Source organism: Miscanthus floridulus, chromosome 19, assembly GCF_019320115.1.
Source record: "Miscanthus floridulus cultivar M001 chromosome 19, ASM1932011v1, whole genome shotgun sequence".
Lineage (NCBI taxonomy): Eukaryota > Viridiplantae > Streptophyta > Magnoliopsida > Poales > Poaceae > Miscanthus > Miscanthus floridulus.
Genome location: NC_089598.1, coordinates 20,344,208 through 20,416,296, shown reverse-complemented (window position 1 = coordinate 20,416,296; position 72,089 = coordinate 20,344,208). Strand labels below are relative to the sequence as shown.

At 42.4% G+C, this 72,089-nt stretch overlaps 1 protein-coding gene across 1 annotated transcript; it reads left to right on the top strand.

Annotated features, from left to right (window-relative positions):
• Positions 1-39,536: 39,536 nt before the first annotated feature.
• On the top strand, positions 39,537-42,818 carry LOC136528167 (cystathionine beta-lyase, chloroplastic-like). Its single transcript, XM_066521094.1, has 12 exons — positions 39,537-39,808; positions 39,911-40,023; positions 40,713-40,783; positions 40,870-40,961; positions 41,061-41,148; positions 41,239-41,350; positions 41,472-41,568; positions 41,655-41,736; positions 41,865-41,982; positions 42,091-42,198; positions 42,308-42,410; positions 42,511-42,818. The coding sequence occupies exons 1-12, from the start codon at positions 39,556-39,558 to the stop codon at positions 42,684-42,686; spliced, it is 1,413 nt and encodes a 470-aa protein (XP_066377191.1). The 5' UTR covers positions 39,537-39,555; the 3' UTR covers positions 42,687-42,818.
• The last annotated feature ends 29,271 nt before the right edge of the window (positions 42,819-72,089 follow it).

Genomic DNA, 72,089 nt, shown 5'->3' with positions numbered 1-72,089 from the left:
CAGTTGACGACGGTCAGCGAGGAAGGCGGATCTTGTGGTTATGTAAAACCTCTGCAGAGTGTATGGTTGATCGATCGATACATATGCCGACCTATCGGCTATGGACCTTTCCTGGGTTTCGCTTAAACTAGATAATGAGATGAGTCCTTCTCTTCTTCCCCTGTGAGAGAGTGTCGGTCGTAGCCAGGGGCTACGGGCCTTGAGACAGTGCCGAGAGGGAGTTGGCCTGTCGACTGAGTGATGGTATGGTGCTTGGTGTGGATGGTGGTATATCGATCCCAGGATCAAAACCTAGCTTTGGAAAGGGAATGGGGTGTAATGGGTGTGGGAATAGTGTTAAAACTTGACCAACTATTATTATACACTTGATATGCTATTACATAGGAAACCCCAGCCTTATAGGTTCCTTTTGAATATATCCAACTTGCATCCAATTTCCACAAAGCAATGCTCATAGGGTGGGAGTGGCCAGTACAAATCGTACTGATAAATTTTGGCACACAGGTTCTGCTGAGGAGTATAGCTCCGAGGAGTTTGATGGTTGAGGGGTTTGTGCCTACGCTCAAGTTTGGCGATCTTATATTCAAGTTGTTCTGAATGAATGCTACTTTTGATTCTGCCAATGCGGTGATGTAATAAATTATGTAATTCCACACTATTTGTACTCTGATATTATCGTTGTATGGATATGGTATTCAACTGGAAATTTGGGTAATATGATCTACAACGGTCTTATTACACTTCGGCTCTGTGGATTTCCCATCGCGAAAATTAGGTCGTTTCACCCGGCATCGATTTCGATAAAACTTACTCTCCAGTTATGGATGGAATAACATTCCGGTACTTAAATCTCATTGGCAGTAAATATGAATTTGTAGATGAAACTAATGGATGTTGTGACCGCATATTTATATGGGTCATTGGATACTGAAATATATATGAAAGCCCTTGAAGGAATTAAAGTCCCTAAAGAAGAAGAATGTAAGATGTATAGTGTAAAATTAAAAATGTCGTTATATGGCCTTAAACAATCTGGTAGGATGTGGTACAGCCGGCTTAGTGAATATCTCATGAAGAAGGGATTCATGAATAATGAAGATTGTCCTTGTGTGTTTATTAGAAAATCAAACAAGGGATTATGTATAATCTCTGTTTATGTAGATGACGTGAATATAATTGGAACCACAGAGGATATTGAGGAAGCTAGTTCTTATCTGAAATCTGAATTTGAAATGAAAGATTTAGGTAAGACTAAGTATTGCTTAGGCCTGCAGATCGAGCATACCCATGAAGGGATACTTGTACACCAGTCAGCTTATACCAAGAAGGTATTAAATAAGTTTAACATGAAAGACGCATACCCACTTAGGACACCTATGGCTGGAAGATCATTGGATGTTGAAAAGGACATTTTTAGACCAAAAGAAGAAAATGTAAAAGTATTAGGATATGAATATCCATATTTGAGTGCCATTGGAGCCTCAATGTATCTAGCGAATGGTACTAGGCCTGATATTGCTTTTGCTATTAATCTCCTAGCAAGATTCAGCTTAGCTCCTACTCTACGACACTGTAAGGGCATTAAACATATTCTCAGATACCTGAGGGTAGTGAAGATCTTGGGTTATTTTTTTGGAAAAATCAAGATTTAAGTCTAGTGGGTTATACTGATGTAGGATACTTGTCTGATCCACATAATGTAATATCTCAGACTAGATATGTATTTTTGTGTGGTGGTACTATGATTTCCTGAAAATTGATGAAGCAGACGATGGTGGCAACCTCGACGAACCACTCAGAAATTATAGCATTATTTGAAGCAGCTAAGGAATGCACTTGGCTTAGACGCTTCACACAACATGTGCAAAATGTGTGTGGTATAAATACTGTTAATTCCCCAACTATTATCTTTTGAAGACAATGCGGCTTGTGTTGCACAAATACAAACGGGTTATGTAAAGTCGAATATCACAAAGCATATTTTGCCTAAATTGTTTTTCACGCATGAATTACAAAAGAAAGAAGAAATTTCAGTGACTCTTACCAAATCATGTGACAATCTAATAGATATGTTCACTAAGTCTTTGCCTGCAAGCCCTTTTGAAAAGTGTGTGCGTGGTATTGGTTTGAGACACCTCCGAGAAGTACAGAGCTTAAGGGGGAAACTTAATTGAGATTATAGTTTATGTTTGTGTCTAGAAGACAAATAATTCATTCTAGCAGAATGATTAGTAGTCTAGCAGATTATTCAAACATTGTACTCTTTTCCTTTATGAGTTTTTCTTTTATCTAAAGGTTTCTCATTTAAAGGTTTTTAATGAGGCAATGTGTGCAACATAAGTACGGTGTATATGTTTTATTCTTTTTTCTCATTGGGTTTTTGATAAATCATATATGTCGTGGTATTAGTCCAAGGGGGAGTGTTAGGAAACTAACACTTTAGGAAAAGTCTGGACTAGTTTAAGCAAGTTCTAGGTTTCCTTGTCCTAGAAGGATATGGACTCATACCAAATTATAACTCTCATACCATATATGGAATATTTACTTGACTATATATTTGGAGGAGCACTCCATTGTAATTGATATCAGAAATCAGAAATAAAGAGAAAAGCTCCACCACAACTTTGTGTCTCCTATTGTCAGTGTTTCGAGTTACCAACTAATAAATTTCTAGTATTGCGCGTCTAGCTCGGATGGTGTGTTTAGAGGACACGAGGTTTATACTGGTTCAGGCAAAAAGTTCCTACATCCAGTTCGTCGCTGCTACTCATGTTACTAGCACTGAAAGTTTGTAGTAGAGGTTACAAACGAGCGAGAGAGGAACATTTCCTAAGTCTCTGATGTGCGTGTGCTCCTAAGGCGTGTTAGGACATGTGTTTTGATATCTACAACCATGTAGAGTGGTGAACCGCTGTCCCCCCTCCTGGGGTGTCCTTCTTCCCCTTTTATAAACAAAGGGGAAGAGCAGGTTACACAGAGAGAAAGAGGGAGAAGAGCCAAGGAGAGGAAGGCTTCTAGGACTACCGGGCCTTTCTTCTCCTTTATGCGGGCCCTGCCAACACTGCTAATGGTGATAGGGATGGCTCCACACCGGGCGCCTATTCGCCGCTGATGCCACGCCCTGACGTTGTCAGTGGGTCATGATGTCCCATTCCGTCTCGGCGGGCGACGCGGTGAACTAGCGTGCTGATCAATAGCTGTACAGGGAGTAGGCAGCATAGTGACCACACGTCCGTCACTATTGGTGATGTGAGTTCCCTGGAGTGACATGTCATGGGCACGGATCATGTTGAGATGTGCCCGCTCCCTGCACGATGCCAGAAGTTTGACCTCGGGTTGTACTTTCTAGCCTATAGTGGTTGGCGGTGGTACGGGCTTTCATCAGGAGCCACGCCTAAGGGGTCGGGCGAGACAGAACCCCCGACCCAGAGGCTAGATGAGGTGGAGCCCCCAACCTAGAGGTCGAGCGAGGCAGAGCTCATGCACCTAGGGGTCGGTTGGAGTTGTAGTCACGCCCTTGACTGCTTGGATGAATCAATGTTGAGGACCATTAGCTCCTCCTCTTCGGGTACCCTAGTATTGGTCCTCGACACCTATGTTCTTAGTTTTGGCTTACACTACTATAGATTTGGACATCACTGCCAGCCTCATCACTACCAGATTTGTGAGAACCGGTAGTGATGTACCTTCACTACCAGTTATGAGCTTGAAAATGAGAAAATAATTGGGGCTGGGCTAAAACCAGCAGTGAAGGACCACATCACTGTCGGTTTGTGGCTTGAATCGGTAGTGTTTTGGCGGCCACTTATCACTGCTGGTTCAAGCAAAGAGTCAACAGTGATTGGGATCTATCACTGTCGATTCTAGCCAAGAACCGATGGTGATAAGCCTACAACATAAAAAGGCTACAGCCGTCCTCTTCTTCCTCCTCTCTTCCATCCCGAGAATAGAGGCGCACGTTTGGGCCCTTCCCTCCATTGTTGCGGCTGCTCTTCACCATGAAGCTAGCGCTTGGATTTTGAAGAATGGCTTGATCTTTTTGCTTTAAGGTTAGTAACAAACATCCACTCCTTTGATTTTGTTGCTTAATTAGCTTCGTTTTGATGGCTACATTGCTTGATTCTCATTCTAGTTCTTTCTCTATTCTAGAGAGAACTTTTCCAATTGGACATTTGTGCAAGGCTCAAATTGTGGTGAATCCATCATCCAAAAGGTCGGTGTCTATGAACACATTTAAATTCCTAGCTAATTATTCCATGGTGGTCAAGTTCATCATTGTTAGTATGTGATGCTATAATTAGTTCTTCGAAGTAGAGTAGAATTTTAATTTTTCAATAATTAGTGTACAATAATGTTTTCCAAAAATGGTACTTTTGAGCTACAATTGTTGTTCATGAAGCTTGATTTCTTACTAATAATTTGTAATTACTGTCTTAGTATTTTTTTGTGCAGAGATGGATCAAGAGTGGATGCATCTGTCCCGAATGAATAAGCGGTACATGCATGGCGTCAGCTAGTTTATCACCGATGCTAAAGCCCATGCTAGGAATGGGAACCCTGTCTTCTGCCCATGCAAAGATTGCAAGAATTAAAGGAACTTTCATCAAATTGAGTCTATACGATCGCACTTGATTACTAGGGGGTTCATGCCAAACTATACTATATGGACTATGCATGGCGAGGTTGGTGTGAATGTTCTGTAGGAAAACGATGATGATGTGGACATGCCTGACGTAGCCATCCACGATGCTAACGAGGAACTCGGTGTCAATACGGAACCTATGGCCATAGTTAATAATGTGTTTAGGAACACGCTAGCTGACGACACCGAGGATAACAATGGCATTTCTCAGCTGCTACGCAATTTAGAGACCGGATGTCTTAGTGAAAGACAGCTAAAAAAGCTAGAGAAAATGAGATAAGATGGCAAAACACCATTGTATAGGAATTGTCCAATAAGCAAACTAGAAGCCGACATCATGCTGTTAGAGTTCAAATCAACAAACGGATTGAGCGATAAAGGCTTCGATCAGTTGTTAGGTATAATAAGGAAAATGCTCCTAGAAAAAAAATGAGTTGCCAGAAAAGACATACTTGGCTAAGCAAATGATCTGCCCCATTGGCCTCGAGGTTGAAAGAATCCACGCGTGTTCTAATGACTGCATATTGTACCATGGAGAAAAATACAAAGACTTGGACAAGTGCACCGAGTGTGAAGCTCCACGGTATAAGGAAGGGCCGTCAGATGAGGGTATCAAGACCAGAGGAGGTCCCGTAAAGGTCATTTGGTATTTCCCTATAACTCCTCGGGTGCATAGGCTGTTTGCATGTGCAAAGTCAGCCAAACTGTTGCACTGGCATGGCGAAGAGCGTAAGAAAGATACAATGACAAGGCACCCCACCGATGGGCATGACTGGAGGACTATCAATACTATGTTCTATAAGGACATCGACAGAGAGGTAAGGCACCTTTGGTTTGCTTTGAGCATAGATGGGATGAATCCTTTCGACCAGGTTAGAAGCAATCATAGCACCTGGCTAGTGACGCTCTGTATATACAACCTTCCACCTTGGGTCTATATGAAGTGGGCGTACATCCAGATGCCACTACTGATCCAAGGGCCAAGACAACCTGGGAATGACATCGATGTATTTTTGGAACCAGCGATCGATGAACTAGTAGAGATGTTTGAAAAGGGTGTGCCGGATGTTTGGGACGAGTACAAAAAGGAACATGTCACGATCAAGGGAGTACTTATCGCTACAATCACTGACCTGCCAGGTCGAGGTTCGTTGTCTGGAGAGAAGACAAAAGGCTATACTGGATGTGTCAAGTGCTTGGACGACACCGATGTGGTAAATCTACCAAATAACTCAAAGATCGTTTATATGAGACACTGTAGGTTCCTACCTAAGGATCACCCTTACCGTAGGAATAGAAAATATTTCAATGGTACTATTGAGAAATGCTTAGCTCCAAAATCCCGTGGAGCTAGAGAATGGCCAGTCCGAACTTCTGGTTGCGTCATGGACATTGAAGAAGAAAGAAAAGTGTGCGCTTATTTCTTTCTTTAATGAACTCAAAGTCCAAATGGGCTACTATGCGAACCCAAAGAGGCTAGTGAACATGAGAGAACTCAAGTTCAACTATAGCCCTATGAAGGCCTATGACTGTCATGTCATTATGACTCAGCTGCTCCCTATTGCCCTATGTGGTATCATCCCCCCAAAGGTCCGTGCCCCAATCATAAAGTTGTGCTCGTTCTTCAACGCAGTCTTAAAAATGTCATTGATGTGTCCACGCTATAGCAGCTGTAGTGAGACATAGCCAAAACTCTCGTTAGGCTTGAGATGTATTTCTCGCCGACTTACTTTGATATCTCATTGCATCTGCTCATTCATTTTGTTGACCAAATTAGAGCCCTTGGCCCAATGTACCTGCACCAGATGTTCCCTTTCGAAAGATTGATGAATGTTTTTAGGAGGTATGTTATTAATAGATTCAGGCCAGAAGGGGGCATGGTTGAAGGATGGTCAATGAAGGAGGCCACTGAGTTCTGCACATATTATCTGGACATCAAAAGGGTTGGAGTTCTAGAATCTCATCACGAGGGAAGACTACGTGGCAAAGGAACGATCGGAGAGAAATCTGTTATAGTAGATGACCCTATTTCTTTTAGACAGGCATAGTTTGCTATTCTCCAGCAAGCCGAGGGTATAAGATGACCAAATTCGCTACAAACTCTGTATCCAAGCAGGTCACAGGCTTGGCTAGATAAAAAACATAAGGAGGAATTTGTCAACTAGTTGCGACGCTGCTTGCTTAGAATAAAGTTGGGTAATCAACTAGATGCCTTAGCCAACGGACCTTCGAGTACATATCTTAAGTACCAAGGGTATAAGATCAATGGATTCACATTTTACACAAAAAAGCAAGATGGAAAGAGCATATACCAAAATTATGGTGTTTGTTTTGATGCTCACGACGAAAACGGCAACGTGCAGGCGACATACTATGGTTTCATAGAGGAGATATGGGAGCTAGTCTATGGTCCGTTGAAGGTAGCTCTTTTTCGCTGCCTGTGGGTCTGGCTTGAGGAAATCAACACTGACAGCGAAGGGTTCAGTACCGTTGATCTCACTAAGACCGCATACAGAGACGACTCCTTCGTCCTTGCAAGAGATGTTATGCAAGTTTTCTATGCAAGGGACAACAAGACAAAAGGAAGGCTAAAAGTAGTCCTAAAAGGGAAAAGGAAGATTGTCGGTGTTGATGGAGTGACGAACAAAGAAGACTACATGGGCTATCAGGAAATGCCTCCATTCGGGGCGAACGTACCCCTATCTATCCTTCAAGAGGGTGACGAACCTACTTACGTATGGCTTGATCACAATGAGGCCCTCATTGTTGATGCACCTAAAGATAGTTAGATTATTATTAACTATGTAATCATTATTCGGACGTTGTTCACCAACTATGTAATCTAATCTATATTTTGTGCGCTTCTCTAAAATTAAATAATTGACTATATAATCAAATATTGAGATGATGTTCAGAAACACTATTATTTGATAATTATAAATCATTAATTAATTATCATGGAATTAAATAATCGAGACACAAATATTTGTATTATTTTACAATAAATTATATGTATTTACATGCACTAAACGAATAAAATAAAAAATATAACCTAAACTAACGTAATCCCTAATGCTAGCGCAGCGGTTAAGGCTCTATAATCTAGACCTTGAATTAATTAACTCCTGTTCAGAGGATAAAACAATGTACTCCCTATCATAGCGCAGCGGTAAAAGCCAGCTACTGTGAAGCCCGCGCCCTTGGTTCGAATCCTAGGTGCGACAAACTTTTTTTTATATTTTTACAGAATTAAATGAACCTCAACTTAAACTATAAAAATGATAACAAAACATTTCCTAACGTAAATCCTTCTTTAAAGCAGCAGTTAAGCCACTAATCCCTCTTTCTCGCTCCCTCGGTTCAAAACCCAGGTGGGACAAAAAAAATTATCCAGAGCCCACGGCAGTGGCTTTGATTTCAAAAAAATAAAAGCTGAGCGCCTGTAGCAACAACAACTGTTTGTCAGGCCTATCAATATTGATTTTTCATAAAACCCGACAGTGATACATGGAATCACTATCGGTTCTAAAAACCGGCACTAATGACCCCTATCACTGTCATTTTTTTATCAAACCCGACAGTGATATGAATATTCCCTCATGGGCCAGCAGTGCTCCCACTGATCACCACAACAGGAGCATTGCTCCCACCTACCGCGATAGCTAGCCTATAAAATGGTGCCCTGCTAGGGAGCCTCTCCATACATGTTGGTTTTAGTCAGGGCTTATCAGTCATGATACAGTATTTTCCTCTCATAACAAACCACATATATCGTTATGCGTCGTAGTCCACAAAAATGGTGCACACAAGAGGTACTAGAAGAATGCTACTGAGGATAGAGCAACGCCAAAGATTGGAGATGCTGCGAGGTTCACAGAGCCATCCGCTGTGGTACGCTCTAGACTATACCAAGAAAAAGGCCATGTACAACAGAGGCATGGATTCATCGATGTCACCTTGTCATGTCCAACCGGTATAACTCGTAGACCACCTCGGTGCTGCTGTTTGACCCTAGTTGGTGCTAGAAGAATGCTACTAAAGTGGTTAAATTATAATGTGTTGATACACATTGATTGTAACATTGACCTGTACACAAATAGGTCTTTGTTTTCGTATATGAAATTTTAGTGTAAGGTCTTTGTTATCGTATATGTAATTTATTTATAATATTTTTGTTATTTTTTGATGTATTTCTGTACTATCTAAATAAATATATCATTGTTGTTAAAACTTTCCCTCTGTACTATCTAAATAAATATATCCTTTACATATATGCACCTTCATTGTCAGTTCTATTTAAAAACTGGCAGTGATATTCACGTTCATTGTCGGTTCTATTTAAAAATCGATAGTGATATTCACTTTCACTGTCGGTTCTATTTAAAAACTGGCAGTGATGTCCATGCCCCCTATATAAAACAAACCGCCGGCCACATACATCGATCTCACCCAACCACGAACTCTCACAGTCTAATTTCTCACGTTTCACTCTCACTTCTCAAGAAATCCACTCTCTCTCTCTCTATGTGATTTGGTCATGGCTCCTTCATTTTTTATTGGTATTAATATGTTGTCTTCTCTATTATTCTATTTATATTCATTTGATCTATATTTATATTCATGTTTCTTTGCATTCTACATTTATATATATTCTTATTCCTTGCATTCGATCTATATTTAATTATGTTGCCACATTTTACTTAGAAGATTTTTTATGCATATATTTTATGTTCATATTTTTTTGTATTTTGTCGATTAGGTGGTATGAACAACGGACCTCCCCCACCACAAGAACCAGGTTTCCACCCTAGTGATGAGTCATTCGCTTCTAATGTGGCCATTCCGTGATTCCCTGTTCCAGCTATTGTATGAAATATTTTCCAACATCTTTTGTTTTTTGATGCTAACAAATAAGTGTAATTAGTTTAATATCATTGTTGTGTACATATATGTCACAGACTATATCCCTAATAGATTGGCTGCGAACAACATTTAGCTAGTTCTTTATCTCGGACATAGTCGAGAACACGACATCTAATGCAAGCGGTCGGCTATGGATGTGTGAACTCAGTTTTTCCATCCCTTTGAGGGGTGTAAATCATCAGAACTATATCCACGAGATGGGAAGACAGAGCCCGAACATGATAAGCGCCCAATTCAGTGCCATGCACTTCTGTTTAGAGGCACTTCAATGTGTTTGCTATGATGTGCCTAATTTCTCGCACTTCAAGGCACTTGCTTTGAATGCTGGTGATATCCCCGTCCCACAAGCAAGCAAATGGTTTGCGAGATACAACCGTGCGGATGTGGTAAAATGGTCACTTATACCTAAGTCATGGTTATTTGTTGTTAATTATTGTAATAACATTCTCTATTTTTTTCTTTTTCTTCGCATGCAGATTGTGCTCCAGGACCTTACCTATGCTACATGTGGCTTGTGGGCTGTTCTAGACCAAGCTACGGAGCAACTCGAGTACGATTAGGACTTCTGTAATGGAAACCTTGGCCAACTCACTATAGAAGGACGCCAGTACTGCATAAGGATTACTAATAGGGGCAACGATCGTTCAGTAGGTTACATCTATGGCCGGCAATTCTTTCGGTATTATGAGGATACATAGTCCGTAACATCAATTACCATATATGGCTACAGAGGCATGTTAGTATGCGTGGCCCGATCGATCCTGACAGTGATTCCGATAGTACTTAATGTTTATTTAGCTAGATTTGCAAGGTCGTAGTTTAATTATGTTCTAATTTTAATTTGTACGACTTGTGTGTTTAATTATTGTCATACGTGTAATTCGTGTAACATTTGTTGGGCAACTAGAAATATACATTCCGGTGTTGCATTAGTCTCAAAATTATTCTCAGGCTTGCATGTGACACAGGTGAAGGAAACACCAAGTTTGGGATTTTTTGGAGATGGTTTGCTACTTTATGAGGTTTAATTGAATTTCCACACGACGATACCGATTAATTATAGGTTGAACTGAGTCTATCCACGAAAAGATATAGAATGGTGCCAAACTTTTACACAGGCTCTAATGTGCCCTAGGGATAAGAATTTTGTGGAGGTCGATGAAAAAATCTATTGGGTCCAAGATGTAATTCACCCTCTTTTGTCTCATTTAGCATAGAGAAAAATATACTAATAAAAAAATGATCAGAAAAACCTAAGATCTTATTTGGGGCCTTAATTTGGGTATACATGCTTGCCAAAAAAAATTCAAGCTATTTTGACATAGGCGGAGTATACATGCTTCACAGAGGTACATGAGCCCTTTCATCGAACCATGACTATACACATAGGTTATCAAGGTTTCTATGGTTCATACATATTCTGGTGTCGTATTGATCTCAAACTTTTTTAGGCTTGCACGTGCCACTAGTGGAGAAAATGCCTAGTTTGAGATTTTTCGGAGATGGTTTGCTACTTTCTGAGGTTTAATTGAATTTCCACGCGATGACACCGATTAATTATATGTTGAACTGAGTCTACCCACGAAAATATCTAGAATGGTGTCAAACTTTTACACAGGCTGTAATGTTCCCTAGGAATAAGAATTTTGTAGAGGTCAATGAAAAAATCTATTGGGTCCAAGATGTAATTCACCCTATTTTGTCTCATTCAGCACAGAGAAAAATATATTAATAAAAAAAGATCAGAAAAACCTAAGATCTTGTTTGGAGCCTTAATTTGGGTATACATGCTTGCCAAAAAAAAATTAAGCCATTTCAACACAGGAGGAGTATACATGCTTCATAGAGATACATGAGCCCTTTCATCGAACCATGACTATACACATAGGTTATCAAGGTTTCTATGATTCATACACATTCTGGTGTCATATTGGTCTCAAACTTTTCTTAGGCTTGCACGTGTCATGGGTGAAGAAAACACCTAGTTTGGGATTTTCTAGAGATGGTTTGCTTTTTTCTGAGGTTTAATTGAATTTCCGCGCGATGACACCGATTAATTATAGGTTGAACTGAGTCTACCTACGAAAAGATCTAGAATGGTGCCAAACTTTTACACAGGCTCTAATGTGCCCGAGGGATAAGAATTTTGTGGAGGTCGATGAAAAAAATCTATTGGGTCCAAGATGAAATTCACCCTCTTTTGTCTCATTCAGCACATAGAAAAATATAATAAATAAAAAAACTGATCAAAAAAACCTAAGATCATGTGTGGGGTCTTAATTTGTGTGTACATGCTTGCCAATTTTTTTAAGCCATTTCAACATAGGAATACACATGCTTCTATTTATTTAGTATATAATTTTTTATATATAAACATCACTGTTGGTTTAAAAAACCGGCAGTGATGAGACGAAACCGACAGTGATGATAGTTATCACTATCGGTTTGTTTTGAAAACCAGCAGTGATTTATAAAAAATAAAAAAAAATTGTGCCAGCCGTCGGATTTGAGCTTAGGTCTCGTGGAGCAGAGTTCTGAGTCTTAATCGCTATGCTAGTATAGGAGGTGTGTTAAGGCTAATTTATTTTGTCTTTTTGACCTTTTAGAGCGCTTAATAAATTATAAAATTTAACCAAAAAATTTGGGCCGCCTAGGACTCAAACACGGGTCTCGGCAGCTGAATTACGTGGTCTTAACCGTTGAGCCAGTCGGAGGATTTCAAAAGAAAGGGAAAAGATATCCTACTTAACCCGTAACCCCTACACCGCCATCACTGCCCCGTTCAAGGAAAGGCCTGGCAGTGATGTTTCCTCATCACTGTCGGTTGAGACTTACAACCAACAGTGATGAACCATTCGGATAAAAACAAGGCACGGGGTGAAATTTTCCAAAGTCATTTAATAATTTATAAAATTAAACCAAAAAATTTGGGCGCCTGGGACTCGAACACGGGTCTCGAAGGCTATATTGCGTGGTCTTAACCGTTGAGCCAGTCGAAGGATTTTGAAAGAAAGGGAAAAGATACGCTTCTTAACCCGTAACCGCTACACCCCCATCACTGTCGGTTCGAGGAATGGCCCAGCAGTGATGTTTCCACATCATTGTCGGTTTAGAAGTTACAACCAGCATTGATGAACCACTGGGATAAAAGCAAGGCGTGGGTTGAAATTTTCCAAAGTCATTTCAACCCCGTGCCAACCCCTCCCCCCGAGCCACCCGTTGGCACTAGATATTGAATGCAAACCATGGACATCCGTTGGCACTAGATATTGAAGAGAAGCCACCCGCTGGAGATGTGAAGATTAGAAGAATTGCTCCTTGGTCTTAGAAAGATGTCATGCTTTTATTTATGGCTATGGTCATTGCTTTTCTTATTTGGAAGTTGATGTAAGCTTAGTTTTGTAGAACAGTAGGTGGACTTTGTTGTATGTGGTCAATCAAACAATGAATTTGTTCTAGGTGAACATATGCTATTATTTGACTTTGTTGTATGTGGACTGATTATTAGACTTTGCATTAAACATATTATATATATATATAATATGAACATATGCTGTTAGTAGTTGTCCACAGCCAAAACTAACCACGATCGTGTCATAGCCATGACTCGTCGTCGCCTGTTACCCCATTGTCGAAGAACAGATCGGCAATAAGAAGCGGCTAATATCGCTAGGATGGGAGAGCCACATGATCCGACAAACAGTGATGGTGTCAATTAGGACGGTGAGAGTGAGCAGCCATGGACCCCGTTCGGCCTACTCGAGCTAGGTCAAAATGACCAAGATGGCCAGGTAACTTTAGTATCATGTGACTATGTAGCCACACATGCTAATCAATTGAGAGGGTCATAGCTTACTTGGTGTCTCCAATAGGAGCCTTCGCCGACCGAGGAGCTAGAGGGTTCGGGTAGCAAGAAGGCTAGATCCAAGCGAGGCATGTCAAAGATTCCTGTTGGTAGGAATGCACACTGGCACATCACTAAGTTCGATGAATTCGGGGATCTACTCTCACTGCCTATAGCTTTGACCAAATACAAGACTATCCTCGGGTTACTTGTAAGGGACTTCATCCCGATTAGGTACACAAAGTGGAATGGGAAAGATAATGACCCATGGAGGGTTCCTGAAAGTGAGAAGGATTACATATGGGATATCAAGATCCTAGAGTATTTCACTTTCCCAATGGAGTATGACAAGGGGGTAGTCAAGAAAAAAGCAAAAGAAATCATGGGGACATGCTTCAAGAATTTTAAGGGGACATTGTACAAGAATTTTGTCCTCCAAAATAAAGAGACAGATTTCGATGGTGGACAGTTTAGCAAGCAGAAGGACTTCTGGCAGGATTTCAAGGAATATAGGTTATCCGAGGAGTACTTAGAACTGAGCAGGAAGAATAAGGAGAACTCTTAGAAAGCGACGAATCCTCATCATCTCGGCTCTCATAGCTATGCCAAAAAGATGCCAAAATTTGAAGCAAAACTTGAAAAGATGGATCGCCTTGCTGAGGAAGGCGTTCAGGTCGAGACCACCCATTGGGAGCCAAGATCGGTATTATACTGTATGGGGAGGAATGTACACCACGCTGAGGACGGGAGCTTTAGCTCCTCAAATCCACCCATGAGCGAACTCATCCAGAGGATCTCCTAGGTAACTGAGGAGGTGAGGCAAGGGACTCGCACTTCTAATAGGGAGAAAGACGTGCTCACCCAAGCACTCAAAACCAAGGAGCACCCTAATCGCACTAGAGGAACCGGTGTTGTTCCTTAGAAACTAGAATTCCTTAAAGAATCTCACACTTACCGGAGCCACTCGAGGGGTAGAGCAGATCAGGAGGCAGAGTGTTTGAGGCGACTAAAATAGATGGAAGATAGAATGGATGCACGGATTGAGGAGACTATTGAAGCACGAGTCTAGCAAATTTTGATGTCCAATGGGTCAGGAGTACCACAAAACCCTACTCCTACTGCCTTTAGCCCATAGTTCAGGGGTCGCAGCAGCTACAGATCGACCCCGCTCGATGAAGAAGATGCGACTGTGCCTCATCTGGTGGATGGCATCACTGAACCTGTCAATGTCAAGTTATAAATCCATCAGGAATGGACAAAGGACAAGGTGGTGCTAGGCCAGGCCTGGCCTATTGGATACGAGACCATTAATGGCCGCCCAATTCCACAAGGGTACGCTAGTGTCATCATTGATAGAATACTTGATAAGTATAACAAGATACACATTGAGTACCCCACAGCAGAAGACAGGCTGAAACTTGGTCATAACAAGGGCTCTCAAGTGGCCTGACGCAAGCGCTTCATTAAGCTTGACCACCAATTGTCCTCTGATGATGAGGACGACTGCGAGTCTTTGCCCACCCCCAATGATCACTCACCATCTCCCAATAGAGATTAATCCCCTCCTCATCCCTTGCCATCACCCCTGAGAAGATAGAGGTCTCCTTCTATTCCTCCTCGTCTGACTCCATCTTCATCAGCCCTGAGAAAAGAGAAGACTCCTCCTCCATCTTCATCAGCTCTGGGAAAATAGAATTCTTGTCGTCATCCTCCTCCTCCTCCTCCTCCTCAGCCCAAAATAAGATCAAAGGCATCCTCACAGTCGTATAAAAGGTCCTTGGATTCGGTCACTAATGCTCCCAAAGTGGACCAACAAAAAAGAAAAAGGGCGTTCAGTGGCAGCGTTAAAAACTTGATTGAAGAAAAAATTATAGCACACATCTCGAAGGAAGATTGTGTTAGTTTCTTCAATCTCTGTGCCTCACTGCCTTCGTGTTTGTTGAAGTCCAAATTCGAAAGGCAAACACAGAATCAGTACGCTACAATAAGAGCTGATGAAATACACAATGAAGATTTAAGGAAGATACAGAAGTACATCGAAGACAACCTCGAATTAACCATGGAGGAGGCTGTGAATATCTATTATGATGTACAAGGGATGGGAACACCGGCAATGAAGTAAGAAAGGGGCAATCTTTTGGTTCCCGATAATGAGTATAAAAATTTGACAACATATATGCGCCAGTTGCATGAATATTACATGGCTCAAGCAATAGAGATGGAGGACTTTGGTTTTGAGGTTATTATCCGTTCACCACATGTTTTTCATTATCCTGAAGAAGAGAAGTTTGATGTCGAGTGGGAGTGCTTGTTCTAGCTATACCAGAAACACTCTCTCGATTCACAAATGTTGACGCTGTGGACTATGTAAGTACCATACACGCACGATATTATAATTAACAACTCTCTCGAGACACAAATTGTTAACTTTTGAGGAATTCCTATGATTTTATGTAGGTGTATAGCAAAATTTTGCATACTAAAAAGCAAATGGGATAACATAGGCTTCTTGGACCCCTTGCTGAGTCAATGAGAAGACATTTTTAGGCCTCCATAGATGTGATGTAGAAGACCTGAAAGAGAGATTGATTGTTGTTTTCGATGAATTCAAGATGAAGAACAAAACCCACATACTTCTAGCCTACAACTACGAGTATGTGTTCTCGGCTTTTAATTTTATGCTTCTTTTTTTGTTAAGATTATTCGATAATTAGGATTCTATAATTGCAGCAACCATTTCGTCTTCATTTGTGTCAATCTTGGTAAAAATCTGATCGAGGTGTGGGACTCGAAGAAAAAACCATTTTATCATCTGGATGCACTGGTGGTAGTGCTGAATTAGTAAGCGATCCTAATAACATATTATTTTCTAGTCACACATACCGCTTTCTAATGTTTCTCTTTTTAATGTTGCACAGTATCCGAAGAAGACATATCGGGTGTGACGCAGGTCCCATTCAAGGTTGTCGAAATGGAGGGGAAGTATCTAAAACAGCCGGTGGGAAACAATGAATGTGGGTTTTATGTAATGTGGGCAATGCTTCGCTATATCGGCGGGAAATTAGAAGAAGCAGATAAGTTGGTGTGTATAATTCTCATTTCATTTATGTCTATTAATAATTCAACAAAATGATTTACTGATTCCTTTTTGGATATCATCTTTTTTGAACGACGGCGCAAGAAATATAACCACGAAAGGCTGTTAGACATGGAGATTATCGCACTGTAATCGGAGCTGGCAAAATTTATCTTAGCCGAGGTATTGGAAAAAGATGGAGTATTTTCCATTGCACAATCTGTGAAGTTCAAGGACCAGTATGACCCAGAGCGGCTCGCTAGATTATTGTAAGAAGTCCGAGAAGCATGCTTCATCTTATCGAATAATTTCTTTTTTATTTTGAGGGATCGAGATCTTGATAAGAACATTTGAACTGTAACTGTAACATTTGTAATGTTTAATATTGATGGACCTATCGTCTACGTAGCGTATATAAAGCGAAACCCGATTCTACGAAAAAATATAAATTAAAATAAATTATAAAACAATAAAATACGAACATGCCATCACTATCGGTTAGCAATAAACCGACAGTATTGTCGTAACCATCACTGCCGGTTAGCAACAAACCAGCAGTGATGGCCAAGATGGCACTACTGGCTTGAGCCACAAACCGGTAGCTTTATCTTAGCCATCACTGCCGGTTCTTGTCACAAACCGACAATAATGGTTACGATAGCACTGTCGGTTAAAACACAAACCGATAGTGTTGGTGGAACTGAACTCTGTCGGGTGGTCTCATGAACCGGTAGTGTTGGTGGAACTAAACTCTGCTAGTTGTGTAAAGAACCGACAGTGAAGTTGAAGAACACTGCCGGTTTGTGAGAACCAACAGTGATAGCTGACCCTCATCACTGTCGGTATGGTTGTGTCGGTTCAAAATTCGACAGTGATAGGGTGTTTTGAACCGGCAGTGAAGTGCTATTCTAACGTAGTGTTGGGTGATCATGTAACGAAGAGAGAGATCCTTATTGGTAGTAACATGATTACTTAACAATTAATTCCTCAATGATGCACATGCGCGAGAGACACGTGAGCAATGGCAATGGAGATCACTCAAGTATTTTCTTTTTGGCGAGATGTGGGTCACAAGTGGGAAAAACGTCACAACAAGGCCAATAGTAGTGTGGTATAGTAACATGGGTGGCAGGTCTAAGATTAGCATTTTTTGTGTCATTTGATAATTACATAGTTTGTTTGAGAAGGCGGATATGGATTTTGGCGCGATGACAAAGACAACCGATGATTGTTGAGGTCGCAATGGTTAGAATAGACATGGACAACATTGTGATGACTATGAGAATATTTTGGTCAAAAAGGCAACCGTACGGATCTGCAAGAGAAGTTATATGATGATACAAAATTTGAGTTTACAAGATAAGTAAATAAGAACAAGAGATTTCAAGAGTTGTTTTCTCAAGGAATATTGCTTGTTGTTGACGGTGAAAATGACATGTTTTTACACCATAAAAATGCCACCCATATGCCTCGTAATAAAAGGAAATGAGCATTGCATAAGCGTATTTTATTTAAATAATAAATTTCCACTTGTATTGGAGTTCTACCTCTGTAGAAAGCAAATGGAAGCCGATGGGGCCAAACCCTAGGGTCGAGCAACCTAGGAAATAGGTCGACCCCACCTTTGGGCCCCACTGCTCCCAATCCTGGTAAAAGTCAAGAAACACACTCCTAAGTGCTCTCAACCCTTGCATGCACTTTGTGTTTTCTCTAGACGGCTCAAATAGACTTCACATGGATTGGAGGGCCCACAACTCATGTTTGAAGATCTCTAAGTTACCCCACCAACACATACCCACGTAAGAAGGAAGAAGCAAGCCCCCCACCATCGGAGGAGGACCCCACAAGTCATTGGGGGGAGGGTTCGGCCAACCCTGGCTCCCATGGTCGTCCGGCGCCCTTAGCTTTCTCCACCACCTTCCTTGGTCAACATGCAAACAAGCACAAGTGTGGTGGATCTCCACCATCCATCTTATGGCGGTTTGATCCGAAGGATAAGGTGAAGACCACTTGGATTCCACATCCATAACTATAAATATAGGTACCCCCTCACTCCCAAGACATGATCTGCACTTGAAGAAGAAGAGAAGCTCCACTAATACCTTAGTCTTAGGATAGTTTAGGGTGGGAGATAGAGTGAGTAGTGAGCTAGTTATATTATACAACAAAACATGCCATCTAGTACATTCCTTTATATTATTAGAGGTTTAAGGCACTATGAGAAGGGGAGAATCCACATAATTTGAAGCAAATAAGTTGCTTTGCCTAATGGCTACACATCTCCAAATTCGCTCTTGCAAACCCATCAAATCAAAGAATTTTTAAATCTGCACCAAAAGTTTCACATGTACAAAGTTTCTACATTAAAACTGATCGGCACTGAAAAATTCAATGACTATTCTACTATCTACTCCAACATTCCACACTAATGAAAGTTGAGCTCCATAGAATTACTCAATTCTTGGTATTATTAATTGAATCTTACTTAACAGATTCCCAAACCAAATGATATGGGCCACAAAATATATCAATATTTAGAATGTGTTATCTAAAATAGGATCAAATTTTAGGTGTTGTTGGGTTCAACATAATTGTCACGTTACCCATTCACGGTGCTAATAGATCACGATGTATCACGTTTGGTTGGGTCAATTACGTAACCGGTAGTAGCAAGATCGGATACGGGCCGTAGAAGACTGATACCGCCTCTCCCATACTAAACTGATTATGCTTGTGGACTCGTTTCCACCTTACTCTCCGTTCAACTAAACAAATAATTTTGCCTTCCACTATAATGACCGTAACCTGATTCCATTAGTGTTACCATTCTCAGAATCAAACCAAATAATAATTTTAGTTCACATAAACATGTTTAGAACCAATTGCTACCTTGGAAAACAAAGAACATTAATAGTATTACACACCAATAATATTTATGAACTTAATGCATACATTACCAAGTTTGCTTGTTAATGAGTGCTCCATTTGGAACTAGGATGTTGTCGTGTATCTCAATCTTCTGCTAGAAAAAATAAAATGAAAGAAATTAATGATCATATGGTCGACCCAACTTCCCAACCCATTACACACCACTATGTTTGACTATAAAGTTTATTAGATTAACATGCAAATGCTCAACACTCTACCATAAAACTGAAAGAAACATTTTTCAAAACGATACCAAAACTAACACAATTTTTTTCGTAAGGACACCAAAAATTAAACCAAAGTAGTTCGGGTTACCAGAATATCTTGTAGCCAGTCCCATAAAAATTTTACAAGATCTTGTAGTGAAGTCAAAATTAGGTTTTTATGCCTCAAAAGATGAATAAGATTCCCTTCATGATGTGCTCCCGAATGATCTACGCAATAAGTTGACGAGAATAAACTACAACAAATAGTGCATAATAAGATGTCTAACATAACTTGTTCACCAAATTCGGTTCCGACTAGGGGCGGATCCAACGGTGGGGCAGGGGGGGCTCAAGCCCCCCCTACCCATACCAGAACAGTGGAACCTTCTGTAGAGCCCCTATGAATTTTTAGGCAAAGTTCTATAGTGTAGGGGGCTGAGACTTAAGATCGAGCAGCAGTGTTGTTTAGCCCCCCTAAAATATTTCCTAGATCCATCGCTGGTTCCGACGAGTGTCTCCATCTTTTGCCGAGCATGGCGATAGCCAACCGATATTGATTGTAGGCTTGTAGCTGCAGGCAATTCCATCAAAAGTTCAAAAGTAAATCCAAGAAAAACTTCATCGTTGTATGGAATTATAGCAAGAAATGAATGAAGATCACATACACAGCAAGGGGTACACCAGTACAAGCATCGTGTGTGAGTCCAATCGTCACAATTGATGCATTCTATAGCCATTTGGTGCCCCAACAACACATGATGACTCATCAATGGGATAAATGTGTTTCCTGCTTCATGGAGTCTCTGAACTCCTCTCAAATCAGTGCCAATACCCTTGAATTGCTCTACTAGCATAGCATAGCAAAGCAGTGCTGAACCAACTTGATTTGAAAAAATTTTGCAAGAAACCTATCGGTGAATTGCAAAGCAACAGAAGAAGCTACAAATGGTAACCAAATAATGAGTGTAGCTCTGCAAGCCGGCAGACTTGGCCTAGGTGGTTGCTGGTCACATGTGATGGACAACATTTCTTGCAAAAGCTTTCCCGCAGGAGAAGCAAGCCATCTCCTTATAACATGTGCGCTTGAATTCTTGATAAAGAAACATCGCTAGGTAGTCAGGAGCTTCCATCGTTCTTTGTCCATGAAGAAAGATCATGTGAAGTAGAATCTCGGTTTTCATCGATCAAGGAAGAAAAGGGGAAAATGAGTGGGTTCTTTGATTGTTAACTCCTTCCAGTAAGAAAGATATGAAGAAGAACAGAGGAGAAGAGGTGCTTATGGCAAGAAAGTGCCATCGACGGGTAACCAAGATGGGTTTGAGTGTTTGAAAATAGCCTGACTAGGTCACCCTTCCGAAGCTCTAGTGCACCTGTCTAGTGCTGCGCGGTAGAGTTCCAGTGACCCTAAAAATAGAGCAAAACAACATGTTTTCCAAACATACTAACTCCTAGTGATGTCATATAGGATGATCAACACTTTTAATCGTTAGTATTTTCTAAGTATTTTCCCAAAGTTTTGTTACATGATTTTCGAAAGCAACACTTGAATCCATATGTAATGGAAAGATCTATCTCACAAGTGGCACTAGATAATCATTAAACAAATGGATTTTTTCCTCTTAATAGTAGGATTATCTAGCCTAGTGACCCAATCATATTTCATCTTCTAATCACCTCATGAACAGCAAAATACAAAACCTATTTATACCTTTTTCTTGAGCTCCTCTTAATCATCAATGCCATCTTTCACCATGATATCCATGTTGGCTCAAAGCATTCGTGTGGAGTACAACCATCACATCTCACAAATGTTAGTCCATGTGTTGTCTTTAATTATCCAACTCTCAAATCCAGATCTTGTCGGTATGGGACCCACGGGATACCCCATAAGGAAGGGAGAAGACCTAGTCTAATTAGGATTCTTCCCTTGTACTCTTAGTAGCAGTATTATTCTATAATCCTACTAGGAACTCTCATTATAAACCGACTAGGACTCTAGCCTCCTAACTATATAAAGGAGGGCAGGGCTCCTTAGATCGGGAGTTCAAGACAACAATTGTACAACACAACACTTCATAGTCAATCCAACGCAAAGGCTAACACTGACTGGATGTAGGGCTATTACTCGATCCATGATCGAGGGCCTGAACTAGGATAAATCGACTATCTCTTGCGTTAACCATCGATTTCTGCATATGTTGAAGCCCGAACATACTGCCCCGGGTACCCCTGTGGTAGGCTATCGGTGGTCAAACACCGACAGCTGGCGCACCAGGTAGAGGCTTTTGACAACTTTGCATCCGAAAGCTCGATGGACCTCGACAACATGATCTTCTCAAAGGGATTGACCTTCATCTTTGGTTCATGGATCTACGAGGCAGGCGACGATGGCAAGCTCCAAGGCCGTCTCCTCGAAGATTTAGATCATCATCAAGACTATCCTATTTCGATGATAATGATAGATCAGCTTGCCAGAAGATTCGCACAGCTCGTAATGTCCAATCTAACTCAGTTTTTGCAAATTCACGCATCCGATTCAAACTCAAGTTCCGCTTCCAAAATGAAGTCTTATCCGAGTTCTTTCGGAAAACCGAGTTCTTTTCTGACAAAGCTTCGGAACATGACATCAACCTATCAAGAATACTACTCGGAGTACACCTAGAATACTTCAAAGAAGTTAGGTCCTTTTCCTTTTGGACTCCATAACATGGCAACATCTTATCAGACATGGCACGAAGGATCCACTTATCCCATGCTTAGAATGCCGCTGAAGGGAGCCCAGGAAGGTCTCGTTTTAACCATAACATCTGAAGACTGCATCATTCACTGGCCAGGTACCATTCCTGAGGATGATGGCACCCAACTAGTCGACGATATGACAACAGCAATTCTACCCTACCAAGAAGGAGATTCCATATATGACTTTGAAACCTCAACTGAAGTTATCAACAACTCTAGCAGTATGGAAATCAATGATGATGACAGAACAACTCACGCTAGAGAAGTATTCATGATTCGCCGTCCTCGATCACCATTGATCCCCCTAGAAGCACCCGACGTAAGGTCTTCAGATGAATCCGAGTTCAACATATCACCATTTATCTAGGGGCACGATGGTGAGACTGAGAATCAGAGGCAAGCGAGAGAAAGAAAGAACAAATTGAAACAAGGACGTCAACACTGTGTGAAATAGCGAAAAGACACTTGGATCAAATAGGAATCAGACCTAGCCGAGTACAATAAAAGAAAATCAGAACGAGAGGTCGAAGAAGGACAAGCAGCGAATACACCCTACGATAAGATCCGAGAAGCATTAGAAGAACTCAGGGAGACCTCATATCCCAATGAAAAACAAGAATAGCTCCAAGATTTTCTCCGATCAACAGTCTTTAGGACAAACAACGGAAGGGCAACATCTCATGAATAGGAAGATCAAAATCAAAGGAAGTCCGCTTTCGAAAGACTTGGACCAAGTGGAAGTCACAACGGAGAGAGCCGAAAAAATCACAGTCAAAATAACTGAGTCGAGCAACCAAGAAAGGCCAGAAGCAGAGCACCTACTCAGACAGCCACATAGAACTACTCTCACCAAGATGATAGTTGGCAAGAAGGGGGCGCAGAATCAGAATATACGGAAGCCAGAACACATGATAGATTCCTTTATTTTGCGAACAGACTTGCTTCAAATACGACTACCTCACAAGTTCAAGCCGTCCAACCACTCCAAGTACGATGGCAAGACCGAACCAAAGCAATGGCTTAGGATTTACTCATAATCGATTCAATTAGCCGGAGGAGATGATGACATCAAAACCTTGTTCTTTCCCATGGCCCTAGAAACCATGCCGCTTCAATGGTTTGACAAATTGAATCTAGGATCAATCAGAAATTGGGAAGACTTGCAAAGAACTTTCTGTAAAAATTTTGCGGAAATTATTACACATCGTATCACCCACGCAGAATTAAAAGGACGCAAGCAGAAAGGAGGTGAAAGTCTTAGAAATTACTATCGACGATTTGGCGAGCTACGAGCTCAAGTACATGACATCACACAACGAGAAGTAATCGAAGCTTTCTCTCACGGAATTGTGGCTAGGTGGCAATTTCAAGATTTCTGCAAAGAAAACCCAAGAAACAATGAAGAATTTAGACGGACAGTGGAAAAAAAGATTACCACGGAGGAAAAAACAAGAGAAAGATTCTCGGATAGAAACAACAGAGACAACCCGAACAGGCAAAATCCTCAAAGCAACAGACATCAGGAGAGAAAGCGAGGTCCAGACAACACAGTAGCAATGGCTGACAAATCAAAGAAATTTACCAAGCCCAGAAGATATGACGACATTGAGAACATGCGTTGCCCCTTACACCCCAACGGAAAGCACACCATCGGAAATTGCTACACCTTCAACGAAAGATACACTAGAAAAGATAGCAAGGGAAACAATAAAGAAGACAATCAGAAAAAAGGAGACAACCATGAAGACAAGGGATTCCAAAAATCTAGAGGGACAGTGGCAGTAATCTTTGCTGGGGTTCCAGACTCCAGAAGCAAACATCAAGAAAAACTAGCGTTACGAACAATCATGGCAGCAGAACCTGCTATACCAAGATATCTCAACTGGTCAGAGTGCCCAATCCAATTTTCAAGAGAAGACCAATGGACCAGCGTAGGAAACGTAGGCCATTACCCATTGGTTCTAGATCCAACCATTATCGGTATGACTGTTATGAAAGTATTAATCGACGGAGGAGCCGGACTCAACATCATTTTTTCAGAAACTCTAAGGAAGATGGGACTACAACTCGCCAGGATGATCACACCAACAAGCACACCTTTTTATGGCATAGTACCCGGCAAGGCAGCAATGTCACTTAGATAAATCACTCTACCGGTTACTTTTGGGACTCCCTCGAACTACCGCACAGAGTTCATCAAGTTTGAAGTCGCAGATTTCGATTCATCATATCACGCAATCCTCGGGCGCCTAGCACTAGCGAAATTCATGGCAATACCGCATTATCCGTACCTGTTGCTTAAGATGCCAGGGCCTAACGGTGTCCTTTCTCTTCAGAGTGATTTAAAGCGCGCATTTGACTGTGATGTATAGGCAATCCAAATTGCAGCAAAGGCACAAGCAAATGATGGAAGAAAAGAAATAGCCACTATCGCCGCAGAAATAAGCCAAGAAGAACTAGAGATACCGGCTAAAAGACCAAGCATCCTAGCACCACCAAAAGAAGCCGACGTCAAGAAAATCGACCTAGGCACTGGTGATCCCTCAAAAACAGCAACCATCAGTGCCCACCTATCAGCAAAATAGGAACTCACGCTCACCAATTTTTTTGGGACAACAAGGATATCTTCGCTTGGAAGCCGGCCAACATGTCAGGGGTCCCAAGAGAGTTGGCTAAGCACGGAATTAATGTCAATGAAGGCTCCAAGCCTGTGAAGCAACGACTACGACGATTCTCTCTCGACAAGAAGGCAGCAATTAAAAAGGAAATTACAAAACTAATGGCAGCTAGATTCATCAGGGAAATTCTCCACCTAGATTGGCTAGCAAATCCAGTTCTGGTACAGAAAAAGAACACGGATGAGTGGCGCATGTGTGTTGACTACACAGATCTCAACAAACACTACCTAGAGGATCCGTTTGGGCTACCACGCATTGATCAGATAGTTGATTCAACAACAGGATCTGCACTATTATCCTTTCTTGATTGTTATTCTGGATATCACCAGATCGCATTAAAAGAATAGGACCAAAGCAAGACATCTTTCATCACTCCGTTCGGCGCCTACTGCTATAGGACCATGTCGTTTGGACTTAAGAATGCTGGAGCCACTTACCAAAGAGCCATCCAAACATGCCTTGGTGATCAGATCGGTGAAAATGTAGAAGCATACGTGGATGACGTGGTTGTAAAAACAAAGAACCCAGATACACTGATTGAAGACTTAAAACAAACCTTTGAGAATCTGAAAAGGTGGAGGTGGAAATTGAACCCAAACAAGTGTGTATTCAGAGTTCCTTTAGGACAACTACTTGGATTCTTGGTCAGTCATCGCAGAATCGAAGCAAGCGCCAAGCAAATTCGAGCCATAACAGAGATGGGCCCTCCTCGAAACGTCAAAGATGTACAAAAACTAACAGGCTGCATGGCGGCACTCAACCGTTTCATATCAAGACTCGGCAAAAAAGGGTTGCCTTTTTTTGAACTACTAAAGAAGACAGACAAGTTCGAGTGGACGAAAGAAGCCAATGAAGCTTTCAAGAAACTTAAGGCATACCTCACCTCCTCACCAGTCCTCACACCTCCAAAGAAAGACTAAGACATGATGCTATACATTGCAGCAACTTCTACTGTAGTCAGCACGGCGGTAGTAGTGGAAAGGGAAGAAGAAGGGCGCGAGTATAAAGTACAACGCCCAGTATACTACATCAGCGAAGTACTGTCAGAATAAAAAATCCGGTATCCGCATGTGCAAAAACTACTCCACGCCCTACTGATCACTTCTTGCAAGCTTCGTCACTATTTTGAAAGCCACAAGATTACCGTAGTGACAGATTTCCCATTAGGAGACATCTTACACAACAAAAACACAACAGGACGCATTTCCAAGTGGGCGGTTGAACTCGGTGCTCTTAACATCAATTTCACCCAGCGGAAAGCAATTAAATCTTAAGCCCTTGCTGATTTTGTTGCCGAATGGACAGAAATTCAACAACCCATGTCAAGCGCCATCCTTGATCATTGGAAGATGTACTTTGATGGATCACTCAAGCTAGGCGGAGCTGGCGCAGGCGTCCTCCTAATTTCTCTATATGGAAAACAACTAAAGTATGTCCTTCAGATATTATGGCAAGCTACCAACAATGAAGCAGAATATGAAGCTCTCATACATGGGCTAAGAGTGGCTATTACCCTCGGAATCAAGCGACTACTCGTATACGGTGATTCGGCAGTAGTCATCAACCAAGTCAACAAAGATTAGGATTGCACCAAAGAAAACATGGGTGCTTATTGTGCTGAAATCCAAAAACTTGAAAAACATTTCCAAGGATTAGAAATTCTACATGTCCTGCGGGATTCCAACATTGCAGCAGATGTTCTTGCCAAGCTTGGATCCAACAGGGCAAAGGTCCCACCCGGCGTATTCATAGAGGAGTTATCAGCTCCTTCTATCAAACAACCCGGTGAGACAACCACATAACTCACAGCCAAAGGCAACCAGATTCTGGTGATCAACACTTCATGGACACAGGTTTTTACTGATTACATCAAAGAGAATAAGTTGCCAGTAGAAAAACAGGAAGCCACACAAGTCGTTCGTAGAAGCAAGAATTACATCCTAGTAGGAGACAAGCTATACAGAAGAGCCGCATCATCAGGAGTACTCCTAAAATGCGTCTCATTTGAAGAAGGCAAACAAATCCTAGACGAAATACACTCAGGTTGCTGTGGAAATCATGCCACTTCAAGAACACTAGTCGGCAAAGCATTTCGCACTGGTTTCTACTGGCCAACCACTTTGAAAGACGCAGAAGAACTCGTCAGAAGATGCAAAAGTTGTCAGATGTTCGCAAGACAGGCTCATGTGCCAGCCCACAACCTCATCTGCATCCCACCCGCTTGTCCTTTCTCCTGCTGGGGGCTGGATCAAGTAGGACCTCTCAAGAAAGCAAAGGGTGGTTTCGAGTACATCTTTGTAGCAATTGACAAGTTCAACAAGTGGATCGAATACAAACCACTCGCAAAATATAGCGCAGCCAAAGCAGTCGAGTTCATCCAAGACATTATGCACCGCTTCGGCATGCCCAATCGAATCATCACAGATTTGGGTTCTCCCTTCATAGCTACAGAATTCAAAAGTTGGACACAGGATTGTGGCTTCAGCATAGATTACGCATCAGTCACACATCCAGAAGCCAACGGACAGGTAGAAAGGGCTAATGGACTCATACTAGTCGGATTGAAACCAAGACTGTATGAAGAACTAGTAGACTATGGATCAAAATGGATTGAAGAATTACCCAAGGTTGTATGGGGGCTACAGACTCAAATAAGCAGAGCCACCGGATACTCACCTTTCTTCCTGGTATACGGATCAGAAGTCATACTACCCGCAGACTTGATCTGGACGTCACCAAGGATAGAGCAATACGACGAAGGAGAAGCAGAACACACCCGAAGATTAGAACCCGATAGCACAGAAGAAGTCAGAGTAAATGCTACCCTGCAATCAGCAAGATACCTCCAAGGACTAAGGCGCCACTACAACAAGAATACCCAGTCTCGATCATTACAAGTCGAAGACCTAGTACTAAGAAGAATACAAAAAACCGACGGACGCCACAAACTACTCAGTCCATGGGAAGGTCCTTTTATCATCACAAAAGTCATCGGACCAGGCACATACAAGCTCATAACTAAAGACGGAAAAGAAGTGAACAATACATGGCACATCAGTCAGCTACGAAGATTCTACGCATAAAAACAACTCAAGGGAAAATATGTATACAAGACACAAGAGATCAACGTTCATGATCAACAAAGATACTGCTATGTATCATTGTAACACATTAATATTCATGATCAATAAAGATGATTATCTCTCAACAAACATATGTCTCATGGCTCTCTTCGAGTTATTTCTTAAATGCAAAATGGCTGAAAATACGCCTGAGCATCCCGGCTGAGAGCAAAATAGCTGAAAAGACGCTTGAGCCCGCCGATGAGGGTAGCTAACAAGCTAACACCCAAAATAAAATGCAAAATGGCTAAAAATACGCCTGCGCATCCCGGCCGAGAGCAAAATAGCTGAAAAGACGCTTGAGCCCGCCGATGAGGGTAGCTAACAAGCTAACACCCGAAATAAAATACAAAATGGCTGAAAATACGCCTGAGCATCCCGGCCGAGAGCAAAATAGCTGAAAAGACGTTTGAGCCCACCGATGAGGGTCGCTAACAAGCTAACACCCGAAATAAAATGCAAAATGGCTAAAAATACGCCTGAGCATCCCGGCCGAGAGCAAAATAGCTGAAAAGACGCTTGAGCCCGCCGATGAGGGTAGCTAACATGCTAACACCCAAAATAAAATGCAAAATGGCTGAAAATACGCCTGAGCATCCCGGCCGAGAGCAAAATATCTGAAAAGACGCTTGAGTCCGCCGATGAGGGTAGTTAACAAGCTAACACCCGAAATAAAATGCAAAATGGCTGAAAATACGCCTGAGTATCCCGGCCGAGAGCAAAATAGCTGAAAAGACGCTTGAGCCCGCCGATGAGGGTAGCTAACAAGCTAACACCCGAATTAAAATGCAAAATAGCTGAAAATACGCCTCAGCATCCTGGTCGAGAGCAAAATAGCTGAAAAGATACTTGAGCCCACCGATGAGGGTAGCTAACAAGCTAACACCCGAAATAAAATGCAAAATGGTCGAAAATATGCCTGAGCATCCTAATCGAGAGCAAAATAGCTGAAAAGACGCTTGAGCCCGCCAATGAGGGTAGCTAAGAACCCGAAATAAAAGCAAAACGACTGTAACTAAGCCTAGGCATAGACCAGAGCAATTTCAAAAGCAAGACCCTCCAGCTACTTGTTCCAAATAGCAAGAGGCTCGGGGGCTACACTGAAGATATCCAAGAACACAAAGACCTACATATAACGAGTTGTTTACTTGGCATAGAAGAAGGCTAGACAAGCACTCGACAGATCAGGAAAGGTTGCCAACAAAAAGACCTACATATAACGAGTTGTTTACATGACACGGAAGAAGGCCAGACAAACACTCGACAGATCAAGAAAGGTTGTCAACACAAAGATCTATATATATAACGAGTTGTTTACATGGGACAGAACGCACTCGATAAATCAAGAAAGTTTGTCAAAATAACGCGCAGAGTTGTTTACAAGGCAAAGATAAAAGCAAGACAAAGTACTCGGCAAGTCAAGTAACTCTGACCAATTGGACAAATCATCCAAGGAATAAACAAGACATCCAGACAGAGAAGACATCAACAAAAAAATCTTCATTCAAAAGAAGCATAATGTCATATTACAAGGCATGGGCATAAGGGTCAAATACGTCAAGCCTCATCATCAGGAGAAGGGAGAACAATGTTAAGATTATCTACTATCCTACTAGCTAAGTCTTCAACTTCAGGCTCCATCCTCTCAACGGCATCAATGTATTCTTGACTATCAGCCTCCTCTGCTATCTTGGACAAAGGAGCCACTGGAGCAAGAACCCGAACCTATGCTAGGACATTCTTGGTACAAAGTTGAGCGCACCTCTTCACAAACTCTTGGAAACGAGTCGGAATTTGAGGAATCAACTGAGCCCAAGATTGCCCATCATCCGCTGGAGTTTAGAGAACATCGGCTACTGAATGAAAGGATTTCCATAAAGCTTTCTAGTTTTTAGTTGCCGTCGCCAACTTGCTAGACAAGTCTTCAATAGTTTTTTGGGCCTACACAAGATCTCTATCAGCTCCATGCCTAATTAACTTAGCAAGTGCGAGTTCCTCTTTAGCATGAGTAATTACCTCCTCAGCCTTGTTGTGACTTGTATGAACAAGAGTCTTTATTTCTTCAACGCCCTTCGAGAGCTTCTGCTTTTCAACTCAGAGAGCTGGACAAGACAACAAACAACAAGTCAGCAGAAAGGAGAATTTGAATGCAGAAGGAAATAAAAAGAACCCGCAATACCGTTGCACTCTTTCTTCATAGCCTCCAAGTTCTTCACGGCCTCTGAATTCTTTTGAGCCTCCTAGAAAGCAGCATCCCTCTGCTTCTCGGTCTCAACAACCCGGGCACGAAGAGATTTTTCCTCCTCCTCATGCGTTTGACGCTCAGCCTCCATCTCGGCCTAGAGGAGGTCAAGATCAGCTTTTAGGGCGCTCACTTCTGAAGACATCTTTTTCTTGTTTTCAGACGAGAAAAAAAGCCAATATGATCATGAGAGAAGGACTGAGCAAAAAGAGACAAAAAACAAGGAATGAGGATAGAAGAAAAGTGAACATCCAAAGAAGGAATGGCAAAAAAACTTACCTAGAGCTTTTCTCCAAAAGAAGTCGCAAGGGACAATAAGCTTCCCTAGGCAGCAGTTAACTCCGATAGCCGATGAGTGGCATCAAACTGCTGCACCACATCACCAGCAAAAGGCGGACCACCGGAGGCAATAGAAGGAGAAGGAGAAGCTGGCCGAGGCGAAGAAGACATGACCAGAGTAATCTCCCAGGAAGCCAAGGCCGATCCCTCAGAAGGACCTACCGCAACGGCCATGGTCACCTCCGGGGCAACCGAGTCAACAGTGGCATCATCGCCAGAAAGCCTTGTCGCCCCCACAACCGCTTCACTAACAGTGTGCTGCGAGTCCTGAAGCTTAGTACCCAGTGGTACAATAGAGGGTTGAGAAGAAGTCAACAGGGAGACGAGAGAAGATGAAGGCCTGAAAGTTGATAAAAGAACTCACCAATGAGAACAAGAGAAAAGGAGAACAAAAGCAAAGAGACAAAACTAGAATCCACTCACCCAGCTATCTTCTTCTTCACAAAACAAAAAGAAGACCTCGTAGGGGGAACCACGGTGGCAAAAACGTCCCCGCCACTTGGCGCAGCAGCGGTATAGCCGGTACTAGAGCCCCAGAAGAACTCGGTACCAGAGCTATGGAAGAACCCAGTACCAGAGCTACCGAAGAACTCAACACCGGAGCTACAGAAGAAACCGGTGTAGGAGCCTCAGAAGAACCCATACCCGACGTCCGATTACTGCAAAAAGATCAAGACTAAAGTCAAAACAAAGAGGAAGGATTCAACGACAGGAAAATATGAAAACAACTCACCGCCGCATGATAAGGGGTACATCATCATCCTCTTCCTCCTCGGTCTTGACCAAGGCCACCAGGGTACCTGCTGAAAAAAGAACAAAAGTACTCGGTTCAAGATAAAAACAAGAAAACAAAGGGACAAAGAGTATTAATATGCTCACCTAAGAGCATGCTAGCTACAACTGGAGTACCTGGACGAGTACTTGGCTTGTGAGACTTCTTGGAAGCAGGCAAACTAGATGAAGAACCATCCATTCGCCCCCTCTTCGAGACACTACGAGGACCTCGAGGGACTAGACGAGGAACATATTCTTCATATACATCAACAAATCTGGAAGAAACTCCAGGAAACACTATGGAGATTGGGAACTTACTGGTTACAGAAGCCCCAGCAACTTTCTCCCCAGTATTCGCCATGGCAGGGAGGACATCAAGAGAGATCGGGTCAACAAAGTTGCACCCAAATTCCTACGAAAAAGAATAAAACAACAAGACAAGGAAAAGTTAAGCAAAAATGGATACAGCAAAAATATAGAAAGTACCCGAATGAAGAGAAAACGACTTACAGCTGGAGGCGGGTTGTTGGCAGAGAACTCAGAGACAGTAAGCGGGACAACACTTGCTCCTTTTAGCATCTTCTGGAGATGCTCGAGTACCTCCTCGTCGGTCAACTCAAGGGCTGGGATCATGCATGAAGGATCCTCAGTCCCAGAGTACTCGAAGCCAAGGTGCTCTTGCTCCTTCAAAGGCTGAACTTGGTGACAAAGAAAGCTCGAGACAATGCCGAAACCAGTCAAGCCCTACTGTTTCAGCATACTAATCCTATCAAGGAATGGCTGGATTGCCTAAACATCAGCAGATGTCATAGGGTTCTTATCCCATCGGTCATTAACCAAGGGACCAGATCCAGAGTGAACAACAAGAGAATGAATCAAATTGGCGGCATAAAACCAGTCGGCATGCCAATCCCTCACATAATCAACCAGGTCATAGTCAAAGAACTTGCTCTTAAGACCCTAGCGAAATTGAATCCCGCAGCCACCAAGAACATTGGTGTCTTCACGACAGGGCTAGGGTTTCAGACGAAAGAAGTAGCGAAAGAGAGAAAGAGAAGGGGGAATTCCAAGGAAAGCTTCACAAAGATGAACAAAGACAGAAAGGTGAAGGACTGCATTAGGAGCAAGATGATTCAGGCAAATCCCAAAATAGTTGAGAAATTGATGAAGAAAGGCAGAGGCAGGAAGACAAAGTCCAGCACAAATGAAAGAGACAAAGAATGATCTCACCAGGACCTAGAGCAGGGACCCGATGCTCGCCTGGAACTCTCCATTCAGCAAAGGCCTTGCTCTGGATCAAACCATCGCTGACAAGTTCTCGAAGCTGATCTTCGGTCGTCATTGGAGCTGGCCAAGCCTTCTGGGCAGCCCTCATGGCCACGAACTCTTGGTTCTCTATCACGGAAAGTGATGATTCCTTGTCCACGAAGTTTGACTAGGACTTGCTCACGGTTTTCTTCTTACCCATGTACTAACAGAGGCAAAAGAGCAACTAGGGGAAGAGAAAGTTTGGACAGCGGCGCTAAGACAGCGGCGGCAATGGCGACGGCGGTTTTCTGAGGGCTAGGGTTTCAAGGCAAGAGAAGGGCAGTAAAGAAAAAGAAGATGAAGGGTCTTTAAATAGATTTTATAGCGATAAAAATGGCCCACCAGGCCCGTTAAAGCACCGTGTGAGAATGCAACGGTCCATTTACTGACATAGCTAAAATGATGGAGGGCACAAATCCACACAACGGTATAATTCAACGGGTAGATTTCAGACTTATCCATCCAGCACTACTGAGGAGTTATTAGATTACTGCAAAAACAACCCGTCAACCATGAAGAAAAGAAGGGCTACTTCACAAGGAACATAAGAACTCAGTTCTTACAGAAAGAACTCAGGAATCTCATGAACAACCAGAACTATAGTAGAAGAATAAATGTCAACTCAGAAGACAAGATTCTTTCCATTACAAGTGACTTCAAAAATAGAAAATTACAAATCTTACAAGACCCAACGTACTCGGTACCATGAAAAGCAAAGTAGCAAAGAGGAACACGGACATGGCTAGGCTCTGGAACGACTACGTGTCCCAAATTACTACTCGGAAGGACAAACCGCCATCGGCTACACTATTTTCTTCAAAGGACGAATGCAGTGCATTCAAGACGGAAATCAGCAGCATAGCAGGACAACATGAAGTAGAGAAGGCCGGCAGGCATCTGTCTACCCAAGACTGATGTGATACTGGATATGGTGTTGATCTGCACCGGACAGTCTCAAGACAGGCGACGAGGATCAACCCAGAACTACCAGATGAAGGAACGAAGCCCACATCATAAGACTTCCTCCAACTACTACCATGTACATCCTGGTACATTACTGCTGCGGGATTAGCCTACCTCTAATCCCTATCACAAGACTTCCTCCAGCTACGACAAGACATACAGGAACTACAAAACACGCCCGGAGGCTGCTCTACTTCACAAACTACCATGTTCATGACCACGAAGGTTTCAACAGAATGTTCAATGGATGAAAACAAGCACTCTGGGAGGATATTTATAGATTAAAGGAGCGGTGCACATGGACTAAGAGTACCAACAAAATAAGCCTAACAAAGGACACAGTAAAAAGACAAGACTCAATAATGGAAGACTCAGGTGAGAGGGAACAGTACTCGAAGACGAGCATATTCGGAAGAATATACCAACACATTACAACCCGTGAACAAAAGGCATTTACACTCAACCACCACCATACAACTACATCTGACAACATCAGACTACCAGAGAATACACCAAGACTCTATATCCGAGTTCTTCCTGAACAAAATAACCTGGATATATGCTCGGGGGCTGCAAAAGGAGAGGTATATAGTTTTTCAAACAACATAAGATTCAAGAACCTTCAACTTTTTGTTCCAAATAGCAAGAGGCTCGGGGGCTACACTTAGTGAGTGCACTTTTTCCTTCAAAAAGCACACGTCACTCAGAAGACTTCTTCAAAACAAACAACTTCAAGACCACACGACAAAAAGAACCTGGGTATATGCTCGGGAGCCTTTCGACGAAGAATCGGGGCAATTTCAAGAAAAGACCCTCAAGCTCCTTGTGCCAAACAGCAAGAGGCTCGGGGGCTACATCCAAATGGGAGTATTTTTTTCTTAAAAAAGGTACACACCATGCAAAGATCTCACGAAGCGCTACATGGTTTCGCTCAAGAAAGCACTCAGATGACACTTGTTCCTACTCGACGAGACTTGAAGGAACAAGACGAGGCTTCCAGAACTCAACCATGAAGTGCTTGGGGGCTTATCGGTACGGGACCTACGGGATACCCCGCAAGGAAGGGAGAAGACCTAGTCTAATTAGGATTCTTCCCCTGTACTCTTAGTAGCAGTATTATTCTGTAATTCTACTAGGAACTCTCATTATAAACCGACTAGGACTCTAGCCTTCTGACTATATAAAGGAGGGCAGGGCTCCTTGGATCGAGAGTTCAAGACAACAATTGTACAACACAACACTTCATAGTCAATCCAATGCAAAGGCTAACACCGACTGGACGTAGGGCTATTACTCGATCCACGATCGAGGGCCTAAACCAGGATAAATCGACTGTCTCTTGCGTTAACCATTGAGTTCTGCATACGCTGAAGCCCGAACATATTGCCCCGGGTACCCCCGTGGCAGGCTATCGGTGGTCAAACATCAACAGATCTAGATGTCTTCAAACACGCATCTAACGATACTATGGAGTTTGGAACATATGACGCAATGGTTAAATAGATTTTCTAGTATCAAATCGTGTAGGCCAACATAAAACTCATGGTAATGTAAGTGTGACATTAGCCAGCAGCCCTAAGTTAACAGATCATCACATTAAACGCCGGTTATTTCGTGCTACATGTTCACGTTCAACGAACCTAGATAGTGTAAGCTAATCCCTCGAGGGGCCACACGCACTGCAATTTGGCTCATGCAGGTAATCGGGCTCACATGTCAGTCATAGCCCGCCCTCTTATAAACATGTCGTTGTCACGCTGCCACGGCCAAGGTATAGTTGGCCAACGGCCCAGCCCAGCACGGGCCCGTGCTAGCACGGCCCGATAGCCAACGGGCCAGCACGGCATGCCATGCCTCCTGGGCCATGCCTCCAGGGCCACGGGCCTGGCCTTCGGCCTAGGCACAGCCCTATGGGCCGATTTTTGTGTCGGGCCGGTCTGCGAAGCACGACCAGAATCACGGGTCGTGTTAGCCCACGGCCCGTTACCCTTTACATTCACAAACAGATCATAGTTTCACATTCACAGAATTTCCAATACATTCACATTCACAGAAACATTCATAGTTTCATACATTCATAGAATCGAAGTCCAAATGTTTGATACATTCACAGATCACAGTTTCATACATTCATAGAATTAAAGTCCAAATGTCCGATAGACCAATACATTGACAGTCCAATAGAGATATCAAACTCCAAACTCTAAAGCCGATAGATAACAGAAATAACCAAAATGAGCTATTTAGTGCAATGTTGCCTTATTAAAAACATTTCTAGGTAAAACTCATTCTTGTGAGAAACACTAGAAAGGAAAAAAAAAGAGTGCAACCAGCTCTTAATTAACCATTGTTCAAATGATAGACAAGTCTTTCACAGTCACGCACACCCTTTCACAGTCACAGATCACACACACACACCCTCAGGAGTCAAGTCTCAACCTCAGTACCTCACTAAGTACCAGGAGCACCACCGGCAGGTCCATCTTCATCAAGGTACAAGTTCTGGAATGAGTCTTTAAGCTCTTGGTTGTCAACAGCATGCTATTCCTTTTTTTCTCCTAGCTCCCAGTCCTTTAAGCAGGTCAGCATCTCCACAGTCTCTGGTGACAAGTGCCACTGCCGTTCCTCAAGTATCCTACGTGTCAAACTGAAACAAGACTCTGAAGAGACAGTAGATACAGGAACTGATATGATATCTCTAGCCATTATAGACAGGATTGGAAAGGTTAGCTTGTGGTCACGCCACCACAGAAGTAGGTCAAAATTATCCTCATAAGAAGTGACATTGTCATTGTCTAAGTAAGCTGAGAGCTCACAAATAGCAGAAGTAGATGAAGATGAAGTGGCAGGAAGAGGGGAAGGATCGACAACACCTAATCCATGACCAAAGATTCTTCCCCATACCTGCTTTTTCTTACCTATATGATGTGATGGTTGTGCAACCCTTTGAGACATAGCTACACCAAACTTGCTCTCATATTTGTTAAACAATTTATACAAATTCAGTATTGATATCAGCATAGTATGAACTGTACTCAGAACCAGTGTATTCACCAAGTAATTACAGCACATTAAAGAAACCTCTCATCTTAGCTCTAGGATCAAGAATGAATGAATATGAATATAACAGAGATATGTCTTGCCAATATTTAAGGAACTTAAGCTTCATAGGATATACAATAGCTCTCAGATTATGATTTTTTCACATGCATGCAAATGAGAAGCAATCTCTAGGATATGATGCAGAACAAGTGGACTTGTAGGATAATAAACACCAGACAGAACAATAGTGGAGTCATAGAAGAGTTCCAGGAACTCCAATAACTTCTCAGCAAAATACCAATGATTTGTAGTCAACAATTATGAACCATAATGGGAATTAATAAACACAGAAAAGACATTCTTGTATGGAACCAAGTGTTTAAGCATCAGGTAAGTAGAATTCCATCTAACATCCATATCCAAGCCGAACTTTCTAGGTCTAACACCCTTAGCATTACAGTATTTCTTGAACAATGCAATTATTTAATTAGAGAAATTTAAGAAGTTAATTGTAGTTCTAAAATCTTCTATGTAAGGTTTCAACCTCTTTAATCCAGATTTTACAATGACATTAATGATATGACAAACACAACGTTGATTTACAAGACTGTACTTACGGTTACTAGGATCTAAAGGATCAGGTGAAGGATCAGGACCCAAGTAACAAGCAAAAAGAGGTGTCAAAGTGTTCATAGCCTTAGCATTAGAAGAAACATTGTCTAGAGTGATAGAGAAAATCTTGTCAACCAGACAATACTCCTCAACCACAGCAACAATTCTTTCAGTAATGTTTTCACCAGAATGTTTAACCTCAATCAGCCTAAGACTAATAACCCTTTTCTGTAACTCCTAATCAGCATTCACATAGTGAGCAACAACACTAATATAGTCCTCCTTAACATTACCAGACCAAATGTCTAAAGTCAAAGCAATAGAAGAAGCAGTAGGCAACACAAAATTCTTAAGCTTATCACGGCGTTCAGTAAATAGCTTACCAAGATCTCTAGTGGTGGTCTGTCTAGAAACCTTGGCAAACCTAGAGTTATGAGCAAGAACAATGTAATCCTCCCATGCCTATGGCTCACCTATACCTAATGAAAGGTTAAGCCTAGCAATCAACCTACACAACTTAGAGCGAGCAATAGTAGGATTGTAGTCCCAGTTATGCACGGATCCATCAGGATTGAAAGAAAGCCTAGACTGAACCCTAGCAGCGTGATCAGCCTTTTTCCTACAAGATTTCTGATGCCTAATCAAATGGCCAGTGCCAGCAGAAGATCTAGCAGACAATTTACTCTTACACATTTTATAGATAGCAGCAGTTCGAACCTTTTGACCATTCACAGTCTCATAGATCTCATCAAAATTAACTCAGACACTAAATTTACGCTTACCAAGGCATGAGGTACCATCTGTGATGTTGGAGCCAACTGGTGTCCCTATCGCCGTCGTCGACAGCACCAGCTCTACCCCTCCACCACCGTCGCCACCATCCAGATCGATCGGAGCAGAGCCGCTACCGACATCGATACCCAACAACGCAACATCGTCGTCATGGATGTCATCGTCATCCTCTGGGAGCAGCCCTGCCGCGATCATATCATCGTTGCCGGTGAGTGGATAGACGGCATCGTCGTCATCCGCCATGGCAACCTTGATCGTGGATGGCTGATCTCCAGCACCGTTCCTCAACGGTGCGCGTGGTCGCCGTGCCCGGTCTATGCCACAGGAAGAGGACGACGAGACATCGGCAACCGACCTGCACGGAGGAGAAAAACAGAGTTAGAGAGATAGAGGTACAGATCCAGAGTCAGTGGAGGAGACACAAGAAGTGGAGAAGACAGATCTATGGTTAGGGTTAGGGTTAGGGTTAGTGGAGTACCTGCGTAACCGGAGCCCGGTGCCAGAGATAACGAGGGCCACCTAGAGGAGAGAGATCGATTAGAAACAACGGTGAACGACGGAGGAGGGATGGACGGGAACACGGTCACGAACTCACATAGTTCATTGAGAGCGAGAGAGGAGAGAGGGAGAAGGAAGGAGAGTGGAGACAGGGTCAGATAGGCGGATCGAGGTCACCGAAGTCGGGGACGACGGACGAGATCAGTAGATCACGAGAGAGAGCTCAGATTCGCCAGATCGTGGATGCGGCTGATGTGGGCGAGAGAGAGAGAGCAGAGATTGCGTCGCGGCGAGCCGACGAGCGAGTGGAGATTAGGGTTAGGGTTGGGAGCAAACTACGGAGCCGACCGTCGGCGAGGCGACTGGGCGAGCGAGGATCGGCTACGCCGCGACGAGCGAGTGGGGGACTGGGGATTAGGGTTAGGGTTGAGAGCGGAGAGCGGAGCGAACGAGGAGGCGAGACGACTCGACTAAGTGCGGACGAGGAGGCGAGGCGACTGGGCGAGCCGCTTATATATGCAGGGCGCGGGACGGCAGCGGGGGGGCGCGGGGCGGGGGGCGCGGGGAGGCCAGGAGGCGGTAGGCCGGGTCGCTAGCGGGCCGGCTGTTCTGTAGCAGGTCGTGCCGTGCCGGCCCACGTGCCTAGGGTAAGGCCTAGGCATGGCCTGCTCCTCCGGGCCGGGCCAGCCCGAGCCCGTTAGCCTGCGTGCCGGGCCATGCTTGGGCCGGGCTGACGGGCTCGGGCTGCATGGAACTGTGGGCCAGGGTCCACCAGTCCACCAACAGGTGACGAACGACTCCCGCTTCTCACTCCTCTTTCCTCGCCAATGGCCGCCGCCGTCCCCACCGCTCCTGCCCGCTTCTTCCTCGTCCAGTCCACCCCGTCCCCGAACCCTAGCAGCGCGGCCGCCGCCGCTCAAGCCCAAGCCCTCCGCGTACCGCCCCTCCGCCTCTCGCTATCCCGACGCATGGCTGGGCGCCCGCTGACGGTGATTGCGGGCGCCTCCGGCGGCTCCGAACGGGACCTCAGCGCCTCCGCGGTTTCCCTGGAGACCCTGGACTCCGTCGCTCCCGATTCTGGTGCGTTGCTCGGGGCTGTGGGATTGGGCTCATGTGGCGGTTTTGCTGAGAATTGATAGGTTGGGAATTTGTGGGCGCTGGTTTGGTTTTCTGGTGGTGCAGAGTTCGAGGCGAAGGAGCCGAGCGTGGCGACGATGCTGACGAGCTTCGAGAACTCGTTCGACAAGTATGAGGCTCTGAGCACACCGCTGTACCAGACCGCCACCTTTAAGCAGGTAATTGAGATTACAAACGAATGCTTTTTTTACCAAAATGGGGAACCGAAAGCTTCGAACTTTGCTAGTACGTTTTGATTTCTTTGATAAATATGTTGTTCGTTTACATTTTCCACCTTCAGATGGTGTCCCATACTAGGTTGCACTACCAGTTGTGATCAATCGTTATTTTAGTTTTTTTTATTGGATTTGTATTGGTTGGAACATGGAATGAATATTCAGGCAAATGTGGGAAACAATAGGCTGGGTGAAATTTTCTTCAAAACTTACAAATCTGAGGACAAAAATCTACTATTGTAAGTTGCTGAAGAATTCTATGGGCCTGGCCGTTGCTTGTGTATTTGAAACTGTAGTATACCTGCCAATAGTTAAGTGATGATTTCTTTTTTATTAATCCGCTAGTTATATTTGAGATTGAATTGGTTGTCCTTGAGGTATTGGGATGCTATAGTTATTTGACAAACCATATGCATTTTCCTCTGTAGCCTTGAATCCTATTGATTTCCAGCGATGCAAGTATTTTATTGTGAGGATATTGATTTTGTGAAATTGTGTGGCAATATCTTTATTCAGTTTGAGGAGCTAGTAAGCTTATAATTGTACTTAAGATGGTTCATGATTAGCTCTATTTGCCTGTTTCCTACTCTGCAGTAGCGAGTAGTGACTTAATCCCAAAAGTTATTTTCCAGCCTTCAGCTACAGATTATGGAGCTTATGATTATACTAGAAGTGGTAACCCCACTCGTGATGTTCTCCAGAGGTTAGTACATCAGTACAGTCCTTTTCCTTACTATTGTAGTGTAGAGAAATGCATTATGGTTTTGATGAAGTTTATATCATGTTCAGCCTTATGGCTAAGCTTGAGAAGGCAGATCAAGCATTCTGCTTCACCAGTGGGATGGCAGCATTAGCTGCAGTAACACACCTCCTTAAGGCTGGTAAGCACTTGACATATTCCTGTGTGTCCCATTTCTAATGCTTGACATATAATCTCGTGTATGCCTATATAAATTAATGGATCAAACTTATGATTTCAGGACAAGAAATTGTTGCTGGTGAGGACATATATGGTGGCTCTGATCGTCTGCTCTCACAAGTTGTGCCGAGACATGGAATAGTTGTAAAGTCAGTGTGATATTGATTATCTTTATGAAAGTGATCTCTTTGTTCTTTTGCTGTTCACTGACATGTGGTACATACATTGTGTCAATACAGACGAGTAGATACAACAAAAATTAGTGATGTGGTGGCTGCAATTGGACCCTCCACTAGACTAGTTTGGCTTGAAAGTCCCACAAACCCTCGTCAGCAAATTACTGACATTAAGGTAAGACTCTTGATCAATGGATCCAGTGATCATTAAGATTGTATTACTAGGTTTTCTATTATCTAGAAGTATCCTTTTAGAGTTAACCAGTATTCCATCCTCTCTTTTGTTTGCATGACAGACAATCTCAGAGATAGCACATTCTCATGGTGCTCTTGTTTTGGTAGACAACAGCATCATGTCTCCAGTGCTCTCCCGTCCTATAGAACTGGGAGCTGGTATGGAACAATGTGTTAACTAGATACATGAGCATTCTACACCATTTAATGGCACAGTTCACATCCACCTATTGTCCTATGTGCAGATATCGTGATGCACTCAGCTACCAAATTTATAGCTGGACATAGTGATCTTATGGCTGGAATTCTTGCAGTAAAGGGTGAAAGGTGTGTTCTCTGTTCCCACCTTGCTCCTAATGTTCATGCTGCATGCTCTCAAATACTAACAAGGCCCACAAACAACGTTCATAGTACTTGTGAACTGCTGGCATAATATTTCTTTTGATTGCTGGCAGTTTGGCTAAAGAGATAGCGTTTCTGCAAAATGCTGAAGGATCAGGTTTGGCACCTTTTGACTGCTGGCTTTGCTTGAGGGGAATCAAAACCATGGCTTTGCGGGTGGAGAAACAACAGGTGAAACTTTTCTATAACTTGTATGCTATATATCTTTTCACCCCCTCGAGTCTCTGGCCGTTTCATCATTTCTCTGAAGAGGCTTAAAGGTTGGTTGGTTATTGTTAGGCTAATGCCCAGAAGATTGCTGAATTCCTAGCGTCTCACCCGAGGGTCAAGCAAGTGAACTACGCCGGGCTTCCTGACCATACTGGGCGGTCCTTACACTATTCTCAGGTATACCTTTTATTTTCCATGCTGCCTCGCATGAGTAGCTTAAGAGAAATTTGACCTCCAGCACTGTCCTGATCAACTATGCCTGTTACATTTCTCTCTTGTTCATCAGGCAAAAGGAGCGGGCTCTGTTCTCAGTTTCCTCACCGGCTCACTGGCTCTCTCAAAGCATGTCGTTGAGACCACCAAGCACTTCAGCGTAACAGTCAGCTTCGGTGAGCATCCAGACGAAATCGATAGATGCTTGCTTTTACAGTTTTACCATCTGCTACTGAACTCTCGACTGACTGCTTCCATTGCATTTCCTCAATTCAGGGAGCGTGAAGTCCCTCATCAGCCTGCCGTGCTTCATGTCCCACGCGGCAATCCCTGCAGCGGTCCGCAAGGAGCGCGGCCTAACCGACGACCTCGTCCGGATATCGGTCGGCATCGAGGACGTCGAGGACCTCATCGTCGATCTGGACCGCGCGCTCAGAACCGGCCCGGCGTAGAAAGGAGAGAAGTAGATCGTTAGGTTACGTGAGATATCTTGATGATTCATTGGTGGACTACTTGAGTAATAAATAATAATGGGAATGTTGCTTGGATACGCCGCTGCTACGTTTTCCCGTAACCTTGGATGCCCCGTGCCCGCTTAGGGTTGTCTTGTCGGCTTGTGGGCTTTTGTGGCCACAGGCAGCAGTGACGCGGCGAGCAAACATGCCTGTGATTTTTTCCGTGCATGCCCTAGATTGCGCGCCCTGGAATTCTCCATCGTCAGTGGCTCAGTGCTGCTACTTCCCAATTTGCGTGGTGCACTCAAAATAAGCTCAAACACAAGAATGATGCTGGTTGAATCGATCCACGGTGCTGAACTTTGAAGCTCAAACACACGTATGAATATTTCGACCACACATGTGAATATGTTGTGTGGTTACCTGGACCTAGCTATCGTTGTGGTATTTAATGGTCTTAGCCCGCTTGGTCCAACCTTATTTTTTTAAAAAAACAGAGGTCTCCTCCGCTTTATATTGATCATAAAGCGTCAAGCATTACAATTCAGTTCAAAAGGCGTATCGGCGCGCCCGCCCACAAAAATAAGCCTAAAGGCCCAAAGTCTCAGCAGTATCTACACTCATGACGGACTCAGAAATCTGTTGAAGCACACCGATGCAACCCGCCGCCAAAGGCCGCAACACCAATGCTTGAGAATGTAAAGGACTCCAGCTGATTCCAGGTGGTCTGCTTGCCTCCAGTTCGATCTTTTGGATTATCACCGTCAGCTCTTCCTCCATCACTGCCGTGTACATTGGTTTCCAGCGTCTTAGCGTTCTTGCAATCCCTGTCAGCACCTTCTTCATTCCTATCCAAACATCTCCCTGAAAACAGATTTTATTAAGCATATTCCACAAGCACCAAAGAGCAGCAACATTCACTACATTAGCCAACATGAACTTTTTGTTTGCTATCCATAGGGAAGCAATATATTCATAGTTCCAAAGCCCAGATAAACTTAAAATGTCAGCTAAAACTGCCCACATGCATGTGGCAACACAACAATAAAAAAAGATGATGAACGGATTCTGTTTCAGAACAGAATAAACATGGCAAGTCATCCAATTTTTCCCTTTTAGCTAGGTTTGTTCTCGTTAAGAGCTTATTTTTTGAAAGTAGCCATAAAAAGATTTGGATCCTTGGAGGTATTTTCAATTTCCACGCAGCCTGAACATACATCGGTTTAACACCCCGATGGTTAATAACCGCATATAAAGATTGGACCGAGAACTGACCATTGGAGCTAAAACTCCAGATAAATTGATCCTCTTCCTCTACTAAATTGACTTCTTCTACAATTCCTAAGAGTTCAAACCACATCTCCATTAGTCTTTCAGAAACAGATCTCCTAAAGAGAGTTTCAGAGTTTCCCCATCCCAAACTTGATCAATAGTCCTACCCTATTGCTCATTTATCACATACAAGGGCCAAAATTGTATGGCCAGGCTAGAATTGCCCAACCAATGATCTTTCCAAAATCTGATTTTTTTTGCCATTCCCAACCTAGCACACAATGCCCAAATGGGCAGCCTGCAAAGCCCAAGCAACACCTTTCCAAAAAGGAGGTGCTTGGTCATCTACACAGCAACGGATGTTTGGGTTATTAGTTCTATATTTGTGATCTATGATCTTAGTCCAAATGGCATGAGTATGCAAATTATCTCTAAAAATAGAAGAACTTAAAAGTGACAAGTTTAAATTCTTAAGATCAGAAATGCCTAAACCACCTAACTCTTTTTTCTGGGCAACTAATTGCCAATGAGCAAGGTGATATCTGTGCTTCTCCTCACTGTTATTCCATAGAAACCAAGCCATACTTATTTCAATCGAATCCAACTCTCATAGTAAATGCTATACATGCAATAAAAGAATAAATCCCAACTCTCATAGTGAGTGTTGCTGTGTTTTTGTCACTTCCCCGGAGTGACCCTGTTGTACATAAACAACTCGTTTTCTTACCCTAATTGAAGGGCAGAGCTTTTGCCATTACGTTAAAAAAAGAACTAATCTCGTATAAAAATTGATTAGAGATTGACTAAGTTTAAGGGAAAAGAGTGACTATTGTGTACACTTGCTGTGAATTTGAAAAAGGTGGACGCACGAGCTCTTGCTCTACGAGCCAGGCCACAACATGAGTAATGCGATCTAGCCTATTTTGTAGCTCTAAACTATAATTGAGATCATGTTGGGCCCCGTTCGGCTTACCCTATATTCGGCTTGTTCGGCTTCTTTTTTCAGCTGGAACAGTGTTTTTCTCTCACAACAATTCAGTCAGAACAGTGTTTTTCAGCCAGGTTTAGCCAAAATTCTGCCAGCCGAACGGGGCCCGTCTAAGTGAAACAACACACGAGTGGTGAGGAAAAAATTACCATACTTTGAAGGTTATATCCTTACGGACTTTATCTTTTTTGGTGCATAACACTTTAGTCAATTTTTGCTACATGTTCAAATTTCTTGAGATTCTTTTTATGTACACATGTATGTAAAACGATGTTGGATATATGGACCCATGTCCACATTTTCATTCCATATAAGTTATAGCCACAATTATATCATAGCCTCTTTGTTCTAAAATATAAGATATTTCCAATTATTTAAAGTTATTTTTTCCACACCGACTTGACAGTCCTCGCGTACAAGGTCAAAGGTGGCGGAAGATGGAGGAGGTAGTGGCGGAGCTACTGCCTAGCCACCCTGGGCGGCCGGCCAGGCTTGTGACCAAAGTTGAAAAGAAAATTTTCATTTTGTCAAAGAACCATATAATTTGCTAGCTAAATATTTTCGTATAATAAAAATTGCCGGGCTCCTTAAAGCTTCTGGATCTCGTATTGGAAGGAGCGAGGAGAAAGAGTCACTGATAAATTGTACCTTAGTTGCAAAGTATACATTTTCTAAATTTATAAGTTCTTGTTTTTGCCTATAGTTCAGAGATCTGCAGTGTTCGATTTTGGATTCCAGAAGGTCCTTTACCTCCCCAGCAAATTGGACGAAGCAAACAAAGGCACCATGATGAAGCGCACCCACACTCTAGATTCTACTATAATTTTGGGCTGGGTCCAACAACATCATTCCTGCAGCTGGGCCATCAAAATCCTCCGGCCCAATCGAACCTCTGACCTATATACCGAACCCTAGCCCAGCTGTTCCGCGGAGCGAACGATCCGAGAAGCCACCCAGCCAGCCACCCATCGGCGTGCGTGAGGCAACCGGAGCATTCCGTCCCGAGGAGGAAGACCGGCCGGCGACGCGGGGCAAGCATGGGTAAGACGCCAGTGCGGATGAAGGCGGTGGTGTACGCGCTGTCGCCGTTCCAGCAGAAGGTGATGCCGGGGCTGTGGAAGGACATCACCACCAAGATCCACCACAAGGTCACCGAGAACTGGATCTCCGCCACGCTCCTCATCACCCCCGTCGTCGGCACCTACCAGTAAGCCCCCCCGCTTCCCTTCGGTGCTCGCTCGCTCGGCTGCGTTTCGTCCCCCTCGCGCAGATCTGGTCGGATCGGGTGCTGCTCCGGCTGGCCTGGGGATCCTGTTAGGGTTCGGTCGATTGCTCTCGTGTTAGATTTTTTGTTTCCTTAGGTGCGATAGTGGTATGGATCAAGATTTGCTCCGATTTTGGTAGTTTTAACGCGGATTTGTGCATTTGGTGGTTTCGTTGAGGATCAGTAGTACGGTGTACAAATGATTTGTGCCATTTGGTATCTGTATGTATTTTGTAATGCATTGACCTGCCCCTGGGTTGGATTGTGGAAATTGGAACTAAGATGCCTAGACACAAGTCATGCTTTGCTTCTTTTATGCTAGCTCATGCGGCACATATGTGCATCTTGATGATTTCTTCACCATTGTTTCATGCCATGTTTGGTTAGGTACGTCTTGATGTGAGCGAGGTGAGAGTATGTGCAGATGAAACATGCCGTCTAACAATGTGAGCGAGGTGGTGCATCATGAGCATTGTTTTTGAGGCGCTGCGGCGACGCGTGGCGCCGTACCCCCTTCACAACGCCTAGGCGTTTATGGTGGACGCCTAGGCGACGCCATACGATCATCTTAATATATGATGATACTAAAATTCAGAAGCAAATCATACCTTAATATTGCCAAGTCTTAGCATGTAATACCATAATAAATGATGCTACCAGAGTGCTAGTGCACAACGTAAAGTAGCAAAATAGCAAATCTGAAATCTCTCATCACTCAATAGCCACAAATTAGTCTCTAATAACATAATATAACTTAATGACTAGTGCTGCAGGGAAAGAAACAGAGGAAGAGGGAAAGAAACAGAGGAAGAGGAGAGGAAGAGGAGGGAAGCAGAGGAAGAGAAAGAAGCAGAGGAAGAGGAGGGAAGCAGGGCTGCAGAGGAGACCAGAGAGGAGGCAGGGAGCATACGAGGCGGACATTTGACGGAGGCGGGCGAGCAGGTGCGGACGGGCAGGAGCTGCAGGTGCGGTGCGGACGGACCCCTAGTGGACTCGAGCAGCCAGGAGGAGATGCAGGGGCGGACTCGCGGGAGGTGCGCGCGGCCGGTGGACTCGAGCAAGGAGCGGCAAGCCTTTGCCTCCGCCTCTGCCGCCAAGAAGCAGGGCCGCCGCCGCCGCCTCTTTTCCTCTCCTCTCTCCGTGAAGCTGCAGCGGCCCGCACCTGTGGTAAAAGCCCTCGAGCGGGAGGTTTGCCGCGCAACAGCATATATGCGGTCGATTCCCGCCCTTTTCCTTCTAGCGCGGACGCGACGCGGTCGATTCCCGCCAGTTTTCATTGCGTCCGCTCGATTGCCCGCCCGATTCCGTCTTCCTCTCGACTTGCTGCTCCGGCGTCCGCCACAGGCCTCTAGGCGCTCGCCCGACGCCTTTCCACGCCTAATCGACGCCTAATCTCATATGGCGGACGCCATACGCACGCATGCCGTGGCGACCCCGACGCCCAGCACCCTGGGCACACCTTGTCGCCTAGGCGACGTCTAGGCGACGCCTCAAAAACAATGATCATGAGTTCATTCCTCAAATTTTGTGGAATGACTCCATTCCTCATACTAGTACTAATTATTAGCTTATGAGGAATGAGATGGTGATGCATCAACCTATTCCATTCCACAAACCAAACAAAAAAAGTGAGTAATAAGTAGATCATGGACCACCTCATTCCTCAAACCAAACACACCCTAAGTGTCTTTAATGTGCTATCTGGTTGATGTATGCTTCCATTTCCAATTACCAACACGACATAACATTTATAGTTGATTAGTGTTGCCAAGCAAAATGTATAGGGCCTTCAGGTATTGCTTAGGATTGTTTTATCTTGTAGCTTGAAAGTTCAAACTAGTTGAAACTTTTGCATGGTGATATAATCAATCTTTGGACCGAACTTTCAAAGACTAACTTACAAGAATTATATTAGGTGTACAGTTTTCAGTCTCTACCGAGCTGTTTGGTGCGGAGAAATGTAACACAAACGTAAATAATAATAAGCTGCGGACGTTACCGGCGGGATATACGTTTGAACTAATTTCATTTACGTTTCCGTTACTTTGGAACCAACCAAACAGCACGTACGGTCTTGTGGTAGCTTGAAATCTGCTTAGTAGTTTAGCCTCTTCTATCTGATTGATCATATACAAATCTAATCCAATGTCCTTTTTATCCTGAACTAATGTGTGCTCGTAAACACTATTGTTAAATCACATAATATTTGTGTTCAGGGGCAATAAGGCCACTTACAGAGAATTCATGGTTGCCATCTTAGGGGTTGCAACCTTTGTGCTCATAGGAATCTTAATACTTTGTTTTTGGTTAAAGTATTGATGGGGCAGGTGTATTCTGTTTGATTATTCTTAAGCTTTTCCAAGGTATGGAAGTTAAAGCAAACAGTTAGACATAATTCAGTTTAATTAAGAATTAAGAATTAGTCCCAATATGCTTTTGAAAGTTGTAACTCTCAATATTCCTTGAAGATAATTGCAATGTGTGATGGGGCTCAGATGCGGGTTCAGAAACCCGTTTTCTGTGTTCGGGTTGTACACATATGAGCTTGTGAATCTGGTGTAATACTGATCCTTATTAGTGTAAATCTCATGTCAGGTCCGACAGCAATGCAGGTGTAGGCTTGTTTGTTTTGTTACCCAAACTACTTCCATCATCTGACTCATGTTGTATATTAGTCAACTGATGATCATTAGGATAATCTCACACCAATTCAGAAAGTGGAAGCATAATTTCCTTTAAAATAGGTATCTCAAAACTGGATTTAATATCTGTGTTTATGCTGTTCTATTTGGTTGCCCAAATTAAAAATACCACAGTTCTCAAATGCAGTTTGAATAATTGAATTTCCTTTTGTCGTAGGGACAGAAAATTGTGAACTAATCTTCCTTGTTAGTTTAGCGGGTTGCAGAATTCACATAATTGACATGCATGATTCTGATTTGTTTCAATGCGCCTATGCAGATACGCCATGTGGTACAAAGAGCAGGAGAAGCTTTCCCACAGATACTAAATGTGATGTCCTCCAAGTTGACTGCGACAGCAGTTGAGTTTTCGTGATGGGTTCTACAATCCTGCAATGATGATTTAACATTTGTTGGATCAATTTTATTTCAACGCCTTTTCATCTTTCCATATGCATATACAGTATCTGTGCCTGGCAAACATATTTTGAGGCTTGCTAAATATGGACCTTTTGTCTCTGAAGTTGTTAAATAAAGCAAATTAACTGGCAGTTTCTCTTGTTTTTTGTTTAAGAATTGGTAACTGGGTTTGTTTGTCAGTTGTTTCACTTTTTGTGCCAATGAGATCAGTGATCGATGCCACCAGCCCATTGGACCAGTCACGTAACCTTGTATTTGGTTTACAATGTAACCTGTGAAATTATACTACCCTCTGTTCTAAATTATAGGTCATTTTGGGTTTTCTAGATACAAAGCTTTTGCAATGTATCTAGATATATGATATGTCTATATATACATAGGGCGTGTTTAGTTTCCCATTTTAGTCCAAACTTCTGCTGTTTTATCCCATTTTTTTGTAAAATGGATCTAAACATCATAGGCAAAAATAGCAAAAGATGTAAAAATTTTGGCATTTGAGACCCAAGAGGCAAAAAACTGGGAAAAAACATTTTGGGGGCGTGTGCTGTGTCTGTATGGCTAAAGTTTTGTCATGCATCTAAACACCAAATACTAAGTTTGAATGGCAAAAGTTTTGCAACAAAAAATTAGGGGTAAAAGTTTTATCATTCTAAAAGCATCTAAACACAGGCATAATAGAAGTTATGTATATATCTCAATATCTGGAAAGGAGGGACTATTTTGGATTCATGGCAATGTCGTAGCGAGGAAACCATCTGTGATCTTAAACTTAAGGAGAAGATTGGTTTAATCGTTGATAAACCTAATTGTGATATTGGTTTTAATGCTCTCGTCACAATAGAGCAGCTTTAAAACCAGGTCCAACAGCAAAAGACGATCCGAGGACATCAGTCCTAATTTTGAAAGAAAAAAGAGTAAAATCATAAATTTTGCAAAAAGAAAAATTTAGTAAAATGACTCGTCGTTGGTAAAAAAATTGAAGCGGTGACACAATGTACAGAGACAGGTCCTATAGCTATATAGGACCGGCTTAGGATCACCCATTGTGACTGTTTTCAACCATCACGACCCAAAATACAAGACACATTCGTTCTTTGGACAGTGCTATAGGCAAATGGTTCAATGTCTATTTTAGGTCTTCTCCAACGATAAGATCTAAAAGATAATTCTTTCTGCAAATGAGTCTTTAGAAGAGAGGATACTCATATTTGGGTTATGTCTCTCGTAGCATCTAAAATGGGTCTTTCATATAGCTACTCTGTTAGAGACTATATGTATTGTGTTGGAGACTCATTTTTTATTTGGGTTCCGTAATGGGTCTCCTGTTGGAGACAACCTAAGACTGTCTCCAACGATCGCGACCCAAAATACAAGACATATTCGTCATTTGGGTAGCGCTGCAGGCAAAGGGTTCAATACATATTTTTGGTCTTCTCCAATAACAAGACCTAAAAGACAATTCTTTCTGTAAATGGGTCTCCAGGAGAAAGGATACTCAGATTTAGGTTATGCCTCTCATAGCATCCAAAATAGGTCTTCTATATAAGTACTCTGTTGGAGGCTATAGATATTGTGTTGGAGATACATTTTGAGTTTGAGTTCCACAATGGGTCTCCTGTTGGAGACCGTCTAATAAGGACTGAGTTTGTGACTAAGATGCAACAATTTGATATTTGCATATCTCAGAACAACGAGGATATTGTAATTAAGTAAATAAGCATTTGGATTTAGTACGGTAGAGAAATTCTATTATTGTTTGGGCTGTCAATTCAATTGTTATTGGGCATAAGATAGGGTTTTGTTATAATTACAAAATCTGTTCTTAATGTCCTAGCCGCAATCAGGTTTTATCCTATGTTTTTGCACGCTCTTGGGTGTAAAAAAGTATTGGATTTCCAATAACGAAGCCATGGGTGTGAGGAGACCTGAATATGCCCGCAAACAGTTCAAGAGGTGAGGCTGTGCACTTGTGTGCTGTGTCATGTGACAATGAGCAGCCAGTAATGCTTATCTACGGCCTGTTCGCTTGTCGGTTTCAGCCAGTCCAAAACAGCCAGCCAACAGTGTTTTTCTCTCACAATAAACCAGCACCAGCCAGCCCAAACCAGCCCAGAAACCAACCAGCGAACAGGCCGCTGACCTGCTCTTGCTGGCGGTTCTTTGCTATGGACAACAATCGCAGTGTTCTGTAGTTACGTTCCAAAGACCTGTTGCTATTATTAAAAGTGAATAGAACGAACAATGATTTAGGAATAATTGTCTGTTTCATTAATCTCTTTGGATTATATACAAGTGAAGAGTCACGTCGTACGAACTACGTACGTACGCAACTGTTCAGGAAAATGCAACTGTTCACTGAAACAGTCTACTACCGAAGGGACATTCCCCTTTGTAGTGCTAACTGCTTATACTAACTCACTGCTAATCATCTTCCTCTGATGATGAGATCACCGAGTATGAAGAGGTGTCGTTTAGGAACAGACACCATTTCGTAACACTCTCCCTTGATTGAATCTTCTTTAAGATCAATGCAGCTGTAAGCTGAGATTTCTTAAAAAACCCTGTGAGAAAAATCTGAGGAATATGTATATATAGATATGCCATAAAAACTCTTTTAAACCTTATAGGAAAATAAGGAGAAAATAACATATGTGTGTGTGATTTAAATAAACAACTATATCATTGGTATCCTATAAAAAACTCCAGTGGAAAAAATATTAGAGATACGACATATAGATAACTACATCAAAAACTTTTTCATAAAAAATATGAGGAGCAATATAAAGTGATATGCCGCTAAAACTCCTATAAAAACCCAGTAGGAAAATTAGAAGAAAATATGACGACATATTATTGGTATTGCCTTTTGGATAACTCACATGAAAAACATTTATTAGGAAAAACCATGGATGAGTTATGAGGGCAATATGTCATGTGTCTTTGATATTTTTCCAAAAAACCCGATGAAAAAATAGAAAATATGACACATGCTTATGTTAATATTACCTTATTAAAAACTTTAACAAAAAAAATCTTGTGAGTAAAACTTGTGAAAAAAAGAGTATAAATGATGTTGGTATAGGTCAACATTTAGGAGATGTCTCCCCTGATTCTGGCAAATCTAGAAGTCACCGCATACCAATTTCATGTACCAATTTTTGAAACACAGAAGTTGGTAAGGACTTAGTAAATAGGTTAGCGGGATTATCACATGACTTGATTTGCAAGATGTTTATTTCCACGCTTTCTTGTAATTTATGGGGATAAAACAGTTTAGGAACAATATGCTTAGTGATATTGCTCTTTATGTAACCTGTTTGCATCTGTGTAACACAAGCGAAATTATCTTCATAGATAATTGTAGGTGATTCAATTGAACTAATACCACATGACTGTTGTATGTAGTTAATCATTCTGCGAAGCCATACACATTCTCATGATGCCTTATATAGAGCAATAATTTTAGAATAATTAGTAGATGTCGCTGTTAGAGCCTGCTTAGAAGACTTCTATGAAATAGCTGTACCTTCATGTAGGAATATAAATCCTGTTTGGGATTTTTTGTTATGAGGATCAGATAAATAACCAGCATCAGTATAACCAATCATACTGGGATCATGATTTTTCTTGAAGAATAAATCAAGATCTTTTGTGCCATTAAGATATCTAAGGATACACTTCACTCCCGTCCAATGACGACGAGTTGGGTCTGCACTATGCCTAGCTAGTAAGTTCACTATAAATACGATATCAGGCCTGGTGTAATTTGTAAGATACATAAGTGCGCCAATGACACTGAGATATGGGATTTCTGGTCCTAACATCTTTTCCTCAATATCCCATGGTCTAAATAGATCTTTCTCTATTTCTAAGGAACGGACAACCATCAGGTTTTATTAGGGTATAATTTATCCATATTAAATTTCTCTAATATTTTCTGGATATAGGCTGATTGATGCACTAAAATCCCTTAAGGACGGTGCTCAAGTTGTAAGCCTAGGCAATATTTGGCCTTACCCAAATCCTTCATCTCGAATTCCGTCTTTAGATGATTGCGTGCTTCTTTTATATCCTTTGGACTACTAATGATATTTAAATCATCAACATATACGGATATAATGCAAAATCCCCTTCGAGATTTCTTAACGAAAACACATGGGCAATCATCATTGTTAATGTATCCTTTCTTTAGAAGGAATTCACTCAATCGATTGTACCGCATTTGTCCTAACTGCTTCAAGTCACATAATGACTTTTGTAGTTTTACATAATACATGTTGCGATTTGCGTTTGGATTCAGAATTTGGATTCCATCGAGAACCTTCATGTATATGTCCGAATTAAGTGACCTATATAGATATGATGTCACCACATCCATCGACTGCATAGATAGATGATTTTGAATTGCCAATGATATTAAGTATCGAAAAGTAATTCCACTCATTATCGGAGAATAGGTCTCATTGCAATCAATGCCGGGTCTCTACGCGAACCCTTGTGCTACTAGCCTCGCTTTATATCTCACCACCTCATTGTTCTCATTTCGTTTCCAGACGAAAACCTATTTAAAGCCTATAGGAAAGACTTTGGAAGGTGTATGTATTGTAGATGTGAATACCCCTCTTCTAGTGAGCGAGGCTATCTCAGTTTGAATTGCATCTTTCCATTGAGCCCAGTCTGAGCGCTTTTTACACTCTGCCATGGTTTTGGGATCTAGATCATTGAGAAAGATTTCTACAATTGCTGCGGAGAAGTACATGTCGACAACAGTAGTCTTACGATCGTATGATTCTCCAAAATCGATATAATTGATGGAAATTTCTTTCACCCCATTAATTGACTCGTCATTTCCCAAAATTAAGGAGTCAGGGTGTTCCGATGTCCCAGGATCAGAATTTGGATGCACCGTTGATCCGAGTTATGGATTTGGTCCTGGTTTTAGATTTTTATCCACTATTGGGTGTCTACCAACTTGAGGTTGGCTTGGATTTAATGATTTGAAGGATTTAGCCCACGATATCCTCGGACGCTTACTTGAAGCATTATCCTTAGGAGCGGCAATACTTCTCTCCCTCTTCTTTGGAAGTGGGAGTTGAATGGTTTTTATTGGTATCTCCATTCTTTCGAGCGCATTACGAGCAGAATAAAAGGATTTAGTGACACTCTTATAATCAATAAATGCTTCTGACAGGTTATTTGCAATATGTTGCAAAGTTTATGATTTTCTAAACTTGTTGTTCAGTCTCTTGAGTACGTGGATCTAAGGAGGAAATGCCTTGGGCATTCCAGTTGATTTCCTAGCATTCACTTTGGTACTTGAAATCTCTCCTTAATGTCGAGAAATGGTCCTCATTAAATATGCAGTCAACATATCAGGCCATGAATAAGTCTCCTACAAGAGGCTCGAGGTATTTGATAATCGATGTAGATTGATATCGCACATAGATAACAGGTTTCCTATGTGGGCCCATAGAGGTACGCTTAGGTAGTGAGATCGGTACATATACAGCGTAACCGAATTTTCATAGATGGAAAATATTTGGCATATTTCCACGAACTAATTGCAATGGGGAGACCACGTGATATGCGGTTGGTCGTAATTGAATTAAGTCAGCAGCATGTAACACTGCATGACCCCAACATGAAGTTGGTAGGTTGCAATTTTGTAATAACGGTCTTGCAATGAGTTTAATTCTCTTAATAAGAGATTCTGCTAAACCATTTTGTGTATGGACATATGGGATAGAGTGCTGAACTTGAATTCCCAAAGCCATACAATAATTATTGAAAGCCTTTGATGAAAATTCCCGTCGCTGTAGACAAGCCGTGTGTCATCCAGGCGCTCCCGGCGAACTGCAACACCCTCCCACCTCCTCTAGTCCAGGCGCTCCTAGCACACCTCTCCACGGCCAAGACCAACAACACGCCGCCCTACCCTGCCGCCAAACACCGTCCCGCACCTCCGCCTCTCGAGCCCACGCTGCACCCGTTCGGGCGGTGCACCGGAGTGGACAGCCACTGAGACGCTCGAGCTAGTCCCGAGGTCATGGCCATGGACGACGGCTGGTCCTGCTCTGTCTTCGTGTTCTAGAAGTGAGCCATGGACGAGCGCTAGGAGGCCAGGGATGGAGGAGGAGGATGAGGTCTCGGTGAGGATGGATGGCGGCGGTGTCGAAGTCACGAACGGGAGCTGACGGAATCCTTCCTTCATGCCTGAGAGAGGTAGGCCCACGAGAAACGAAGGGAAGAAGGCCTGGCCCCCAGCTGCTTTAAGCAGCATGTGGGTCGGACCTGAAACGCGTCCAGGCAAACATGGCTGTCTGCAGCTGCTGGGTCTGCATCTGGTCTCCGTCCATGCAAACAAACACATCTTTAGAGACTGACCGCCCCTTCCTTATCCATGGTCTACGTGCTGCGCACCCTTCCATGCCCACCGGTGCTCTGCTTCCTCCTCGCCCTAGTGCTGCCATTCAGTGAACCTCGAGGCACGGGTAGCCGATGCCACCATGCGTGCAATAAGCCAGCCTTGATGCCCTAGGGATACGATCATCGGATCTCATGGAGGAGGATGTGGGTCATCATCCACTGGGGTTGTGTCGACCTATGAATGGCCCTGGTGGCCTACGGTCATGCCTGGTGGCATGCGGTCGTGCCTGGTGGCCGATGGCTAGCGCCTTGGTGGCCAGCATCCCGTCTTGGCATATGTCACGGCCTCGCAAGAGAGGATGAGTCGCACGTGGGGGAGGGAGGGAAACGGTTGGAGTGGTGTCGCAGATCGGGAGGGGATGGGAAACAAATCGGGAGGGGTGTTGGGTACAGGCGGGGCGGGCGTGTGTGTGGGTACAACAGGCAGGTAGAGGTCGAGGACGGTGAGAAAAGAATTCAAGGCAAGACGTCCGTAAGAGAGAATGATGCTGTCAATGTAAAGAGTTTCTGACTGAATTTCTGATCGGGTCCGCTCATCACATCAGGGTGGAAAAATTAAATGCGTTGGATCTGAGTTTAAAGTAGATCTGAGGAACAAAAATCAAAGTGGGTAGCAAATATTTGGGTGAGAGATTATTTCTAATTCGTTCGCACCTTTATAGTAGAGAGAATTCCTTGTAGGCCATTATAAAAGATCTGATTTCATTGGCTACCATCGAAAAACTTCATGTGTCGTCTGGACCATTAGTTTTTTTTACACCGTGTAGACCACTGCCGTCATTTCCGTTAATGAGAAATAACGTTACTGTAGACGCCGATGTCAGGATTTTGTGATAATGGCCATTGTACCCTTCTCTCTATTGTCCTCCACCGTCGCCTCACTTCCCCACCTCACAGCCGCCGCTCGTCTCCTCGCCGAGCCCACCCCTGATTCCAGTTCCATCGTGGACGCTTTCGTCTCTCAGCCCTAGCTTCACCTAGGGTCTGCGGCCTCCCGTGCCACCGTGCTGAGGAAGGAGCTGGCATGCTCATTGGCAGCGCTGCCGGTGCCCTCCACGACCGCGGCCATCTTTGTAGTGGCTGCGCTGCTCAACTCTGCTGACGTTGGCGAGGACCTCCTCCTGGCCGTGGCTGCGTTGGCCACCTTCACATCCTCGGACGTCACGTGACTGTCCCTAACACAGGAGGCCGATGCCATGGCGCCCCATCTGTGCCGCACGCTTGAGTCCGGCAGCACGGCCACAGAGCACGTGCACATGGCGCTGCTCCCGCTGAGGGTGACATCTCGGGACGCGTGCGCTAGTGACACCCTAGCGACCTAGGCCATGGCAGCCGGGGTGCTATAGAACCTCGCACGGAGTGGGGCACGGGTCGACATGGCGTCCCCACCGCTGTATGGCCCAGAGCAGCAGTAGCACAAGGACGCCGCCGCCGAGCCAAGCGGAGGTATGCGTGATGGCGACGTTGAGCCCCCTGGCGAGGCCGTGCACGACACCGTACCTGCGGTTGCCGAGCCCGATGTGCAGCCGAAGAGGAATAGGTCGTGCATGGTGCTCATGCACCGACCTCCTCCTGCTGCGGTAGCCTGCCGCGCCAACCCTCCCCTTCGTAGGCGCGGGAGACGGAGAAGGTGACGGTGCACTCTGCTTCGGCGCCTCGTCGGCGGACTCTAGCTTTGGCACCGACTCGTCAGCGGACTCTGGCTTCGGCACCAGCTGCTGTAGGTGCATGGGACGTGGACCGCCAGTGCATGCGGAATGGGGACTGCGAGCACGCTGTCCAGCACATGGAGCGGCTCTGAACGCGGCTGCACTCGTCCGTCACCTCCTTCGCCTGCTCAAAGTAGATAGGATGAAGAAGAAAAGCTGACACGTGGGGTCCACCTGTAAGAGGGGCAAAAGGGACATTTCAATCTCCTGTTAGCTGTTGTTACCAGAAAAGTTGATGGTAGTGGCCTAGAGGGGTTGCAAAAATCAAAGCGATGGTCGAGAGGGAAGATGAACTTTTTCGGTGGCGGATGAGGAAGTTACATCTTTTATAGTGGTTCATAGATAATTGTCTCTTTATATTGTAGATTCGGTGAAATTTACAAAAGACTAACTTACAACAACTCCTAAGAAGGGGCAGAGGAAGTAGTAGTTACGTGACTTGTGCAATGAGAGACATTAGATTATCTGTCATTCGAATACCTTAGGCAATTCCCATAAAATTCTAGTGTCTTACATCATTCCCAAATGAGAAACTATGAGCTATTTCTATACTTGTCAAGTTTGACACTGTACACATCAAAACCATATTTTCAATGGATGGTTTCTTTAGGATAAATTTTGTACAATCACATATTATTTCTTTCCTATCATGTACGTATCATGACTCTTCACATCTAAAGCTCTCCTGACGCCTCACTCTTCTTTCTCTTCTTTGCAATGCTTTAAGAGCCTTGGACTCGTCAACTACATCAACACCAAACTTCGATGCCAATGATGACACCCTAAAGCTCTCCTTACGCCTCCCTCTTCCTCTTCTTTGCAATGCTTTCTGACTTATCCAGCTCCTCTTGCAACTTCCTAACTCTTCCTGACTTTTCATGCGCCTACTTCACCAAAACATCAAACTCTTTAAGCTTATAAACTTTAACTTGATTGACTTCGACCCCTCTTCGGTAGACCACCATGAAATTATCCTTAATGAGCCCTTTATGTTTCCTTTTACCACCATTTATCTTCTGCAGCTCCTCCACTGAAAACATCTGAGATGAACACATTTGTCACTCAAATGAAAAAGGTCTCATCATATGGTAGCAAAACCACATTTCAAAATACAGCAAGATGATTAACCTGACAATGATTGGATGAAGGTTCATCCATACACATGATCTGAACAGCTATCACATATTTCAATGCATCCTAACCCTGTGTGTCAATGCTTTCCTTCTCAGGATAACCAGCCATACGCAAGCACTGTAGCAGCTCCTTGTTAATTTCAAGACAATGATAGATGAAGCAGGCTGTTTCTACAATCTGTCCATTAACCTGGATACAAGGGCATGAGGGCATATGCTCAATAAATGAAACAGGAACTGACAGGGGAGGACTTAATAAAAATGATACTGAGATACATGGATGATTTTTTGACTTAATAAAAGTGATACTGAGATACATTGATCATTTTTCCTTTTTGATATCATAGTGCTTAGCATACAGTTGGTATGATATTCCAGGAAGTATCACAATATAAACTTTGGTGATATTCATGGATTGAATAAATTTACATGACAGGATGTAGTAAAACAGAAAAATTGAATGTTGGACATCAGTAAAGGCTAGTGTGCTCACCAACTCTGGTTCGATGTTATAATTAAGACTTCGCAGGAACATATGTAATCCTTGGCTCCTATACTTATGGTCCTCCTCACATAGCTCTAATTCGCCATTAGGCACTAAAATCTGCAAGTGGTTTTCTAGGCCCCACATCACTTCAAATGCAACTTCATCACAGCGGTAGGCTATTTTCTATCAAATACACAGCAGATTTTGAATGCATTGATATATGTTGCATAAGTAGAAGCAAGAAAAGGGTGCTAAGGCTGACCAGTCTGTTTCAATAGCCAGTCTATGTTCACTCTTTCCAACAAGAATTGTCTTCCCACTACAATACCAATTTTTGATCATCTTGGTGATGCGGTCATCAATACCAGAAGTTCCAATGGCATCTGACTTGTTTTCAAACTTCTCGAACTCCAATGGCCAGATGGCCTACCAAAGACATGCAGAATTATGAGCATAACATGGAAAGGAGAAACTTGTCGAAGCCAGATCTAGTACGTTTCTTTAAAACAATTTGTGACAGTACAAAGTTGACATTATGTTCCTAATGGAGATTACTACCTTTCCCAAACTGTCTAACTTTATATTTCTGTCTCAACTTTAGCTAAATGGAATGTGTTAATCACAAATGGATCATGAGACTTGAGGCATCCACTTTTGTTTTTACAGACAAATAAACTTGCAGAATGATGATGGAAATGAAATTCTATGTTCATAGGAATTGCGTTTTAATTCTATCATCTCAACTGCATTCTATGGTTTGTTCTGGAGTTGCTTTCTATCAAACTTGATCTAGATCATTACCAATGGCATATTTTGTCTACCATCACATCAAACCTTCAGGTGGATAAGAAATGTAATCTAACTGAACAAATGGTGTCCCAACATGCATTCCAAATAATTTAGCAAACAAATTGATATAGAACAATCTCTAATGAATTGAGCTTAATATATTTTCAATCACTTATTCTTAAACCTCATGTGGGTCTGACCATTTTCATTTACCATCTTATGGAACAAACATTTCTTTGCAATTAGGCCTATCAGACATTGTAGTTAGAGCGTACCCAGTGCAGAGAGCTTCCGCTCTGTGCGGGGTCTCAGGAAGGGTGTTAGTGGCAAGCCTTACCCTCGCCTTTATAGGTTTTATAGGAACTAGGTCAAATACCAAACAACCAATACAGAAAACAAACATCCAGTCCATGGCCCATTGCAAGGCCTAGCAGCCCAAATTTGCAAACAAGTGCACACTATATACGTGTTTCTGAATTATAAGGTTTGCAGTAAGCTTATGAAGGTTTGTATTGACAACTGAAACAACTTAATTTAATACGGTGTATGACTTTGGACTGAGCAGCGAATGGAATGTCAATACATTTACTGGTTTGCAAAGGCCCTAAATTTGACATGCCCCAAATTATGTAGATCTGTCAATTTGCAACATTGATGGGGGTAGGTCATAGCCTACAACAGTACAGAGAAATTAGGTATCATACATGGAAAGATAGTGGCTGCTACAAGGACTGAAGCAATATATGTAGCAATGCTTGATAATTTATAAGCGGAAGCAGCAGCTATTAGCCACAAAGCAATCATGGCATGGTACGAACACAACATAGCTTTATTTGGTTGCAGGCATGCAGCACAAGATATGTTTGAACCCTAGAAAAATGAAAGAAGGAACCAGAATTCATCACAAACAGAGGTGACCAGCAGGCCAATTCCAGACATTAATGAATTAACTAACTAGATCCAGGTACCACCCCAAGAGAAAGAATCAAACAAAGCAAAGGATGAGATGATTAATGCTAACCAGTTCCGCTATGGTACTGTCGGCCAAATATGTCTAGATAATCTGCAAATATGAATGCATAAAAAATGAATATTTTGATCATTGACATATGAATTAAAAAAACAAGTAGTGACATCACTGACAAGCTTGATCATCAAGCAAGTACCTCAAGTGGGTTTTCGACATTGACATAGTCTCCATTAAAGCCAAACAATGCGAAGCCAGATGGTGTCTCAAAGAGCACCCTAATAGGCACCACCTTCATAGGCACCGGTTCTCCCATGAGGAAATATCAACCCCTACAGAGAAATCAAGAATAGGCAAGTTTAAACAAACAGCAACCAAATTAACTGATTGCCCTGTCTGTCAGGTTATGTTTGGCTGCCTCGGGCCGGTTGGGAGAGAATAGACCATGGTACATGAGCAGGTAAAATGGACATGCATGCTACACTTTCTATTATTGGTAGGCCTTCTAATTGCAGAGGAAAAGCATAAGAAAAAATATATGTAGTATATCTCATACAATTAAATCATTTCCAAAAGTCTGTATTAGTTCCTATTTATGACTTGGAAAGAATTTCAAATCACCAAGCTCCTCAAAAAGGAAAAGGTAACCATACTAGAGATGTAACGCATGGTGACAGAGCAGTTGCAGTTATACATTACCAATGACTTACAACAGGCGGTGGTGTGGGTGTCAAAACCACATACTAAGTAGTAACCCCTACAGATAATCAGAAGAGGCAACCTAGACTGCTCTCCAACACCTCACAGACTTTGATAAACTACTAATCTCCTACGACTAAAAAGAACAAAGTGTGAACATCTTTTGGTGCGATATTTATTTTGGTTCGTCCGTCTGCCCACCCCGTATGATACCCCACGCGATAGAAAAAGAAACTATCATCCCTGCAATCCCCGTCTGCTTTGAAGGAAATAAATTGATCACCTGAGGCCATATGCATGGAAGAAAACAATAATCATGCATGGAAGAAAACAATAATCATGCATGGAAGGAAACAATCATGCATGGAAGGAAACAATAATCATGCATGGAGGGAAACAATAATCATGCATGGAAGGAAATAATAATCAGTTACTCTTTTTTCAAATAGTGGTCTTTATTTCGGAGCCCTTCATGCAGTTTAATAATGGTTGGAGAGTTAGGCTTGTGAGAACTTACTCTTAATTGGGTTGCGAGCTAGGGATGTAGCACTTCAATAGATGTCTCGGTTGAGTTCTACAATTACCAAAAATTGATGGTGCTGATAAGATTGACAATCCTGTAACTCTGCAGTACCTTTCTTTTTTCAAAAAAAAGAGAGCAAATGCTACTTATGGTCAAATCTATGTTCTTTTTGTTGTTTTGATTTGATGCCCACAGCCCACATGCTAACTTTCAGATGTGTTTGTAAAGAATCAAAAGGAGTTGGCCTAATGCCAATCTTTCTTGTCGTCTTTTTCATTCTTTATATTTATACTAGGTAGCGTGCTCGTGCGTTGCTATGGGATAACTAACAATTTATACTAAAAACACACGGATCGCACGATAAGATAACAATACTGTAAAAATTAAATACCAACGTTAAAGTGACATTTAATCCAAAAAGCAAAGTTTATGAATTTAACACAGTCATGGAGTGCGCGGCGTCGCAGGCTCACAAACTCTACTTTATAGATCTTTCTGTGATGCAGCTAAGATAATGTTTTATATTGACAGGAAGAAATCTCCGATATCCATTTCTTTCATCGTAATCCATTTATCTAGATAATGTTTGAGGTGAGGGCACGGTTATAGTTTTTAGTAGCTTTACGATATTGTCCGAAGCTATGAGATGATTGATATCTTGTAATGATCCTTTCATTAATTTAGTTTTCTATCTATGTTTAATTGTTTATTCAGTCTATTTTATAGGCACGCCGGTAGATAATGGATGACAAAATTCAAGTATCCATAATTTATCTCTTTGACTTTGAGCATGAGTTTTGTTTTTATTTTTTAATTGATATATTGTCCTTTTGTTTTTACCATAGCGTTAGCACAGGCATGCATGAAAAATAAAGATGTCTTTACACTGTAGAAATCTTTCGAGAAGATCATGCATAGATTATTCTTGTATTGAATATTATATATATACAATCACCTAAATATTCTAATTAAACTATAAAATTTTGAATTAGGATACGAGGTAAGACATGCAAACAGATATTTTAAAACTACCTGTAGAGTCCAAAGAACTTAATAAATAAATCCTTCTAGAGGCAATGCAAATTCTCTCTAATATTTCATTTGGTGTAGTTAGTGTTATCATAGTACCCGCATGTATTCATGGGAAATAAATCGTGGACAAAACGTGGACACTTTTTGGTGCGACATTCCAACATGGGTCCATCGTCCTGCCAATATCCTTGAGGCAGATCACATAAAGAATAAGAGTTCCTCTATGAGATTGCTCACAAGCGACTCAAACTTATATCTGATCATGGAAATATTGAATTGCTTTGCATCAAAAGCATCGGCAATGATAAACGGGGATATAGGTTTTAGTATGCATAGTAGAGGAAAACTCAACCTTGGCTTTCTCAGCAGCTTTTCTGAGCCTTTGCAGTGCTAACTTGTCCTTACTCAGATAGTCAAGAGGTGCACCATAAAATTATGCACCACTAAGAAAAGTGTCACCCTTGGTTGTCTTGACCTAAAAAATGTGTCGAAATTAAGAATTACAACACCTAATTCAACATTTTGGAACAGACACTCAAGTGGATACCTTATTCTACAATATATGTCTGAAAGCATCTATGCCCCTAGTTAGGTTTTGGTGATTAATAACAATACATGATTACAATGACTAACGTGTGTTTTGCAGAGGTAATTAAGTTAGGTCATGGTAATACAGATCGATTAGGCTATCATGGTGGTCATGCTCCTACGATGGAAATCGTTTTGGTTTTTAAAGGATGGACGATAAGGTTAAGAATGGACTATTTCTAAGTGTCGATTGGAGTTGAAGAGACACTTAGAGTAGTTTAGGACTTTGTTTTTCCTTTGGTCGTACTATTAAGGGGGGTATAGACGGGTAGCTTGACCTAGATAAGTCTAGTGGGTTAGGTGTGGTGCACACTTGCTAAACCTAGCACTAGGTAGCTCCTAAAAGCCCTTAGATCTATTGGAGCAAACTTCATTCACGTATGATCGAAAGTTGGAAGTGAATAAAGGGTAAAATGTTGACCGGACGCTGGCTTTGGTGTGACCGAACGTTGGTGTAGAGTCTGGTCAGTTCATTTGATCAAGGTGAAGTCGTCTGGAAGTGACCGGACGCTGAGGGCCAGCGTCCGGTCGACTCCAGTAAGGTTCTAGAGAGGGAAAATCACGACCAGACATGTCTGGTCAGTGCTGACCGGACGCTGGCCAGCGTCTGGTCACATTGTAAACACTAGAGTTCGGGGTGAACTGATCGGCACATCCGGTCAACATGACCGGAGCGTCCGGTCACCCCGCAGAGGCACATAACGATTTATTTTTTAGCCCATGTTATAAATACTTCCTCCATTTGTGTGTGGGGTACTTTTGCTCATTTCAACAGCTGAGAAACACCTTTGAGAGTGCCAAGAAGAGCAAGGTCCTAGTGAGGTCATTGAGATTTGAGAATCCCAAAGAGAGCCCTCATTAGTGAGATCAAGAGTAGCAAAGTATGCATCCACCCTTCTCATTAGGCTTGTCGTGGTCAAGTGAGAGTTTGTGCTTGTTACTCTTGGTGATTGCCATCACCTAGACGGCTTGGTGGTGATTGGAGAGCTTGGTGATCATCCGGTGGAGCTTGTGGATGACCCAACTCAAGTTGTGAGTGGTTGTGGGTGATTCACCACGATGGAGTGTCGAAGAATCAACCCATAGAGAGCACTTGATCCTTGCGCGGATCAAGGGGGAGCTACACCCTTGCGCGGATGCTCCAATGAGGACTAGTGGGGAGTGGCGACTCTCCGATACCTCGGCAAAACATCGCCGCGTTCCTCCTTCTCTCTTTACTTTGAGCATTTACTTTGAGCAATTCAATTCTTGTCATTTACATTCCTAGAATTGTCATGTTAGAGTAGGATTGGAACTTAGGGTGCTAAACTTTGTGCGTTAGATCAATAGAAACACTTTCTAGGCATAAGGGGTTAATTGGACTAACCGTAGAGTTTAATTATTGCAAAGAAATTTAGAATTATTCTAATTCACCTCCTCTTGGGCATCTTGATCCTTTCAATTGGTATCGGAGCCTCGTGCTCACGTATTTAGGCTTAACCGCCTAGAGAAATATATCTCATGGGGATGGACCTCCTCCTATCTTTGAGGGGGATGATTTTCCATATTAGAAAATTCGCATGGAGGCGTACTTAGAAGCTCTAGATGTTATAATATTTAGAGCCACCTCATAAGGCTTCCCAAAACCTCAGGATGCTACTAACCTACAAGGTGATGAGGTGAATTACGAGAAATGAAATGCAAAGGCTCGAAACACCATATTTGGAGACCTTTGTAAAGATATGTTCAACCGGGTGAGGAACCACAAAGATACACATGCACTATGGTCGGACGTTTGTGCGCTCCATGAGGAAACAAAGAGTGAGTATGAAGAACGCTATCATCTTGTCATGAAAAAGCTTAACTCTTTTGAAATGCTTCCTAAAGAATGTGCTAATGAAATGTATTCACGTTTGAATGTTCTTGTAGAGAAAGTTAATGGGCTTGGACTAACTCAAATGCAATCATCCGATGTTGTAAGAAAGATCTTGAGTGTCCTCCCCATTGACAAATATGGGCACATTATGACCGTGCTTCATCAAGGTGATCTTTCCACCGCTACACCGACACAAATCTTGGGAAAGATCAATGCTCATGAAATGTACATGCACATCACACCTCAAGATGGCTCATCCTCTAACAAGAAGAAAAAAAAAGACTTAGCATTCAAAGCTAGTCAAGAGAAGGGCAAAGCAAGGCTTGAGTATGAGAGCTCAAGTGATGATGAAGTTGATGATGCAAGCCTTGCTCTTATGGTGAGAAATACTGCTAAGATGCTAAAGAAGCTCAACAAGAGTGGCATCAAGTTTGATGGCAAGAAGAAGTTCTTCACTAGATCTAGAAGGAAGCCAATCTTCGAGATGGATTGCTACAATTGTGGAGAACTTGGTCATCTAGCTCACCAATGCACAAAGCCCAAAAAAGACAAGTTCAAGAACAAGAACAAGGGCAAGAAAGATGACTCAAGTGATGAAGATGAGAAGAAGAAAGATAAGCCATACAAGAAGAGGGATGGCAAGAAGAAGGACTTCCACAAGAAGAAGAAGAGTGGAAAGGCATACATCGTCGGTGATTCGCTCACGAATATTGATTCATCTAGTGGCTCATCCGATGATGATAGTGACAACGAGAAGGTGGCTGTCATTGTTATTAACTCTTCATCATCTTCACTGCCACCATCGCCATCATCCTCTACACACCTATGCCTTATGGTCAAGGGTGAACGCAAGGTATCAAATGATGATGAGAGTAGTGATGAGGACATGGCACCTTCGGATACGAACAATGATTATAAGGTGCGCTCGTTCCTATATTTGCATAGTGGCTTTGGTTATAATTCACTTGGTTCCACATGTATATGTCACTATTTGATTGTAGGTTCAAATGTGTTTCATAATGGAAGTTCATCAAAGTTGAACTTTTAGTTCGTCGGCAGCCCGACAATGCCTCATTAGGAAAGCCAAAACTCATCCATCCGGAGTGCGATCGAGGTCAATGAGCACTTGATGGAAAGCTTGTTTGATAAGCTTTCAAATAGATCTGGTCCCATCTCAATATCATACCAGCAAGGCCTCCAAATCATCAATATATTCTGTCACTATTTCTGGCAGAAGCTACACTATCGTCATGGGCTTGTTAGACATCCTTGGGACCTAGGCCCAAGTTAGAGCATGCCCCAAGAAGATGGAGAATGCCTAAGAGATGGCCTTGGACGTCTTCCTCCTTGGTCACCACCTTAGGAGGCCAGCAAGGATGTCCAAGCCAAGCCAGAGGCCCAGTCCAATCCGAGTTCGAGTCTGCCTCGGTCGTCAGGACCAGTCTGTAATAAAACGGACACCCAGGACGCATCCGAACTCTATTTTTGATGATCCACATATGGATGGAAGATAATTTCATAAGGAAACCAATGAAAGTGGTCCCACATCAAAATTCCATCATAATCAATGGGAATCGTCGAAACAAGTTGACGTCCAGAATCTGTCATGGCGATGCGTCGTCTTTTGGGCCGTTGGGTCTTGTAATATGTTGGGACACCTTTAGGATGTGAAGAGGGGTCCTTGGACATCCCTTAGGCTATATAATCAGTAGCCACCACCTACATTAGGTTTTGGATTTTGTTTTAGATCAATCTATCATTGAACAGTCGCCGTTATCGGTTTGCAAGACCCCAACTTCGAGTGCTTAATCATTCATCTGCAATTGTCACTTTAATTGAGTTGCTTTTTATCTTGTTCTTGCTTGTGTTCTTCGATTCGCAGCTGGGATTAGCCTTCTTGGTGAGGTCAATTGGATTATGACACGATTGATAACCAGAGGAGACGTGGTGCTAAGGTTGCAGGGTTTGGGTCTTTATGATCTGAAGCTGGATCGGTGTGTCGCACTCTAAACAAATCATTGTTTATCTTGAACCTGATAGAAGATCGGGACCCCCGTCCCCATTAAGTAGTGGTGATGAACATGCTAGTAATGATGATAGCGATAGTGATGATGATGAATATAAATTACCTTCTTATGATGATCTTGTTAAATTGCTAAATAAATACTCTAAGATCATTATAAAGACTAGAGCTAAGAATAACAAGCTAGAAGCTAAAAATGATTCTCTTTTAGCTAAATGTGATATAGCCGAAAAGGCTAGTGTTGAGCTTAGAGAAGCAAATGAAGCTATGTCATCCAAACTCAAGGAGCTCAAATCTTCTAAGAAAGCGCTTAAAGGTAAACATGATAAACTTAAGAGGATGCATAAAGAGCTCATCACTAGCCATAAATATGCTAAAAGATGAATATACTACTCTTAAGATTAATCATGATAATCTTGTTATTGCTCAAGAATATTTATTCAATGAGCCACATGATGCTACTAACAATGTTATTAAGATTGATATAGCTACATCATGTGATGATTTGATCATTGAGAGCATTGAGCAAAGTTCTAGTAGCAAGGGCAAGCAAGTGGTTGAGGTCGATGATTATGATGAATTTGTCAAGCTCAAGAATGACAATGAAAAGCTTAGGAAAGATCTTGAAGAGATCAAAAGTCATAATACCATTGTGCTAGAAACTCTTGATCATGATGGTGAGTTGATGCTTGAGAATGAGAAGCTCAAAGAAGAAAACAAGAAGCTCAAGGAAGAGAAAAACAATGATGCTCTTAAAAAAGAGAACAAGAAGCTCAAGTTGGAGAAAGAGCATCTCAAGATTGGATTGAGCAAGTTCACTAGAGGCAAGTATCTTCAAAGTAAGCTACTAATGAACACCATCATGAAGATGGATATAAGTGGCATTGGGTACATGGCAAACAAAGAGAAGAAGGCTCAAGCTCAACAACAACAAAAGCCAAAGCTAAAGAAGTGTTTTGAGTGTGGACAAGAAGGCCACTTTACTCATAAGTGTCAAACTCCACTATCACAACCCTTGCCCAAGCATGCTAGACCTTTTGCCTTCAATGCTCACTACATGCTTAGAAAGGATTCTAGTGAAAAGATAAAAGTCATGTTCTTAGGACCTCCCAACAAGAATAGGCCTAAGAAAATTTAGGTTGCTAAGTCACTTGTTGAGAAGGTGAAGGGCACTCAACAAGTTTTGGTTCCTAAAACTTGATCTCTTGTGTGTAGGTGAACTACAAGACCAGTGGAAATCATTGTGTGACTGATGATTCTCGTATGTTCACCTCACTAGATGAAGAAGTAGATGGACAAGAAAGAATCATATTTGGAGATAACTCAAAGGGCAAGGTTAAAGGATTAGACAAAGTGGCAATATCAAATGATCATTTTATCTCAAATATGCTATATGTTGCTTCATTGAGCTTCAACTTGCTATATATTGGATAATTGTATGATCTTGGCTTCCAATGCTTGTTCATCGAGAAGAAAGTTATTGTATCTAAGAAGGATGATGATCAAGTGATATTCAAAGGATTTAGATACAACAACCTATATCTAGTGGATTTCACCTCCGAAGATGCAAATTTGAAGGCTTGTCTATTCATCAAAACAACAATTGGGTGGATATGGCATAGAAGACTTGCTCATGTTGAGATGAGCTCACTCAAGAAGCTAATGAAGAATGATTTGGTAAGAGGGTTGAAGGACGTGAAGTTTGAGAAGGATAAGCTTTGTAGTGCATGTTAAGCCAGCAAGCAAGTTGCAAATACTCATCCAACCAAAGTTTTCATGTCAACCACAAGAGTGCTAGAACTCCTTCACATGGATTTGTTTGGACCAACAACATACAAGAGTTTGGGAGGAAATCTTTTTTATCTTGTGATTGTTGATGACTATTCAATATACACAGGGGTATTCTTCCTTTATGACAAATCTAAAGTTGCATCTTGCTTCAAGAAGTTTGCCAAGAGAGCACAAAATGAATTTGAAGTGAAGATCAAGAAGATTAGAAGTGACAATGGGAAGGAATTTGACAACACAAACATAGAAGCCTATTGTGATGAAGTTGGGATCAAGCATGAGGTCTCCGCAACATATACTCCTCATTAAAATGGTGTAGTTGAGAGAAAGAATCGGACATTGATCACTCTTGCAAGAACAATGCTAGATGAGTACAATACCTCCGAAGCTCTATGGGCAGAAGCTATCAACACCACATGCTATGCATCCAACCGCCTATTTCTTCAAAAATTACTTGGCAAGACACCTTATGAGTTGCTCAATGGGAAGAAGTCGGACGTCTCTTTCTTTTGAGTGTTTGGTTGCAAATGCTACATCTACAAGAAGCGATAATATCTAGGGAAGTTTCAAAGATGTTGTGATATTGGTTTTCTTGTTGGTTACTCATCAAAGTCTAAAGCATATAGAGTATTTAATCATGTCATCGGCTTGGTTGAAGAAACATATGATGTAGAATTTGATGAATCTAATGGCTCCCAAGGAGCACATGAGAATCTTGATGATGTAGATAATGAACCATTGAGGGAGGCTATGAAGAACATTATGGTTGGAGACATCAAGCCTAAAGATGATGAAGATGATGTACAAGTGATTGATCCACCTTCTTCATCAAGTATGCCATAAGATAATGATAAAAAAAGGAGAGTAGACAATGAAGACACCCATGTCTCTCATGATCAAATGGTGGTACAAGCACAAGATGTTGATGCTCCACAACCTCCTCCTCAAGTGGTCAATAGAAGAAATACACCTCTACTATAAGATCATCCACAAGATTTTATCATAGGGAGTCCATCAAAGAGTGTAATGACTCGTTCACAAAATCTTGCTTCATTTATTGCTCATCACTCTTTTGTCTCTTGCTATGAACCTACCAAGGTGGAAGAAGCTCTTCAAGATCCCGATTGGATAAATGCCATGCATGAAGAGTTGAACAACTTCATCCGCAATGAAGTTTGGACTCTTGAAGAGCGGCCAAAAAGTGCAAGAATCATTGGAATAAAGTGGGTGTTCCGCAACAAGCAAGATGATCAAGGCGTAGTTGTGAGGAATAAGGCAAGACTAGTTGCAAATGGGTTCTCTCAAGTTGAAGGATTGGATTTTGGAGAGACCTTTGTACTGGTTACAAGACTAGAAGCCATTCGTATCCTCCTTGCATATGCATCACATCATGAAATGAAACTATATCAAATGGATGTGAAAAGTGCATTTTTAAATGGATTTATTAATGAACTAGTCTATGTTGATCAACCTCTCGGGTTTGAAGACCCTAGATATCCTAATCATGTTTATAGGTTGTCCAAGGCATTATATGGGCTTAAGCAAGCCCTAAGAGCTTGGTATAAGCTCCTTCGGGACTTCCACATTGAGAAGGGCTTCACCATCGAGAAAGTCGACACTACACTATTTACCAAGAAGCTTGATGGGCACATCTTCATTTGTCAAGTGTATGTTGATGATACCATCTTTGGATCATCAAATAAAGATTCTTGCAAAGAGTTTGGTGAATTGATGTCAAAGGAGTTCGAGATGTCAATGCTTGGAGAGCTTATATTCTTTTTTGGTTTTCAAGTCAAACAAATGAGAGAAGGGATTTTCATCTCTCAAGAGAAATATACCAATAATCTTCTCAAAGAGATTCAAGATGGATGAATATAAGCCAATCAAGACACCAATGCCAACTAATGGACATCTCAACCTAGATGAGGAAGGTAACATGGTTGATCAAACTCTCTACCGCTCTATGATTGGTAGCTTGCTATATTTAACCGCATCTAGGCCAGACATCATGTTTAGTGTGTGTATGTGTGCTAGATTTTAAGCTAATCCTAAGGAAACTCATTTAATTACCATAAAAAGAATCCTTAGGTATCGTAAGCACACACCAAGCATATGCCTTTGGTATCTCAAAGGAGCTATATTTGAGTTAGTTGGCTATTCCGATTCGGATTATGCCGGTTGCAAAGTTAATAGAAAAAGCACATCCGGAGGGTGTCATTTGCTTGGTAGACCACTTGTGTCTTGGTCCACCAAGAAGCAAAATAGTGTGGCTTTGTCCATCGCCGAAGCGAAATATATTGCCGCGGGTGCTTGTTGTGCATAAATACTTTACATGAAACAAACTTTGCTAGACCATGGTGTAGTCCTAGAAAAAGTACCTCTTTTGTGCGACAATAAAAGTGCGGTAAAACTTGCAAATAATCCAGTTCAACACTCTCGCACCAAGCACATAGATATCCGCCATCACTTTCTTAGAGATCATGTTGCTAAAAATGATATTTCATTAGAAGGTGTAAGGACCGAGAATCAATTGGCGGATATCTTCACTAAACCGCTAGATGAGGTGACTTTTTGTCGATTGTGGAATGAGCTTAATGTTTTTTATTTTAGTAACTTCACTAAAAATAAGCTTATGTTGTCCCTTGCATTGCATTGTAATATACAACATGTTTAATTTTTGGTAATACATATAGAGTTTGTCTAACATGGTTAAGATAACCGCCGTAAAGCGTGTGAAGAAGCTTAACCTTGGATCA

What these genes read in the sequence shown, in the direction of transcription:
- LOC136528167 (XM_066521094.1), top strand. Translation starts at nt 39,556, where the DNA reads ATGGCCGCCGCCGTCCCCACCGCTCCTGCCCGCTTCTTCCTCGTCCAG. An exon ending in GGTCCTTACACTATTCTCAG is followed by an intron (nt 42,199 to 42,307) that starts GTATACCTTTTA and finishes CTTGTTCATCAG; the next exon opens with GCAAAAGGAGCGGGCTCTGT. An exon ending in CAGCGTAACAGTCAGCTTCG is followed by an intron (nt 42,411 to 42,510) that starts GTGAGCATCCAG and finishes TCCTCAATTCAG; the next exon opens with GGAGCGTGAAGTCCCTCATC.